This window comes from Molothrus ater, chromosome 5 (assembly GCF_012460135.2).
Source record: "Molothrus ater isolate BHLD 08-10-18 breed brown headed cowbird chromosome 5, BPBGC_Mater_1.1, whole genome shotgun sequence".
Lineage (NCBI taxonomy): Eukaryota > Metazoa > Chordata > Aves > Passeriformes > Icteridae > Molothrus > Molothrus ater.
The window spans coordinates 3,887,016-3,955,729 of record NC_050482.2 but is presented as its reverse complement, the minus strand read 5'-3'; the positions used below and the strand labels follow the sequence as shown (position 1 = coordinate 3,955,729).

Below are 68,714 nucleotides of genomic sequence, written 5' to 3'. Positions count from 1 at the left end.
GGCAGGGTTAGATGGGATATTATAAAGAAGTGAATCACCCTGAGCAGGCTGTGGTATGAGTAAAAGTTACCCAGAGCTGTTTTGACTGCCCCATCGCTGGAAGGCTTCAAGGCCAGGCTGGGGAGGGCTTGGAACAAGCTGGTGTAGTGGAAGGTGTCCCTGCCCATGGCAGGCAGGTGAGAATGAGATGATCTTTAAGGTTTTAAGGTCCCATCAAAACCAACCCACTCTGTGATTCTGTGATTCTGTGACTTGTGGGAAAAGCCACCAAGCCTATTCTAATGACAATGTGAGGCTTATTGCCGGGGACAGGCATTGTTGAACAAGGTAACCGCTTTACCATAGAGGTCAGACAACTTGTCCTCCAGCTTCCCCAGGCTGAGCTCCTCCACCTGGTTCTTGTCATTCTCAGCAATGGCCCCCCAAGCCTTTGTGGGCTCTTCGTCCTTCAGACAGCAGGCAGCTGACCAGATGTGGCTGGGTCTGTTCACCCTCCCGTTGGACACGGAAGTCTGCCCAGGCACAGCACCCGTGATCACGTAGGTGGTTGTACAGCCCTTGGTCTTTTCAATCATTTTTGAATGCTCGTAGACCTTCCACTGGCTATCGTTGAGATCGCTGTCCTGGGGCACTACGTTGGTCAGGGTGAAGGTGGCCATTTTACTCACATTGTTATCCATATGGCCACTGGGGCTCAAATGGCCACGGTCCAAACGCTTCAGTTCTCTGTAGTCATCACATACAGCCTGGCTCTCTTTGATATCCGCTGAGGAGATGTTGTATTGGTCTGTGAGGTGATCCTCTGAATCCATCTCTTTGAGATTACTTTTACCTGTGAGCTGGACAGGGAAAAAGAAAGAGGTGTTAGAATGGGGAATGGGAGTAATGGAGCAAGTTCCCCTGGAGGAGAAGTCTCTGAGGGTCAAGATCCCATTTTTTCTCATCTCAGTGTATGAAAATATATGAATCTGAGAGAAATCATACACATGGACCAACCCACATGAACACAAAAGCTTTAAAGAGGAAGTAGGTCAGATTCGGACTGCTCTCAGTTTGACTTGTGACCTTTGTGATCCAGCCTGCAGCCCGTGCTGGGAGCATGGTTGGATGCACGAGACAAGGAGCATTTCCCACTCCTAGGATTGAAAGGTGACTTTGGTGATTCAAATCTACTTCCCTTTCCTCCTGCCTCCAGGAGGAAATCTGCCCAAATCTGGGCAAATCTGCCCTGGGCTCTCCCTGGATCCCCTCACACCACACTGTGATTCTGTGATTTTATGTGAGCTTGCTACAGGTGTACCCCAGTCCTGGAACACTGAGGTTGCCTCCTGTAACCCCATACACAGGGAGATGTGTCAGGAAATCAGTCCTGGAGCTGAGGTTTCCCTGGGAGGGCTACAGTTCATTCAAGGAGGAACAGTTTTGCTCAGTAAGCAAAAAGATCTCACTGTGAATGGAATCTGTTCCAGCAGTGCTGGGAATGTGTCTCAGAGCTGATCTGGGCCAGGGAGAATTTTCTGCAGCATCACTGCAAAGAAGTTACAGATGATCAGTCTCTGAGAGGAGCCTGTAATCCCAAAAGAGTCCTGGGGAAACTAAATTCTCCAAAAAGGGCTCAGGAGAAAATCTGGTTTTTTGGAAGGCCAGGGTCCAAGGTCCAGGAGGAAAATGGCAGGTTGGATAGGCCTTGGAGCATGCTGGTCTAATGGCAAGTGGCCTGGCCCATGCAGGGGAGCTGGACTGAGATGGTCTTTAAGGTTCCTTCCAACACAAACCATTCTATGATTCTCCAAAAAGAGAGAATGTGGAGGCTGCAGTGGTGCAACACCAGATTAGCTGCTTGAGCTCCTATGCATAAGATGAAAAGATGATTCTTTTCATAACTTTAACAACAATTGGTTCATCTTTAGAGAAACATATTTAGCCTTCCTTTGGAGTAGGGCATGTGGCTTCCTTCTCTGGCTCACCTTCCCCCAATGCTGTCCTGCCACTCTGTCCTTACCAATGACAGGAATTGCTTCTTTTTCTCTTCTGCAATTGGCCTGGCCTGTTCTGCTGAAGTTTGTCTGAAGGACATTTGTGAGGGCTCTAGAGCTTGTGCAGTTCTGTCTGTCTGCTGGATCCTTCCGGACCAAGCCTGAGCCAAAGGTGCTCAGGGGTCACTGCCCATGGATGGAGATCACACCCTTGTGACTGGACCATCACTGATGCTCCTCACGTTGCAGTGCCAGAAATGTCACTCCAGAAATCCCTGCACAGTTAACCTGACCCTCACATATCAAATGCCTTTTCCCTCAAGGCTTTGTCCCTGGGCCAACTCACTCCCTTCTGAGTTTCTCATATTTCTTCTCAAATACCAATCACAAAGCCTTTTTAACTCTTCACTGGGAGCAGATAAGCTCTGTCAGGGATGCAGAACAGCTCAGGGCAAAGTGGGGATCAGATCCCAGCAGGACTGTTGGTCCCTCAAGTTTAGCCTCTCCTGGATGCCTTTTCCCCATCACTTGGGCACCCAGCGCAGCAGGGCACAGGCAGGGGAAGCATTTGACTTTATCATGTCATGCCAAGTAATGGGATTTGCTGTTCCTGTCAGGTGAAGGCAGAGAGCTGGGCACCTTTGGGATGTGATTCATCTCATGCTCTTGCTGATGTCTCAGGTGCATCAGAGGAACCATGTGGTGCAGGTGTTTGAAGTAAAATGAGGACATTCCCATCTGTGTGTCCATTCGCGTGTGTTTAGAGGGGTAGAAGGAAATAGGAGTGGTCATTTAAATGCTACAGCTCATCTCTGAGTGGCTGGAGGGTGATGTGATGTGATGTGATGTGATGTGGTGTAAGAGAGACACCCACCTGAGGCTCAACAAACCACGATTTAGGTCTTTTGCCCGGAACAGGGTGGTAGATGTAAGCAGAGTACACTGGAATCCTCCTGTCTCTGTCGTACAGGGTGGCATAGTGATACGCGTTCCTGAAGCGCTGACAGATCCAGGCTGGGTTCCTTGGGTTCAGGGCATCATTTGGAATGGTCCCCGCATAGAAGAACTGAGGACAACTATCAAAGGAGTTCACCACCTCGCTGTGTCCCAGCCAGAGGCAGCTGGCCAACACCTGCAGCAGCAGCAGCAGCCCCAGCATGGTGGCAGGATTTCAGTGAAGGGCTCTTGCTCCCCTGGAAGGCAAATGCAGAGGGACACTCAGCTGGGAGAGAGCAGGTCATGGCCTGCAGCCTTTGGTGCAGGGGGACAGAGCTGGCAGAGGAGGGGATTATGAGAGACCAGGAAAGGAGTAATTTCTGTCCTCCTGCGTGATATGGAAAAATCACAAGAGCAATAAGGCTGAAACCTAAAACAGGGTTTAGGTGCCCAGAGGAGGCAGCAGTGGGAGCACTCAGCCTGTAGGAGGAAGGAGCCAAACCCAGCAGGACTGCAATCAGCTCTCACAGCCAAGTGATCTTGTAACTGAGGCACAGCCCTGGGACAAGGTCACCTTTGCCCACCTTCCTCCAGCTCTCAGCACCTTCCCCCAGCAGACACCTGCACCTGGGCACGGACTCTGCTCAGCCCCCTGCAATTCTGAGCTGGGCTTTAATCTCATGGGGCATTGGGCAGGCAAAGAACAGCAGTGCTGCACTTCCTGCAGCTCTCTGGCCCCATCCAGGTTCCCACCGACACTCAGCTCTTCCACTCAGACCCAATACTGAACCCCAAATCATCCACCTGGGGTCCTGCCTCTCAGCTGACATTGGGCCATGGCTGTCCTGCTGCTCACCTTGCATTTCCACGTTATCCAGGCCCAGACCCTGAACTTGCAGACACATGCAGAGAGCAAATGAAGGGGCCAAGCAAATGGCAGCAGCAAGCATGAGGGATAACACCTCTATCTTATCAGCACAGTGGCTGCTGCAGTGCAAGCCCTGAGGGGCAGCTCTTGCCCTGGTTGCTTGGGATTCCTGCTGGTGCCCATCTTGAGCTTTGCTGATTGATTTCCCTGTACAGGCAAAGGCAGCATGGCAGGAATTTCTTGGACAGCAACCTGTCCTGTTTTGTCTTTCTCAGTGCTGATGTGATTTTCAGCAGTCAGTAAGGTCATTCCTTTATGAGAAAATTGCTGAAAAGCTCCCTGGGATCATGGCAAGCAAGCAAGGGGCGGCTTTGCCTCCTTTTAGAGGCAGCTCAGCTTTGGGAGAGCAGGGATGCTTCCCCTTGCATTGCCAGACACTCATTGGAGAGATTTAATATCATCAGCATTTGCAATAAGGCAGCTGGGACAGGCAGTTCAAAGGGTTCCTGGCAGACAAAGCTGCCACAGCCTCTAAAGCACAAAGCCCACCTTGGGCTGGCAAGGGGCTGAGCTCAGGACAGCTGAAGGCTTCACAAGTCACCTTGCACCTTTGCCCTTGTCTTGGTCTTCTCCCTGCCCCTCATCTCTCCATTTCCACTGGATTCAGGATGCTGAGCTGCACACAGCTCTGCTCTGACCCAAGATATCTGGTCATTTTTGTCTTTTCCAGCCCTGGATCAGGAATGTGGTGACCAATGAGCTGGAAACTGAGAACTGCAACTACAAGTCAGGAATTTTACAGTACTCTGCAGAGCATGCCTAAGGCTGCCCCAAATCAAGCAGAGAAGGGTCTGAAAAGTCCTTCTGCATGACCCACTCCATGAGATTAAAAGAGATCTAACTAAGGTAATATCTAATATAACAGATTCATAGAAAACAGCCTACCTTGAGAAGGAGTGGCACAGGATTCTGCTCACAGCCCCAAAGTGGCAGAGGAGTCTCAAATGCCTCTGCTGCAGTCTCAAGACTGTCTAGGTTTATATACTCTCTAGGAAGAGGCAGTTAGATTTCCCAAGAAGCCTTTTGAGTAAGTTTTCCTTGGAATTCAGGCCACACCTCTGTTTGTCCAGAGTTTCTTTGCAAGGTCATGGGTGGAGTTTCCGTACTGAATAGTCTCCCCCATTCTTCTTATTCAACCGTTTGTTAGTTTTTAGATTAATTTTCAGAATAATTCAAAAGTTGTTAATTTTCAGGTGATCTGGATTGATTTTCTTTCCCAAATCATTTCCTCTGTCCTTGCCCTCCTGAATTCAGTACATGCATAAGCTCTGATTTCTCTTGGAGCTCAGCAACTCCAGGCTAGCGTTTGCCTATGTATATTTATTCCAAAACTCAGGAAAGACTTTGAATATTGGAGGCATTGTTGAGGAAGGAGCAAGCCCTTACCTTGAAGCAGGGTCCCAGAAGAGGCAGCTGAACCATTCCTTCTGTCTTCTCCCTGGAGAAAGGAGAGTTTGAATCCTCAGGAGAGCCACTGAATGTATAACCAGGCATAAATTTGCTCCTTGTTTTAAATAGGGAATTCCACAGAAAGGAGAAGTTTACAATTTTATTTACAGAGTTTGTTCATACTCCCCCTGAAAGTGCTTGACATTGTTTTAGTTTCCTCAGAATTTCTCCCAAATTTGCTGCCTTGCAGCATGATGTGTCAGCCTCAGCTAACAGGGTCTGGTGGCTTCCTTGATCATTTCCTCAGTGCCACCAGCTGCAGCTGCTGCTGCTCCAGCATCTACACGTGTTTCTGCTCCCAACAGAACAGCTCTGGGGACATTGGATGGACTGGCCTGACTCTGATACACTCAGATATTCACAGTCTGTCCTTCTGCAGCCTCCCAGAACATCATGCCCATGGCCAGGCTACACATACTCTCTTGCCTGGTTGCCATGGCTGTGTGACAGATCCATCCCAGCAGCCTGGGAAGGAGAAGGCTCTGGGGATACCTCAGAGCACCTGCCAGTAATTTAGGAGTCTACAGGAGAGCTGCAGACAGACTTTGCACAAGGGTTTGGAGCTGATAGGTGTGCTGGGTTCAGGGTTAATGTTTTTGTCAGTGGCAGGAGTTGGGCTGTGTTTTGGAGTTGTGCTGAACACAGAGTTGGTAACACAGAGATGTTTCTGGTATTGCTGGGCAGAGCTTCCACAGGCCAAGGCCTTTTGTGCTTTTTGTACTGCCAGGCTGGCAAGGAGGCTGGGGGTACTTGGGAGCTTGGGAGGAGACACAGCCAGGACAGGTGAGCCCAACTGACCAGAGGATATTCCAGAGCATGGCACATCATGCTGAGCATATAAAGTGAGGGGAAGACAGAAGCTGAGCCTGCCCCATCCCTGCAAGTGTCCATGGCCAGGCTGGCTGGGGTTTGGAGCAACCTGGGTTAGTGGAAGCTGTCCCTGCCTATGGGAGGGCATGGATGTAGGCTGGTCATTAAGGTCCTTTCCAACCAAAAATATTCTGTGATTCAATGACCATTCATTCACTCAAAACTACATTGGACTCATTTTCTTCTGTTTTCAAAAGTCCAGGATTAACAGAATGCCGAGTTGTTTGTTACAACCAGAAGTATCCAGAAGAAATGTGTGAGACCAACATTTTTTTAAACAAACTGGTTGAGCCCTGTGGTTCTTTTGTCTTTGTTAACCTGAGACTGATGTCTTAAACAAATTGAGGTTTAGTCAGAATGAGGGAGAAGGTCAAGAAGAAGCAGATCTGCTGGAGGTGGGCCAAATCCCTCCTTTCTGATGGGGCCCAACTGACAGAACCATGCAGGGCCCAACAATGGTCACATCATTAGAAGGGGCCATAAACCATCAAAGACCCACAAAGTGTCCTCCAACTCCACAGTGCTGCATGACCCAGTGTACAACCACTCCCAAGGGAAAAGTGGGGCAATGCCACATAATACTGACCTCACAGAACCCATTGAACTGTTCAATGCAAAGTCCCCAACCGCCACAGGATCAATGTTTGGGACATCAAAGTTGGGAGTCTTGTTCCTGGATCAATGGAGGTGTCTTGTAAGAGCTGTTGGCAGCCTGGCCCACTTTGTTCATGCCATTCACAGGAGAATAACTGGTGTCTGATGCTGACACTTGTCTGGGTGTTCTAGCATCCTCTGATTGCATTTGCACACCCAATGTCCTGCAAGGATGCTCTGGGCACTCTGACTTTACTGGTGGATGTAGAAATGTCAGTGGGAAGCAACTTGTGGTTTATAGAAGATGTGACCCTGCAATCCAGCACTGCTGCAAATCCCTTTTATTGTAAGCTCTTGCAAACTCCATGATGGGCCACACATTGATCTTTGACAACCATTGAATACATTTCCCCAAATCACTTTCCCATCAAGCTGCAGAAAAGCTTCAGAAACAGAGCAGAGCATGAAGGTGTCCAAGGAGTGCAGCACAGCAATTCAGCTTTGGCTGCTCCAAGCTCTCTATGGATCTGATGCCAAAGCCTGCCTGTCTGATACAACAGCTGCTGCTCTCAAGGTGCAGTTTCAAAAGCCACCAAATAAAAGCATGTGCCAGGATCACAGAATCACTGAATTGTTGTGTTCTGGAGGGACTTCTCAGCACCTTCTCGTCCAGACTCCAGGCTGCAGCAGGATCAGCTAGAGCACGTTGTCCAGAATGTTCTCTGCAGCATCGTCATGTGTGTGGCACAGCGCTTGTGCAGCAGCATTCCTGAACACCTCCAGACCTGACTCCCAGGGGTTCTTGGCTGATATTCCTGTGCCAAAGTGCTGTTGCCCATCAGCAAGGGACATTTAGCCCAGGTACAGGAAGTGAGGTCCTCATTGCAGGGAGTGTAACAGCAACCTAGAGAGATATAAAACAGATAAGCAGTTCCCCAGAAATCAGAGGTGGAACTTTACAATGTAGCCTAATAAAAGTTGCCAAATAGGAAAGTTTGTTTCCTGGATGGACCAAGGGATCTTTGCCCAGCTGCTCTCTCAAGCAGAGTTTAGAAAATGCCATTGTCTTGAATGTCCTGTTTTCCTTCTCTTTTGGGACAGCACATGGCAACATGCTCAGTCCACAGGATGTGAATCCTTGGTGTTAATGGGGAATATCTAAGCCAGCTGCCTGATCCAACACTTTGCAGTGGAGTGGCTTCAGGTCACAATGTCTCCTCACAATTCCCAGCAAAAATAATTTTTCCCAAGTGACAAAAATCCCTGTGACACACGGGAGCCCAGAGCTGTCTCCAAAGATGGACAGACACAGAGCAAACTGCAAAATTACCCTGCCATGGCAGTGCAGCTGCACCTTCCCAGGGAACTCAGGTGCTTCCCACCTCACCGTGGGCATGGAGCAGCTCTGGGCTCAGCAAAGGGCTCCATCCCTACTGCCCAGTCACAGCAGGCTCAGCAGAAAGCAGAGGCCATGCCAGATGAAAGGTGCCTGGCAGCATGCTTGTGGAGCTGGGGCAGCCCTCTGCTCAGCTCCAAGCTGGCTTCCTGGGAGAAGCACAGAATTATTTCTGTTGGGAGAGGCCTCTGGGATCGTGGAGTCCAACCTTTGAGCAATCACCACCTGCTCAAGAGGACCATGGCACTGAGTGCCACATCCAGTCTCCAGGAACTGGGATTTCACCACATCCACAGGCAGTCCATTCCAATCTTGAATCACCCTTTATGTGAAGAAATTCCTCCTGATGTGCCACCAGAATCTCCCCTGCTGCAGCTTGAGGCCTTGCCCTCTCATTGTCTCGCTGGCTGTCCAGCAGAAAAGGCTGAGCCCCACCTGGCTACACCCCCTTTTTCAGGGAGCTGCAGAGAGAAATGATCTCTCAGAGCCCCCATGTCTGGGCTAAAGAAGCCCAGCTGCCTCAGCTGCTCCTCACAGGCCTTTCCCTGCAGGGCCTTCAGCAGCTCCATGGCCTTGCTCTGCACTGCCTGCAGAGGTGGCCTCGGCCCGTGGATCCAGCCTGCCCAGATCCCTCTGCAGAGCCTTCCTGCCCTCCAGCAACTGAGTCTCCCACCAAACTTGCCATCATGCGTGATCTTGCTGAGAGTTCACTGGATCCCCTCATCCAGATCGTCAGGAAAGGTCTTCAACGGGACCGGGCCCCACACGGGTCCCTGAGGCAGCGCTTGTGGCCGGACGCCAGCTGGATGTGGCACTGTTCACCAAGGCTCTCTGGGCCTGGACATGCAGACAGCTCCTGAGACAGCCAGGAGAGCACCTCTCCAAGGCCTGGGCTGGCAGCTTTTCCAGGACAATGCTGTGGGAGACTGTGCCAGAGGCTTTGGTGAAGTCCTGGCAGACACTTCCACAGCCTCCCCCCTCATCCGCTGGGCCGGTCATCTGGTCAGCAAAGGAGATCAGGTTTGCTATTGTGTTCTTATTTTCTTTTCTTTATTGTTAGGATCAGGATGAAAGGAGCAGGAGAGAGTGTTTCTGATGTTTGCTGTTCAGTGTTTATTAATTCTTCTCTGTGTTAAAGTCTTACAAAGTGTGAGTTCTGTGGCATTCAACTAACAAGCTACAAAATGGCCCACTGTCTTTCTCCACCAAGTCTTTTAAGCCTAAACTATCCAATTGAGAAATGATACCCATATTATTTTTGCTTTTAACTGAATAGCTAATGTCTGAAATTCCACAATGCAGTCTTTTCTAATAAATTACATAAAACTACCCAAAGCCATGTGAAGAAGAAGGTGAAGAACAACTAGCCAGCACCCTAAGACCTCCCTCTTGCTTTATATATATATTGTTGTATTCAAAAATGTTAAAACCCTAAGTTTTTCAACCTTTGCTATTACATACTTCTATTCAAATTACACACCTGCAATTTCAGGGCTATCAATCAAATCTGGAAGCCTTGTCCAAGGCCTCAGGTCAAATGCAGCATTCCCTGGAGGGGCTGTGCTTTCAACACAGAAAGTTTAAATTCTCAGCATCCAGGCTTCTAACAGTTCACTAGGCAGGACCTGCCTTTCCTAAAGCCCTTCTGGCTGGCTGGGACTGATGCCTTGGTTCTCCTGGATGTGCCCTGTGATCACACTCAGGACAATCTGCTCCAAAACCCTTCTGCGAAGCGAGGTCAGAGGGACACACCTGTAATTCCCCAGGTTCTCCTTCCAGCCCTTCTTGTGCATGGGTGTCACAATGGCCAAACTCCAGGCAGCTGGCACCTCCCCAGTGGCCACCACTGATAGACCTGATTGAAAGCAATGGTCCTCATGAATGAAATAAGGCAGAGTCCAAGCTGATCCTTTTCTCTCTTGGGCTTCCCATGTATTTCACAAGCTTGCTGGGGATGGCAGGGCATTTCTGATTACTGACAGGGCTGAAGGTCCTGGGAAGAGCCTGGGAAGTTGACAGAGGTGGCACTGATGGGCTTGGTGTGTTGCTTTTGCACAGCTGGGTTTTTGGGAGTTGGGGGACCACATAGGTTGCTTCTGTGAGAAGCTGCTAGAAGCTTCCACCATTTCCAGCAGACCCAATCTGTGGTGGCTCTGTAGATGGACATGCTGCTGGCCGCAGCTGGGTCAATTAGAGATTTTTTTAACACCCCTGCAATAAAATATTTACGAAGGAAATCAAAGCAAAGTGGGGTGTGCAGTTTCAATTCCAGCCAGAGAAGAGGAGGAGGTGAGAACATGTGAGGGAACAGAAATGGAGGCACCACGGGCACCAAGGTCTGAATGCCACAGAAGTCTTGGGAGGACTGTGTGCATGTGGGAGGGACTCCTGTTGCAGCAGTTTTGGTTGGAGTGCTGCCAGTGAGAGTGGAGCCACTCTGGAGAAGTTCAAGGAGAACTGTCTCCTGTGGAAGGGACCCCACGGTGCAGAAGGGGAGGGACTCCACTCCCCGAGCATAGGAAGAGAACCTTGGGTGATGAACTGACCAAGCCCCACTCACTCTGTCTCCCTGTGCTGTTGGTGGGGAGGAGGGGAAGACTGGGGGAAGAAAAGGTGTTTTTAAAAGGGCTATTTGACTTCTCATTATCCTCTGATTTCATTAGTAACAAATTCAAGTTCTATCTCTAACTTGAACAAGTTTGCCCTTGGGACTGTGTACTCCCAGTCCTTACCTCAACTCATAAATACTTTATTAATTTTTTCTCTCCTCTTTCCAGTTGTGACAGGGGAGGATGAGTGAGCAGCTTCTGTGGGTGCCTGGTGTATGACCAGTGTCAAACCACAACAGTTGGTCAAGCAGCCAGTGGTTCCAGAGCCTGGAAATCAAGGGCAGTGAGGCATGGCATGAGTAATGGTGAGGATGAGTGTGGTCCCAAGCCCCAGCCAGTGTGCAGAGGTGGGTGAGCAAGTCAGATGGAGCCATAGCCTGAGGTACAGCAGAGGTGTCTGCAGAGGGGCCTCAGCCTGAAATCACTCTGATGCTTTCATCCCAGCAGGGGCTGTGGCAGCATTTGATCCCAGCAGAAAAAATCCATCCATGCAGAGGACCTGGCATGGCAGGAGCTGTCCAGCAAAGGCAGTGAGAGTGATGTGCTCACTTTGCTCTCCTAAAAGCAAGATCTTCTCCTAGGGGTGTGTGCAGCCCCGCTGGCACAAGGCAGGGCTCTTGCTGCTGTGCCCATGGCAGCTGGAGGCCAGAGGAGCAGAACTCCATGGTGATCCCAGGCTGTGCCCCGTGTCTGCCCTGGCATCTGGTGCCTGTGCTCAGCTGTGCAGAGCCCCCAGAGCTGCCCCTGGGGAATGGGCCTGGCCTCTGGCTGCTGGCCCAGATGGGGGTGCCTGTTGCCCAGGATCCTGCAGCACATCACCCCCAGTGGGGCTCTCCAAAGCTCAGGGCAGCTGCAGGGGCCCAGGCTGCAGCTCTTTATGCAGCTGAGACAGGCCTGGAGCTCTGCTGGCTACCGTCACAGCTGGGACACCAGCACACCTGGAGACACCTGCATGGGGCTGCCTCACTCTGCACACCCACCAGAACCTGTGTCTGAGTGCAGCCCCCAAACAGGTTGGTCCTGGCTGAGCAGTGAGACCCAGCAGGACAATGAACAACAGCTCCTGAGCTGAGATGTCCAGTCCCAAGCTGGCACCTCTGAAAGTGACACAGCTTGCATGAGCTGTTGGCAGCCTGGCCCACTTTGTTCATGCCATTCACAGGAGAATAACTGGTGTCTGATGCTGACACTTGTCTGGGTGTTCTGGCATCCTCTGATTGCATTTGCACACCCAATGTCCTGCAAGGATGCTCTGGGCACTCTGACTTTACGGGTGGATGTAGAAATTTCACTGGGAAGCAACCTGTGGTTTATAGAAGACATGACACTGAAATCCAGCACTGCAGCAAATCCCTTTTATTGTAAGCTCTTGCAAACTCCATGATGGGCCACACATTGATCTTTGACAACCATTGAATACATTTCCCCAAATCACTTTCCCATCAAGCTGTAGAAAAGCTTCAGAAGCAGAGCAGAGCATGAAGGTGTCCAAGGAGTGCAGCACAGCAATTCAGCTTTGGCTGCTCCAAGCTCTCTATGGATCTGATGCCAAAGCCTGCCTGTCTGATACAACAGCTGCTGCTCTCAAGGTGCAGTTTCAAAAGCCACCAAACAAAAGCATGTGCCAGGATCACAGAATCACTGAATTGTTGTGTTCTGGAGGGACTTCTCAGCACCTTCTAGTCCAGACTCCAGGCTGCAGCAGGATCAGCTAGAGCACGTTGTCCAGAATGTTCTCTGCAGCATCGTCATGTGTGTGGCACAGCACTTGTGCAGCAGCATTCCTGAACACCTCCAGACCTGACTCCCAGGGGTTCTTGGCTGATATTCCTGTGCCAAAGTGCTGTTGCCCATCAGCAAGGGACATTTAGCCCAGGTACAGGAAGTGAGGACCTCATTGCAGGGAGTGTAAATAGAAACCCATCCAGATATAGAACAGATAAGCAGTTCCCCAGAAATCAGAGGTGTAACTTTACAATGTAGCCTAATAAAAGTTGCCAAATAGGAAAGTTTGTTTCCTGGATGGACCAAGGGATCTTTGCCCAGCTGCTCTCTCAAGCAGAGTTTAGAAAATGCCATTGTCTTGAATGTCCTGTTTTCCTTCTCTTTTGGGACAGCACATGGCAACATGCTCAGTCCACAGAATGTGAATCCTTGGTGTTAATGGAGAATATCTAAGCCAGCTGCCTGATCCAACAATTTGCAGTGAAGTGGCTTTAGGTCACAATGTCTCCTCACAATTCCCAGCAAAAATAATTTTTCCCAAGTGACAAAAATCCCTGTGACACACGGGAGCCCAGAGCTGTCTCCATAGATGGACAGACACAGAGCAAACTGCAAAATTACCCTGCCATGGCAGTGCAGCTGCACCTTCCCAGGGAACTCAGGTGCTTCCCACCTCACCGTGGGCATGGAGCAGCTCTGGGCTCAGCAAAGGGCTCCATCCCTACTGCCCAGTCACAGCAGGCTCAGCAGAAAGCAGAGGCCATGCCAGATGAAAGGTGCCTGGCAGCATGCTTGTGGAGCTGGGGCAGCCCTCTGCTCAGCTCCAAGCTGGCTTCCTGGGAGAAGCACAGAATTATTTCTGTTGGGAGAGGCCTCTGGGATCGTGGAGTCCAACCTTTGAGCAATCACCACCTGCTCAAGAGGACCATGGCACTGAGTGCCACATCCAGTCTCCAGGAACTGGGATTTCACCACATCCACAGGCAGTCCATTCCAATCTTGAATCACCCTTTATGTGAAGAAATTCCTCCTGATGTGCCACCAGAATCTCCCCTGCTGCAGCTTGAGGCCTTGCCCTCTCATTGTCTCGCTGGCTGTCCAGCAGAAAAGGCTGAGCCCCACCTGGCTACACCCCCTTTTTCAGGGAGCTGCAGAGAGAAATGATCTCTCAGAGCCCCCATGTCTGGGCTAAAGAAGCCCAGCTGCCTCAGCTGCTCCTCACAGGCCTTTCCCTGCAGGGCCTTCAGCAGCTCCATGGCCTTGCTCTGCACTGCCTGCAGAGGTGGCCTCGGCCCGTGGATCCAGCCTGCCCAGATCCCTCTGCAGAGCCTTCCTGCCCTCCAGCAACTGAGTCTCCCACCAAACTTGCCATCATGCGTGATCTTGCTGAGAGTTCACTGGATCCCCTCATCCAGATCGTCAGGAAAGGTCTTCAACGGGACCGGGCCCCACACGGGTCCCTGAGGCAGCGCTTGTGGCCGGACGCCAGCTGGATGTGGCACTGTTCACCAAGGCTCTCTGGGCCTGGACATGCAGACAGCTCCTGAGACAGCCAGGAGAGCACCTCTCCAAGGCCTGGGCTGGCAGCTTTTCCAGGACAATGCTGTGGGAGACTGTGCCAGAGGCTTTGGTGAAGTCCTGGCAGACACTTCCACAGCCTCCCCCCTCATCCGCTGGGCCGGTCATCTGGTCAGCAAAGGAGATCAGGTTTGCTATTGTGTTCTTATTTTCTTTTCTTTATTGTTAGGATCAGGATGAAAGGAGCAGGAGAGAGTGTTTCTGATGTTTGCTGTTCAGTGTTTATTAATTCTTCTCTGTGTTAAAGTCTTACAAAGTGTGAGTTCTGTGGCATTCAACTAACAAGCTACAAAATGGCCCACTGTCTTTCTCCACCAAGTCTTTTAAGCCTAAACTATCCAATTGAGAAATGATACCCAAATTATTTTTGCTTTTAACTGAATAGCTAATGTCTGAAATTCCACAATGCAGTCTTTTCTAATAAATTACATAAAACTACCCAAAGCCATGTGAAGAAGAAGGTGAAGAACAACTAGCCAGCACCCTAAGACCTCCCTCTTGCTTTATATATATATTGTTGTATTCAAAAATGTTAAACCCTAAGTTTTTCAACCTTTGCTATTACATACTTCTATTCAAATTACACACCTGCAATTTCAGGGCTATCAATCAAATCTGGAAGCCTTGTCCAAGGCCTCAGGTCAAATGCAGCATTCCCTGGAGGGGCTGTGCTTTCAACACAGAAAGTTTAAATTCTCAGCATCCAGGCTTCTAACAGTTCACTAGGCAGGACCTGCCTTTCCTAAAGCCCTTCTGGCTGGCTGGGACTGATGCCTTGGTTCTCCTGGATGTGCCCTGTGATCACACTCAGGACAATCTGCTCCAAAACCCTTCTGCGAAGCGAGGTCAGAGGGACACACCTGTAATTCCCCAGGTTCTCCTTCCAGCCCTTCTTGTGCATGGGTGTCACAATGGCCAAACTCCAGGCAGCTGGCACCTCCCCAGTGGCCACCACTGATAGACCTGATTGAAAGCAATGGTCCTCATGAATGAAATAAGGCAGAGTCCAAGCTGATCCTTTTCTCTCTTGGGCTTCCCATGTATTTCACAAGCTTGCTGGGGATGGCAGGGCATTTCTGATTACTGACAGGGCTGAAGGTCCTGGGAAGAGCCTGGGAAGTTGACAGAGGTGGCACTGATGGGCTTGGTGTGTTGCTTTTGCACAGCTGGGTTTTTGGGAGTTGGGGGACCACATAGGTTGCTTCTGTGAGAAGCTGCTAGAAGCTTCCACCATTTCCAGCAGACCCAATCTGTGGTGGCTCTGTAGATGGACATGCTGCTGGCCGCAGCTGGGTCAATTAGAGATTTTTTTAACACCCCTGCAATAAAATATTTACGAAGGAAATCAAAGCAAAGTGGGGTGTGCAGTTTCAATTCCAGCCAGAGAAGAGGAGGAGGTGAGAACATGTGAGGGAACAGAAATGGAGGCACCACGGGCACCAAGGTCTGAATGCCACAGAAGTTTTGGGAGGACTGTGTGCATGTTGGAGGGACTCCTGTTGCAGCAGTTTTGGTTGGAGTGCTGCCAGTGAGAGTGGAGCCACTCTGGAGAAGTTCAAGGAGAACTGTCTCCTGTGGAAGGGACCCCACGGTGCAGAAGGGGAGGGACTCCACTCCCCGAGCATAGGAAGAGAACCTTGGGTGATGAACTGACCAAGCCCCACTCACTCTGTCTCCCTGTGCTGTTGGTGGGGAGGAGGGGAAGACTGGGGGAAGAAAAGGTGTTTTTAAAAGGGCTATTTGACTTCTCATTATCCTCTGATTTCATTAGTAACAAATTCAAGTTCTATCTCTAACTTGAACAACTTTGCCCTTGGGACTGTGTACTCCCAGTCCTTACCTCAACTCATAAATACTTTATTAATTTTTTCTCTCCTCTTTCCAGTTGTGACAGGGGAGGATGAATGAGCAGCTTCTGTGGGTGCCTGGTGTATGACCAGTGTCAAACCACAACAGTTGGTCAAGCAGCCAGTGGTTCCAGAGCCTGGAAATCAAGGGCAGTGAGACATGGCATGAGTAATGGTGAGGATGAGTGTGGTCCCAAGCCCCAGCCAGTGTGCAGAGGTGGGTGAGCAAGTCAGATGGAGCCATAGCCTGAGGTACAGCAGAGGTGTCTGCAGAGGGGCCTCAGCCTGAAATCACTCTGATGCTTTCATCCCAGCAGGGGCTGTGGCAGCATTTGATCCCAGCAGAAAAAATCCATCCATGCAGAGGACCTGGCATGGCAGGAGCTGTCCAGCAAAGGCAGTGAGAGTGATGTGCTCACTTTGCTCTCCTAAAAGCAAGATCTTCTCCTAGGGGTGTGTGCAGCCCCGCTGGCACAAGGCAGGGCTCTTGCTGCTGTGCCCATGGCAGCTGGAGGCCAGAGGAGCAGAACTCCATGGTGCTCCCAGGCCGTGCCCCGTGTCTGCCCTGGCATCTGGTGCCTGTGCTCAGCTGTGCAGAGCCCCCAGAGCTGCCCCTGGGGAATGGGCCTGGCCTCTGGCTGCTGGCCCAGATGGGGGTGCCTGTTGCCCAGGATCCTGCAGCACATAAGCCCCAGTGGGGCTCTCCAAAGCTCAGGGCAGCTGCAGGGGCCCAGGCTGCAGCTCTTTATGCAGCTGAGGCAGGCCTGGAGCTCTGCTGGCTACCGTCACAGCTGGGACACCAGCACACCTGGAGACACCTGCATGGGGCTGCCTCACTCTGCACACCCACCAGAACCTGTGTCTGAGTGCAGCCCCCAAACAGGTTGGTCCTGGCTGAGCAGTGAGACCCAGCAGGACAATGAACAACAGCTCCTGAGCTGAGATGTCCAGCCCCAAGCTGGCACCTCTGAAAGTGACACAGCTTGCATGAGCTGTTGGCAGCCTGGCCCACTTTGTTCATGCCATTCACAGGAGAATAACTGGTGTCTGATGCTGACACTTGTCTGGGTGTTCTGGCATCCTCTGATTGCATTTGCACACCCAATGTCCTGCAAGGATGCTCTGGGCACTCTGACTTTACGGGTGGATGTAGAAATTTCACTGGGAAGCAACCTGTGGTTTATAGAAGACATGACACTGAAATCCAGCACTGCAGCAAATCCCTTTTATTGTAAGCTCTTGCAAACTCCATGATGGGCCACACATTGATCTTTGACAACCATTGAATACATTTCCCCAAATCACTTTCCCATCAAGCTGTAGAAAAGCTTCAGAAGCAGAGCAGAGCATGAAGGTGTCCAAGGAGTGCAGCACAGCAATTCAGCTTTGGCTGCTCCAAGCTCTCTATGGATCTGATGCCATAGCCTGCCTGTCTGATACAACAGCTGCTGCTCTCAAGGTGCAGTTTCAAAAGCCACCATATAAAAGCATGTGCCAGGATCACAGAATCACTGAATTGTTGTGTTCTGGAGGGACTTCTCAGCACCTTCTAGTCCAGACTCCAGGCTGCAGCAGGATCAGCTAGAGCACGTTGTCCAGAATGTTCTCTGCAGCATCGTCATGTGTGTGGCACAGCACTTGTGCAGCAGCATTCCTGAACACCTCCAGACCTGACTCCCAGGGGTTCTTGGCTGATATTCCTGTGCCAAAGTGCTGTTGCCCATCAGCAAGGGACATTTAGCCCAGGTACAGGAAGTGAGGACCTCATTGCAGGGAGTGTAAATAGAAACCCATCCAGATATAGAACAGATAAGCAGTTCCCCAGAAATCAGAGGTGTAACTTTACAATGTAGCCTAATAAAAGTTGCCAAATAGGAAAGTTTGTTTCCTGGATGGACCAAGGGATCTTTGCCCAGCTGCTCTCTCAAGCAGAGTTTAGAAAATGCCATTGTCTTGAATGTCCTGTTTTCCTTCTCTTTTGGGACAGCACATGGCAACATGCTCAGTCCACAGAATGTGAATCCTTGGTGTTAATGGAGAAGATCTAAGCCAGCTGCCTGATCCAACAATTTGCAGTGAAGTGGCTTTAGGTCACAATGTCTCCTCACAATTCCCAGCAAAAATAATTTTTCCCAAGTGACAAAAATCCCTGTGACACATGGGAGCCCAGAGCTGTCTCTATAGATGGACAGACACAGAGCAAACTGCAAAATTACCCTGCCATGGCAGTGCAGCTGCACCTTCCCAGGGAACTCAGGTGCTTCCCACCTCACCGTGGGCATGGAGCAGCTCTGGGCTCAGCAAAGGGCTCCATCCCTACTGCCCAGTCACAGCAGGCTCAGCAGAAAGCAGAGGCCATGCCAGATGAAAGGTGCCTGGCAGCATGCTTGTGGAGCTGGGGCAGCCCTCTGCTCAGCTCCAAGCTGGCTTCCTGGGAGAAGCACAGAATTATTTCTCTTGGAAAAGGCCTCTGGGATCGTGGAGTCCAACCTTTGAGCAATCACCACCTGCTCAAGAGGACCATGGCACTGAGTGCCACATCCAGTCTCCAGGAACTGGGATTTCACCACATCCACAGGCAGTCCATTCCAATCTTGAATCACCCTTTATGTGAAGAAATTCCTCCTGATGTGCCACCAGAATCTCCCCTGCTGCAGCTTGAGGCCTTGCCCTCTCATTGTCTCGCTGGCTGTCCAGCAGAAAAGGCTGAGCCCCACCTGGCTACACCCCCTTTTTCAGGGAGCTGCAGAGAGAAATGATCTCTCAGAGCCCCCATGTCTGGGCTAAAGAAGCCCAGCTGCCTCAGCTGCTCCTCACAGGCCTTTCCCTGCAGGGCCTTCAGCAGCTCCATGGCCTTGCTCTGCACTGCCTGCAGAGGTGGCCTCGGCCCGTGGATCCAGCCTGCCCAGATCCCTCTGCAGAGCCTTCCTGCCCTCCAGCAACTGAGTCTCCCACCAAACTTGCCATCATGCGTGATCTTGCTGAGAGTTCACTGGATCCCCTCATCCAGATCGTCAGGAAATGTCTTCAACGGGACCGGGCCCCACACGGGTCCCTGAGGCAGCGCTTGTGGCCGGACGCCAGCTGGATGTGGCACTGTTCACCAAGGCTCTCTGGGCCTGGACATGCAGACAGCTCCTGAGACAGCCAGGAGAGCACCTCTCCAAGGCCTGGGCTGGCAGCTTTTCCAGGACAATGCTGTGGGAGACTGTGCCAGAGGCTTTGGTGAAGTCCTGGCAGACACTTCCACAGCCTCCCCCCTCATCCGCTGGGCCAGTCATCTGGTCAGCAAAGGAGATCAGGTTTGCTATTGTGTTCTTATTTTCTTTTCTTTATTGTTAGGATCAGGATGAAAGGAGCAGGAGAGAGTGTTTCTGATGTTTGCTGTTCAGTGTTTATTAATTCTTCTCTGTGTTAAAGTCTTACAAAGTGTGAGTTCTGTGGCATTCAACTAACAAGCTACAAAATGGCCCACTGTCTTTCTCCACCAAGTCTTTTAAGCCTAAACTATCCAATTGAGAAATGATACCCAAATTATTTTTGCTTTTAACTGAATAGCTAATGTCTGAAATTCCACAATGCAGTCTTTTCTAATAAATTACATAAAACTACCCAAAGCCATGTGAAGAAGAAGGTGAAGAACAACTAGCCAGCACCCTAAGACCTCCCTCTTGCTTTATATATATATTGTTGTATTCAAAAATGTTAAAACCCTAAGTTTTTCAACCTTTGCTATTACATACTTCTATTCAAATTACACACCTGCAATTTCAGGGCTATCAATCAAATCTGGAAGCCTTGTCCAAGGCCTCAGGTCAAATGCAGCATTCCCTGGAGGGGCTGTGCTTTCAACACAGAAAGTTTAAATTCTCAGCATCCAGGCTTCTAACAGTTCACTAGGCAGGACCTGCCTTTCCTAAAGCCCTTCTGGCTGGCTGGGACTGATGCCTTGGTTCTCCTGGATGTGCCCTGTGATCACACTCAGGACAATCTGCTCCAAAACCCTTCTGCGAAGCGAGGTCAGAGGGACACACCTGTAATTCCCCAGGTTCTCCTTCCAGCCCTTCTTGTGCATGGGTGTCACAATGGCCAAACTCCAGGCAGCTGGCACCTCCCCAGTGGCCACCACTGCTAGACCTGATGGAAAGCAATGGTCCTCATGAATGAAATAAGGCAGAGTCCAAGCTGATCCTTTTCTCTCTTGGGCTTCCCATGTATTTCACAAGCTTGCTGGGGATGGCAGGGCATTTCTGATTACTGACAGGGCTGAAGGTCCTGGGAAGAGCCTGGGAAGTTGACAGAGGTGGCACTGATGGGCTTGGTGTGTTGCTTTTGCACAGCTGGGTTTTTGGGAGTTGGGGGACCACATAGGTTGCTTCTGTGAGAAGCTGCTAGAAGCTTCCACCATTTCCAGCAGACCCAATCTGTGGTGGCTCTGTAGATGGACATGCTGCTGGCCGCAGCTGGGTCAATTAGAGATTTTTTTAACACCCCTGCAATAAAATATTTACGAAGGAAATCAAAGCAAAGTGGGGTGTGCAGTTTCAATTCCAGCCAGAGAAGAGGAGGAGGTGAGAACATGTGAGGGAACAGAAATGGAGGCACCACGGGCACCAAGGTCTGAATGCCACAGAAGTTTTGGGAGGACTGTGTGCATGTGGGAGGGACTCCTGTTGCAGCAGTTTTGGTTGGAGTGCTGCCAGTGAGAGTGGAGCCACTCTGGAGAAGTTCAAGGAGAACTGTCTCCTGTGGAAGGGACCCCACGGTGCAGAAGGGGAGGGACTCCACTCCCCGAGCATAGGAAGAGAACCTTGGGTGATGAACTGACCAAGCCCCACTCACTCTGTCTCCCTGTGCTGTTGGTGGGGAGGAGGGGAAGACTGGGGGAAGAAAAGGTGTTTTTAAAAGGGCTATTTGACTTCTCATTATCCTCTGATTTCATTAGTAACAAATTCAAGTTCTATCTCTAACTTGAACAACTTTGCCCTTGGGACTGTGTACTCCCAGTCCTTACCTCAACTCATAAATACTTTATTAATTTTTTTCTCTCCTCTTTCCAGTTGTGACAGGGGAGGCTGAGTGAGCAGCTTCTGTGGGTGCCTGGTGTTTGACCAGTGTCAAACCACAACAGTTGGTCAAGCAGCCAGTGGTTCCAGAGCCTGGAAATCAAGGGCAGTGAGGCATGGCACGAGTAATGGTGAGGATGAGTGTGGTCCCAAGCCCCAGCCAGTGTGCAGAGGTGGGTGAGCAAGTCAGAGGGAGCCATAGCCTGAGGTACAGCAGAGGTGTCTGCACAGGGGCCTCAGCCTGAAATCACTCTGATGCTTTCATCCCAGCAGGGGCTGTGGCAGCATTTGATCCCAGAAGAAAAAATCCATCCAGGCAGAGGACCTGGCACGGCAGGAGCTGTCCAGCAAAGGCAGTGAGAGTGATGTGCTCACTTTGCTCTCCTAAAAGCAAGATCTTCTCCTAGGGGTGTGTGCAGCCCCGCTGGCACAAGGCAGGGCTCTTGCTGCTGTGCCCATGGCAGCTGGAGGCAAGAGGAGCAGAACTCCATGGTGCTCCCAGGCCGTGCCCCGTGTCTGCCCTGGCATCTGGTGCCTGTGCTCAGCTCTGCAGAGCCCCCAGAGCTGCCCCTGGGGAATGGGCCTGGCCTCTGGCTGCTGGCCCAGCTGGGGGTGCCTGTTGCCCAGGATCCTGCAGCACATCAGCCCCAGTGGGGCTCTCCAAAGCTCAGGGCAGCTGCAGGGGCCCAGGCTGCAGCTCTTTATGCAGCTGAGGCAGGCCTGGAGCTCTGCTGGCTGCCGTCACAGCTGGGACACCAGCACACCCTGAGACACCTGCATGGGGCTGCCTCACTCTGCACACCCACCAGAACCTGTGTCTGAGTGCAGCCCCCAAACAGGTTGGTCCTGGCTGAGCAGTGAGACCCAGCAGGACAATGAACAACAGCTCCTGAGCTGAGATGTCCAGTCCCAAGCTGGCACCTCTGAAAGTGACACAGCTTGCATGAGCTGTTGGCAGCCTGGCCCACTTTGTTCATGCCATTCACAGGAGAATAACTGGTGTCTGATGCTGACACTTGTCTGGGTGTTCTAGCATCCTCTGATTGCATTTGCACACCCAATGTCCTGCAAGGATGCTCTGGGCACTGTGACTTTACTGGTGGATGTAGAAATTTCAATGGGAAGCAACCTGTGGTTTGTAGAAGATGTGACACTGCAATCCAGCACTGCTGCAAATGCCTTTTATTGTAAGCTCTTGCAAACTCCATGATGGGCCACACATTGATCTTTGACAACCATTGAATCCATTTCCCCAAATCACTTTCCCATCAAGCTGCAGAAAAGCTTCAGAAGCAGAGCAGAGCATGAAGGTGTCCAAGGAGTGCAGCACAGCAATTCAGCTTTGGCTGCTCCAAGCTCTCTATGGATCTGATGCCAAAGCCTGCCTGTCTGATACAACAGCTGCTGCTCTCAAGGTGCAGTTTCAAAAGCCACCAAACAAAAGCATGTGCCAGGATCACAGAATCACTGAATTGTTGTGGTTTGGAGGGACTTCTCAGCACCTTCTAGCCCAGACTCCAGGCTGCAGCAGGATCAGCTAGAGTAGGTTGTCCAGAATCATGTAATATTGGGCTTTGGGTATCTCCAGACATGGAGATCTCCAGGCACGATCTCTGGGCACCCTGAGGCACCCTGGTGCCACAGCTTTGCTAAGGAGCTGAGGGACAAGTCAGCTGCACACTCTTGGGGCCAGCTGAGGAGGAGAGGACTCTTTCCTCAGAGCTCTCTCCTGACATGGGCAGCAAAGCAGCTGGAGGCTCTGCCCACATCTTTGTGCCTTTGAGCAGAGCAGGAGGTGCCCTGAGGGACAGAGCTGGAAACACACCAGAGAAGGAAGTAGCACAGCCTCTGCCCAGGACATTTGTCCCCCTCTCCTCTGCTCTGCTCAGACCCCACCTGCACTGCTGCCTCCAGCTCTGGGCCCACAGCACAAGAAGGATACAAAGCTGTTGGAGTGGAGTCCAGTGGAGGCCATGAAGGTGCTCCAAGGGCTGGAGCAGGTCTGCTCTGGAGAGAGGCTGAGAGAGCTGGGGATGTTCAGCCTGGACAAGACTGCTGAGGGTCCAGTACCTCAAGGATCTCCAAGAGGGCTGGAGAGGGTCTTTGGACAAGGGTATGGAGGGACAGGACAAGAGGGAATGGTTGCACACTGATGGAGGGCAGGGTAGACAGGATATTATAAAGAAGTGAATCACCCTGAGCAGGCTGTGGTATGAGTAAAAGTTACCCAGAGCTGTTTTGACTGCCCCATCCCTGGAAGGCTTCAAGGCCAGGCTGGGGAGGGCTTGGAACAAGCTGGTGTAGTGGAAGGTGTCCCTGCCCATGGCAGGCAGGTGAGAATGAGATGATCTTTAAGGCTTTAGTGTACCATCAAAACCAACCCACTCTGTGATTCTGTGATTCTGTGACTTGTGGGAAAAGCCACCGAGCCTATTCTAATGACAATGTGAGGCTTATTGCCGGGGACAGGCATTGTTGAACAAGGTAACCGCTTTACCATAGAGGTCAGACAACTTCTCCTCCAGCTTCCCCAGGCTGAGCTCCTCCACCTGGTTCTTGTCATTCTCAGCAATGGCCCCCCAAGCCTTGATGGGCTTTGTGCTCCCCAGACAGCAGGCAGCTGACCAGATGTGGCTGGGTCTGTTCACCCTCTCGCTGGACACAGAAGTCTTCCCAGGCACAGCACCCGTGATCACGTAGGTGGTTGTACAGCCCTTGGTCTTTGCAATCATTTTTGCATCCTCGTAGACCCTCCACTGGCTATCGTTGAGATCGCTGTCCTGGGGCACTACGTTGGTCAGGGTGAAGGTGGCCATTTTACTCACATCGTTATCCATATGGCCACTGGGATTCAAATGGCCACGGTCCAAACCCTCCAGTTCTCTGTAGTCATCGCATACAGCCTGGCTCTTTTTGATATCTTCTGCAGAGATTTTGTATTGGTCTATGAGGCGTTTCTCTGATTCCATCTCTTTGAGATTACTTTTACCTGTGAGCTGGACAGGGAAAAACAAAGAGGTGTTAGAATGGGGAATGGGAGTAATGGAGCAAGTTCCCCTGGAGGAGAAGTCTCTGAGGGTCAAGATCCCATTTTTTCTCATCGCAGTGTATGAAAATATATGAATCTGAGAGAAATCATACACATGGACCAACCCACATGAACACAAAAGCTTTAAAGAGGAAGTAGGTCAGATTCGGACTGCTCTCAGTTTGACTTGTGACCTTTGTGATCCAGCCTGCAGCCCGTGCTGGGAGCATGGTTGGATGCACAAGACAAGGAGCATTTCCCACTCCTAGGATTGAAAGGTGACTTTGGTGATTCAAATCTGCTTCCCTTTCCTCCTGCCACCACAGCCCAAATCTGCCCTGGGCTCTCCCTGGATCCCCTCACACCACACTGTGATTCTGTGATTTTATGTGGGGTTGCTACAGGTGTACCCCAGTCCTGGAACACCAGAGATTGCCTCCTGTAACCCCATACACAGGGAGAAGTGTCAATAAATCAGTCCTGGAGCTGAGGTTTCCCTGGGAGGGCTACAGTTCATTCAAGGAGGAACAGTTTTGCTCAGTAAGCAAAAAGATCTCACTGTGAATGGAATCTGTTCCAGCAGTGCTAGGAATGTGTCTCAGAGCTGATCTGGGCCAGGGAGAATTTTCTGCAGCATCACTGCAAAGAAGTTACAGATGATCAGTCTCTGAGAGGAGCCTGTAATCCCAAAAGAGTCCTGGGGAAACTAAATTCTCCAAAAAGGGCTCAGGAGAAAATCAACAAAATCCAAGGTTTTTTGGAAGGCCAGGGTCCAAGGTCCAGGAGGAAAATGGCAGGTTGGATAGGCCTTGGAGCATGCTGGTCTAATGGCAAGTGGCCTGGCCCATGCAGGGGAGCTGGACTGAGATGGTCTTTAAGGTTCCTTCCAACACAAACCATTCTATGATTCTCCAAAAAGAGAGAATGTGGAGGCTGCAGTGGTGCAACACCAGATTAGCTGCTTGAGCTCCTATGCATAAGATGAAAAGATGATTCTTTTCATAACTTTAACAACATTTGGTTCATCTTAAGAGAAACATATTTAGCCTTCCTTTGGAGTAGGGCATGTGGCTTCCTTCTCTGGCTCACCTTCCCCCAATGCTGTCCTGCCACTCTGTCCTTACCAATGACAGGAATTGCTTCTTTTTCTCTTCTGCAATTGGCCTGGCCTGTTCTGCTGAAGTTTGTCTGAAGGACATTTGTGAGGGCTCTAGAGCTTGTGCAGTTCTGTCTGTCTGCTGGATCCCTCTGGACCAAGCCTGAGCCAAAGGTGCTCAGGGGTCACTGCCCATGGATGGAGGTCACACCCTTGTGACTGGACCATCACTGATGCTCCTCACGTTGCAGTGCCAGAAATGTCACTCCAGAAATCCCTGCACAGTTAACCTGGCCCTCACATATCAAGTGCCTTTTCCCTCAAGGCTTTGTCCCTGGGCCAACTCACTCCCTTCTGAGTTTCTCATATTTCTTCTCAAATACCAGTCAAAAAGCCTGTTTAACACTTCACTGGGAGCAGACAAGCTCTGTCAGGGATGCAGAACAGCTCAAAGTGGGGATCAGATCCCAGCAGGACTGTTGGTCCCTCAAGTTTAGCCTCTCCTGGATGCCTTTTCCCCATCACTTGGGCACCCAGCACAGCAGGGCACAGGCAGGGGAAGCATTTGACTTTGTCATGTCATGCCAAGTAATGGGATTTGCTGTTCCTGTCAGGTGAAGGCAGAGAGCTGGGCACCTTTGGGATGTGATTCATCTCATGCTCCTGCTGATGTCTCAGGTGCATCAGAGGAACCATGTGGTGCAGGTGTTTGAAGTAAAATGAGGACATTCCCATCTGTGTGTCCATTCGCGTGTGTTTAGAGGGGTAGAAGGAAATAGGAGTGGTAATTTAAATGCTACAGCTCATCTCTGAGTGGCTGGAGGGTGATGTGATGTGAAGTGATGTGATGTGCTGTAAGAGAGACACCCACCTGAGGCTCAACAAACCACGATTTAGGTCTTTTGCCCGGAGCAGGGTGGTAGATGTAAGCAGAGTACACCGGAATCCTCCTGTCTCTGTCGTACAGGGTGGCATAGTGATACGCGTTCCTGAAGCGCTGACAGATCCAGGCTGGGTTCTTTGGGTTCAGGGCATCATTTGGAATGGTCCCCGCATAGAAGAACTGAGGACAACTATCAAAGGACTTGACCACCTCGCTGTGTCCCAGCCAGAGGCAGCTGGCCAACACCTGCAGCAGCAGCAGCAGCCCCAGCATGGTGGCAGGATTTCAGTGAAGGGCTCTTGCTCCCCTGGAAGGCAAATGCAGAGGGACACTCAGCTGGGAGAGAGCAGGTCATGGCCTGCAGCCTTTGGTGCAGGGGGACAGAGCTGGCAGAGGAGGGGATTATGAGAGACCAGGAAAGGAGTAATTTCTGTCCTCCTGCGTGATATGGAAAAATCACAAGAGCAATAAGGCTGAAACCTAAAACCGGGTTTAGGTGCCCAGAGGAGGCAGCAGTGGGAGCACTCAGCCTGTAGGAGGAAGGAGCCAAACCCAGCAGGACTGCAATCAGCTCTCACAGCCAAGTGATCTTGTAACTGAGGCACAGCCCTGGGACAAGGCCACCTTTGCCCACCTTCCTCCAGCTCTCAGCACCTTCCCCCAGCAGACACCTGCACCCGGGCACGGACTCTGCTCAGCCCCCTGCAATTCTGAGCTGGGCTTTAATCTCATGGGGCATTGGGCAGGCAAAGAACAGCAATGCTGCACTTCCTGCAGCTCTCTGGCCCCATCCAGGTTTCCACCGACACTCAGCTCTTCCACTCAGACCCAATACTGAACCCCAAATCATCCACCTGGGGTCCTGCCTCTCAGCTGACATTGGGCCATGGCTGTCCTGCTGCTCACCTTGCATTTCCACGTTATCCAGGCCCAGACCCTGAACTTGCAGACACATGCAGAGACCAAAGGAAGGGGCCAATCAGATGGCAGCAGCAAGCATGAGGGATAACACCTCTATCTTATCAGCACAGTGGCTGCTGCAATGCAAGCCCTGAGGGGCAGCTCTTGCCCTGGTTGCTTGGGATTCCTGCTGGTGCCCATCTTCAGCTTTGCTGATTGATTTCCCTGTACAGGTAAAGGCAGCATGGCAGGAATTTCTTGGACAGCAACCTGTCCTGTTTTGTCTTTCTCAGTGCTGATGTGATTTTCAGCAGTCAGTAAGGTCATTCCTTTATGAGAAAACTGCTGAAAAGCTCCCTGGGATCATGGCAAGCAAGCAAGGGGCAGCTTTGCCTCCTTTTAGAGGCAGCTCAGGTTTGGGAGAGCAGGGATGCTTCCCCTTGCATAGCCAGACACTCATTGGAGAGATTTAATATCATCAGCATTTGCAATAAGGCAGCTGGGACAGGCAGTTCAAAGGGTTCCTGGCAGACAAAGCTGCCACAGCCTCTAAAGCACAAAGCCCACCTTGGGCTGGCAAGGGGCTGAGCTCAGGACAGCTGAAGGCTTCACAAGTCACCTTGCACCTTTGCCCTTGTCTTGGTCTTCTCCCTGCCCCTCATCTCTCCATTTCCACTGGATTCAGGATGCTGAGCTGCACACAGCTCTGCTCTGACCCAAGATACCTGGTCCTTTTTCTCTTTTCCAGCCCTGAATCAGGAATGTGGTGACCAATGAGCTGGAAACTGAGAACTGCAACTACAAGTCGGGACTTTTTACAGTGCTCTGCTGAGCATGCCCAAAGCTGCCCCAAATCAAGCAGAGAAGGGTCTGAAAAGTCCTTCTGCATGACCCACTCCATGAGATTAAAAGAGATCTAACTAAGGTAATTTCTAATATAACAGATTCATAGAAAACAGCCTACCTTGAGAAGGAGTGGCACAGGATTCTGCTCACAGCCCCAAAGTGGCAGAGGAGTCTCAAATGCCTCTGCTGCAGTCTCAAGACTGTCTAGGTTTATATACTCTCCAGGAAGAGGCAGTTGGGGGATTTCTCAAGCAGGGTTCAGAGTAAATTTTCCCAGGTGTTCAGACCACCCCTGTGTTTGTCCAGAGGCTTTTTGCAAGGTCATGGCTGGAGTTTTAGTACTCAATAAATTCCTCCTTCTTTCCTATTCAACAGTTTGATGTTAATTTTCAGGTAAGTTGGCTTGAGTTTCTTTCCCAAATCTTTCCTTCTGTCCTTGCCCTCCTGACTGACAGAAAATACTAAATGGCTGCAAAATTAAAGTGCATATATAAGCACTGATTGCTCCTTGGAGCTCAGCAAATCCAGCCTAGCCTTTGTCCATATATATATTTATTCCAGAAAGTCAGGAAAGATTTTTAATATTGGAATCAATGGTGAGGAAGGAGAAGGGGCTTACCTTCAAGCAGAGTCTCAGAACAGGCAGCTGAACTGTTCCTTCTGTCTTCTCTCAGGAGAAAGCAGTGTTTGAATCAGGAGTGCACCTGCAATATATACCCTTTCAAAAATTTGCCCCTTGTTATAAACAAGGAATTCTACAGAATAGAGAAGTTTTCTATTTTTATTCAGGGGGTATGTGCACACCCACCCTGAAATGTGCTGACTGTTGTTTGTCATAGTTTCCCCAGAATTTCTCCCAACGCTGCTGACTTGCAGCATGGTATGTCAGGATCAGTTAACTATCCACCCAGTCATGAAGTTGCCCTTTTTAGTAAACAGTGAATTCCAGAGAAAAGAGAAGTTTTCTATTTTTATTTAGGGATTTTGTTCACACCCACTCTGAAAGATGTTGAAATTGTTTTAGTTTCCTCAGAATTTCTCCCAAATTTGCTGCCTTGCAGCATGGCATGTCGGGGTCAGCTAACAGGGTCTGGTGGCTTCCTTGATCATTTCCTCAGTGCCACCAGCTGCAGCTGCTGCTGCTCCAGCACCTACACATGTTTCTGCTCCCCACAGAACAGCTCTGGGGACATTGGATGGACTGGCCTGACTCTGATACACTCAGATATTCACACTCTGTCCTTCTGCAGCCTCCCAGAACATCATGCCCATGGCCAGGCTACAAATACTCTCTTGCCTGGTTGCCATGGCTGTGTGACAGCTCCATCCCAGCAGCCTGGGAAGGAGAAGGCTCTGGGGATACCTCAGAGCACCTGCCAGTACTTTAGGAGTCTACAGGAGAGCTGCAGACAGACTTTGCACAAGGGTTTGGAGCTGATAGGTGTGCTGGGTTCAGGGTTAATGTTTTTGTCAGTGGCAGGAGTTGGGCTGTGTTTTGGAGTTGTGCTGAACACAGAGTTGGTAACACAGAGATGTTTCTGGTATTGCTGGGCAGAGCTTCCACAGGCCAAGGCCTTTTGTGCTTTTTGTACTGCCAGGCTGGCAAGGAGGCTGGGGGTACTTGGGAGCTTGGGAGGAGACACAGCCAGGACAGGTGAGCCCAACTGACCAGAGGATATTCCAGAGCATGGCACATCATGCTGAGCATATAAAGTGAGGGGAAGACAGAAGCTGAGCCTGCCCCATCCCTGCAAGTGTCCATGGCCAGGCTGGCTGGGGTTTGGAGCAACCTGGGATAGTGGAAGCTGTCCCTGCCTATGGGAGGGCATGGATGTAGGCTGGTCATTAAGGTCCTTTCCAACCAAAAATATTCTGTGATTCAATGACCATTCATTCACTCAAAACTACATTGGACTCATTTTCTTCTGTTTTCAAAAGTCCAGGATTAACAGAATGCCGAGTTGTTTGTTACAACCAGAAGTATCCAGAAGAAATGTGTGAGACCAACATTTTTTTAAACAAACTGGTTGAGCCCTGTGGTTCTTTTGTCTTTGTTAACCTGAGACTGATGTCTTAAACAAATTGAGGTTTAGTCAGAATGAGGGAGAAGGCCAAGAAGAAGCAGATCTGCTGGAGGTGGGCCAAATCCCTCCTTTCTGATGGGGCCCAACTGACAGAACCATGCAGGGCCCAACAATGGTCACATCATTAGAAGGGGCCATAAACCATCAAAGACCCACAAAGTGTCCCCCAACTCCACAGTGCTGCATGACCCAGTGTACAACCACTCCCAGGGGAAAAGTGGGGCAATGCCACATAATACTGACCTCACAGAACCCATTGAACTGTTCAATGCAAAGTCCCCAACCGCCAAAGGATCATCAAAGTTTGGGACATCAAAGTTGGGAGTCTTGTTCCTGGATCAATGGAGGTGTCTTGTAAGAGCTGTTGTCAGCCTGGCCCACTTTGTTCATGCCATTCACAGGAGAATAACTGGTGTCTGATGCTGACACTTGTCTGGGTGTTCTGGCATCCTCTGATTGCATTTGCACACCCAATGTCCTGCAAGGATGCTCTGGGCACTCTGACTTTACGGGTGGATGTAGAAATGTCAGTGGGAAGCAACTTGTGGTTTATAGAAGACATGACCCTGCAATCCAGCACTGCAGCAAATCCCTTTTATTGTAAGCTCTTGCAAACTCCATGATGGGCCACACATTGATCTTTGACAACCATTGAATACATTTCCCCAAATCAGTTTCCCATCAAGCGGCAGAAAAGCTTCAGAAACAGAGCAGAGCATGAAGGTGTCCAAGGAGTGCAGCACAGCAATACAGCTTTGGCTGCTCCAAGCTCTCTATGGATCTGATGCCATAGCCTGCCTGTCTGATACAACAGCTGCTGCTCTCAAGGTGCAGTTTCAAAAGCCACCAAACCAAAGCATGTGCCAGGATCACAGAATCACTGAATTGTTGTGTTCTGGAGGGACTTCTCAGCACCTTCTAGTCCAGACTCCAGGCTGCAGCAGGATCAGCTAGAGCACGTTGTCCAGAATGTTCTCTGCAGCATCGTCATGTGTGTGGCACAGCACTTGTGCAGCAGCATTCCTGAACACCTCCAGACCTGACTCCCAGGGGTTCTTGGCTGATATTCCTGTGCCAAAGTGCTGTTGCCCATCAGCAAGGGACATTTAGCCCAGGTACAGGAAGTGAGGACCTCATTGCAGGGAGTGTAACAGCAACCTAGAGAGATATAAAACAGATAAGCAGTTCCCCAGAAATCAGAGGTGGAACTTTACAATGTAGCCTAATAAAAGTTGCCAAATAGGAAAGTTTGTTTCCTGGATGGACCAAGGGATCTTTGCCCAGCTGCTCTCTCAAGCAGAGTTTAGAAAATGCCATTGTCTTGAATGTCCTGTTTTCCTTCTCTTTTGGGACAGCACATGGCAACATGCTCAGTCCACAGGATGTGAATCCTTGGTGTTAATGGGGAATATCTAAGCCAGCTGCCTGATCCAACACTTTGCAGTGGTGTGGCTTTAGGTCACAATGTCTCCTCACAATTCCCAGCAAAAATAATTTTTCCCAAGTGACAAAAATCCCTGTGACACACGGGAGTCCAGAGCTGTCTCCAAAGATGGACAGACACAGAGCAAACTGCAAAATTACCCTGCCATGGCAGTGCAGCTGCACCTTCCCAGGGAACTCAGGTGCTTCCCACCTCACCGTGGGCATGGAGCAGCTCTGGGCTCAGCAAAGGGCTCCATCCCTACTGCCCAGTCACAGCAGGCTCAGCAGAAAGCAGAGGCCATGCCAGATGAAAAGTGCCTGGCAGCATGCTTGTGGAGCTGGGGCAGCCCTCTGCTCAGCTCCAAGCTGGCTTCCTGGGAGAAGCACAGAAATATTTCTGTTGGGAGAGGCCTCTGGGATCATGGAGTCCAACCTTTGAGCAATCACCACCTGCTCAAGAGGACCATGGCACTGAGTGCCACATCCAGTCTCCAGGAACTGGGATTTCACCACATCCACAGGCAGTCCATTCCAATCTTGAATCACCCTTTATGTGAAGAAATTCCTCCTGATGTGCCACCAGAATCTCCCCTGCTGCAGCTTGAGGCCTTGCCCTCTCATTGTCTCGCTGGCTGTCCAGCAGAAAAGGCTGAGCCCCACCTGGCTACACCCCCTTTTTCAGGGAGCTGCAGAGAGAAATGATCTCTCAGAGCCCCCATGTCTGGGCTAAAGAAGCCCAGCTGCCTCAGCTGCTCCTCACAGGCCTTTCCCTGCAGGGCCTTCAGCAGCTCCATGGCCTTGCTCTGCACTGCCTGCAGAGGCGGCCTCGGCCCGTGGATCCAGCCTGCCCAGATCCCTCTGCAGAGCCTTCCTGCCCTCCAGCAACTGAGTCTCCCACCAAACTTGCCATCATGCGTGATCTTGCTGAGAGTTCACTGGATCCCTCATCCAGATCGTCAGGAAAGATCTTCAACGGGACCGGGCCCCACACGGGTCCCTGAGGCAGCGCTTGTGGCCGGACGCCAGCTGGATGTGGCACTGTTCACCAAGGCTCTCTGGGCCTGGACATGCAGACAGCTCCTGAGGCAGCCAGGAGAGCACCTCTCCAAGGCCTGGGCTGGCAGCTTTTCCAGGACAATGCTGTGGGAGACTGTGCCAGAGGCTCTGGTGAAGTCCTGGCAGACACTTCCACAGCCTCCCCCCTCATCCGCTGGGCCGGTCATCTGGTCAGCAAAGGAGATCAGGTTTGCTATTGTGTTCTTATTTTCTTTTCTTTATTGTTAGGATCAGGATGAAAGGAGCAGGAGAGAGTGTTTCTGATGTTTGCTGTTCAGTTTTATTAATTCTTCTCTGTGTTAAAGTCTTACAAAGTGTGAGTTCTGTGGCATTCAACTAGCAAGCTACAAAATGGCCCACTGTCTTTCTCCACCAAGTCTTTTAAGCCTAAACTATCCAATTGAGAAATGATACCCAAATTATTTTTGCTTTTAACTGAATAGCTAATGTCTGAAATTCCACAATGCAGTCTTTTCTAATAAATTACATAAAACTACCCAAAGCCATGTGAAGAAGAAGGTGAAGAACAACTAGCCAGCACCCTAAGACCTCCCTCTTGCTTTATATATATATTGTTGTATTCAAAAATGTTAAACCCTAAGTTTTTCAACCTTTGCTATTACATACTTCTATTCAAATTACACACCTGCAATTTCAGGGCTATCAATCAAATCTGGAAGCCTTGTCCAAGGCCTCAGGTCAAATGCAGCATTCCCTGGAGGGGCTGTGCTTTCAACACAGAAAGTTTCAAATTCTCAGCATCCAGGCTTCTAACAGTTCACTAGGCAGGACCTGCCTTTCCTAAAGCCCTTCTGGCTGGCTGGGACTGGTGCCTTGGTTCTCCTGGATGTGCCCTGTGATCACACTGCAGGACAATCTGCTCCAAAACCCTTCAGCGAAGCGAGGTCAGAGGGACACACCTGTAATTCCCCAGGTTCTCCTTCCAGCCCTTCTTGTGCATGGGTGTCACAATGGCCAAACTCCAGGCAGCTGGCACCTCCCCAGTGGCCACCACTGCTAGACCTGATGGAAAGCAATGGTCCTCATGAATGAAATAAGGCAGAGTCCAAGCTGATCCTTTTCTCTCTTGGGCTTCCCATGTATTTCACAAGCTTGCTGGGGATGGCAGGGCATTTCTGATTACTGACAGGGCTGAAGGTCCTGGGAAGAGCCTGAGAAGTTGACAGAGGTGGCACTGATGGGCTTGGTGTGTTGCTTTTGCACAGCTGGGTTTTTGGGAGTTGGGGGACCACATAGGCTGCTTCTGTGAGAAGCTGCTAGAAGCTTCCATCATTTCCAGCAGACCCAATCTGTGGTGGCTCTGTAGATGGACATGCTGCTGGCCGCAGCTGGGTCAATTAGAGATTTTTTTAACACCCCTGCAATAAAATATTTACGAAGGAAATCAAAGCAAAGTGGGGTGTGCAGTTTCAATTCCAGCCAGAGAAGAGGAGGGGGTGAGAACATGGGAGGGAACAGAAATGGAGGCACCACGGGCACCAAGGTCTGAATGCCACAGAAGTTTTGGGAGGACTGTGTGCCTGTTGGAGGGACTCCTGTTGCAGCAGTTTTGGTTGGAGTGCTGCCAGTGAGAGTGGAGCCACTCTGGAGAAGTTCAAGGAGAACTGTCTCCTGTGGAAGGGACCCCACGGTGCAGAAGGGGAGGGACTCCACTCCCCGAGCATAGGAAGAGAACCTTGGGTGATGAACTGACCAAGCCCCACTCACTCTGTCTCCCTGTGCTGTTGGTGGGGAGGAGGGGAAGACTGGGGGAAGAAAAGGTGTTTTTAAAAGGGCTATTTGACTTCTCATTATCCTCTGATTTCATTAGTAACAAATTCAAGTTCTATCTCTAACTTGAACAACTTTGCCCTTGGGACTGTGTACTCCCAGTCCTTACCTCAACTCATAAATACTTTATTAATTTTTTTCTCTCCTCTTTCCAGTTGTGACAGGGGAGGCTGAGTGAGCAGCTTCTGTGGGTGCCTGGTGTTTGACCAGTGTCAAACCACAACAGTTGGTCAAGCAGCCAGTGGTTCCAGAGCCTGGAAATCAAGGGCAGTGAGGCATGGCACGAGTAATGGTGAGGATGAGTGTGGTCCCAAGCCCCAGCCAGTGTGCAGAGGTGGGTGAGCAAGTCAGAGGGAGCCATAGCCTGAGGTACAGCAGAGGTGTCTGCAGAGGGGCCTCAGCCTGAAATCACTCTGATGCTTTCATCCCAGCAGGGGCTGTGGCAGCATTTGATCCCAGCAGAAAAAATCCATCCAGGCAGAGGACCTGGCACGGCAGGAGCTGTCCAGCAAAGGTAGTGAGAGTGATGTGCTCACTTTGCTCTCCTAAAAGCAAGATCTTCTCCTAGGGGTGTGTGCAGCCCCGCTGGCACAAGGCAGGGCTCTTGCTGCTGTGCCCATGGCAGCTGGAGGCAAGAGGAGCAGAACTCCATGGTGCTCCCAGGCCGTGCCCCGTGTCTGCCCTGGCATCTGGTGCCTGTGCTCAGCTGTGCAGAGCCCCCAGAGCTGCCCCTGGGGAATGGGCCTGGCCTCTGGCTGCTGGCCCAGCTGGGGGTGCCTGTTGCCCAGGATCCTGCAGCACATCAGCCCCCGTGGGGCTCTCCAAAGCTCAGGGCAGCTGCAGGGGCCCAGGCTGCAGCTCTTTATGCAGCTGAGGCAGGCCTGGAGCTCTGCTGGCTGCCGTCACAGCTGGGACACCAGCACACCTGGAGACACCTGCATGGGGCTGCCTCACTCTGCACACCCACCAGAACCTGTGTCTGAGTGCAGCCCCCAAACAGGTTGGTCCTGGCTGAGCAGTGAGACCCAGCAGGACAATGAACAACAGCTCCTGAGCTGAGATGTCCAGTCCCAAGCTGGCACCTCTGAAAGTGACACAGCTTGCATGAGCTGTTGGCAGCCTGGCCCACTTTGTTCATGCCATTCACAGGAGAATAACTGGTGTCTGATGCTGACACTTGTCTGGGTGTTCTGGCATCCTCTGATTGCATTTGCACACCCAATGTCCTGCAGGGATGCTCTGGGCACTCTGACTTTACGGGTGGATGTAGAAATTTCAGTGGGAAGCAACCTGTGGTTTATAGAAGACATGACACTGAAATCCAGCACTGCAGCAAATCCCTTTTATTGTAAGCTCTTGCAAACTCCATGATGGGCCACACATTGATCTTTGACAACCATTGAATACATTTCCCCAAATCAGTTTCCCATCAAGCTGCAGAAAAGCTTCAGAGGCAGAGCAGAGCATGAAGGTGTCCAAGGAGTGCAGCACAGCAATTCAGCTTTGGCTGCTCCAAGCTCTCTATGGATCTGATGCCAAAGCCTGCCTGTCTGATACAACAGCTGCTGCTCTCAAGGTGCAGTTTCAAAAGCCACCAAACAAAAGCATGTGCCAGGATCACAGAATCACTGAATTGTTGTGGTTTGGAGGGACTTCTCAGCACCTTCTCGTCCAGACTCCAGGCTGCAGCAGGATCAGCTAGAGCAGGTTGTCCAGAATCATGTATTGTTGGGCTTTGGGTATCTCCAGACATGGAGATCTCCAGGCAGGATCTCTGGGCACCCTGAGGCGCCCTGGTGCCACAGCTTTGCTAAGGAGGTGAGGCACAAGTCAGCTGCACACTCTTGGGGCCAGCTGAGGAGGAGAGGACTCGTTCCTCAGAGCTCTCTCCTGACATGGGCAGCAAAGCAAAGCAGCTGGAGGCTCTGCCCACATCTTTGTGCCTTTGAGCAGAGCAGGAGGTGCCCTGAGGGACAGAGCTGGAAACACACCAGAGAAGGAAGTAGCACAGCCTCTGCCCAGGACATTTGTCCCCCTCTCCTCTGCTCTGCTCAGACCCCACCTGCACTGCTGCCTCCAGCTCTGGGCCCACAGCACAAGAAGGATACAAAGCTGTTGGAGTGGAGTCCAGTGGAGGCCATGAAGGTGCTCCAAGGGCTGGAGCAGGTCTGCTCTGGAGAGAGGCTGAGAGAGCTGGGGATGTTCAGCCTGATCAAGACTGCTGAGGGTCCAGTACCTCAAGGATCTCCAAGAGGGCTGGAGAGGGTCTTTGGACAAGGGTATGGAGGGACAGGACAAGAGGGAATGGTTTCACACTGATGGAGGGCAGAGTTAGATGGGATATTATAAAGAAGTGAATCACCCTGAGCAGGCTGTGGTATGAGTAAAAGTTACCCAGAGCTGTTTTGACTGCCCCATCCCTGGAAGGCTTCAAGGCCAGGCTGGAGAGGGCTTGGAACAAGCTGGTGTAGTGGAAGGTGTCCCTGCCCATGGCAGGCAGGTGAGAATGAGATGATCTTTAAGGCTTTAAGGTCCCATCAAAACCAACCCACTCTGTGATTCTGTGATTCTGTGACTTGTGGGAAAAGCCACCGAGCCTATTCTAATGACAATGTGAGGCTTATTGCCGGGGACAGGCGTTGTTGAACAAGGTAACCGCTTTACCATAGAGGACAGACAACTTGTCCTCCAGCTTCCCCAGGCTGAGCTCCTCCACCTGGTTCTTGTCATTCTCAGCAATGGCCCCCCAAGCCTTGATGGGCTTTGTGCTCTCCAGACAGCAGGCAGCTGACCAGATGTGGCTGGGTCTGTTCACCCTCCCGTTGGACACGGAAGTCTTCCCAGGCACAGCACCCGTGATCACGTAGGTGGTTGTACAGCCCTTGGTCTTTGCAATCATTTTTGCATGCTCGTAGACCCTCCACTGGCTATCGTTGAGATCGCTGTCCTGGGGCACTACGTTGGTCAGGGTGAAGGTGGCCATTTTACTTTCATTGTTATCCATATGGCCACTGGGGCTCAAATGACCACGGTCCAAACCCTTCAGTGTTCTGTAGTCATCACATACAGCCTGGCTCTCTTTGATATCCGCTGAGGGGATGTTGTATTGGTCTGTGAGGTGATCCTCTGAATCCATCTCTTTGAGATTACTTTTACCTGTGAGCTGGACAGGGAAAAACAAAGAGGTGTTAGAATGGGGAATGGGAGTAATGGAGCAAGTTCCCCTGGAGGAGAAGTCTCTGAGGGTCAAGATCCCATTTTTTCTCATCGCAGTGTATGAAAATATATGAATCTGAGAGAAATCATACACATGGACCAACCCACATGAACACAAAAGCTTTAAAGAGGAAGTAGGTCAGATTCGGACTGCTCTCAGTTTGACTTGTGACCTTTGTGATCCAGCCTGCAGCCCGTGCTGGGAGCATGGTTGGATGCACAAGACAAGGAGCATTTCCCACTCCTAGGATTGAAAGGTGACTTTGGTGATTCAAATCTGCTTCCCTTTCCTCCTGCCTCCAGGAGGAAATCTGCCCAAATCTGGGCAAATCTGCCCATGGCTCTCCCTGGATCCCCTCACACCACACTGTGATTCTGTGATTTTATGTGAGGTTGCTACAGGTGTACCCCAGTCCTGGAACACTGAGGTTGCCTCCCGTAACCCCATACACAGGGAGATGTGTCAATAAATCAGTCCTGGAGCTGAGGTTTCCCTGGGAGGGCTACAGTTCATTCAAGGAGGAACAGTTTTGCTCAGTAAGCAAAAAGATCTCACTGTGAATGGAATCTGTTCCAGCAGTGCTAGGAATGTGTCTCAGAGCTGATCTGGGCCAGGGAGAATTTTCTGCAGCATCACTGCAAAGAAGTTACAGATGATCAGTCTCTGAGAGGAGCCTGTAATCCCAAAAGAGTCCTGGGGAAACTAAATTCTCCAAAAAGGGCTCAGGAGAAAATCTGGGTTTTTGGAAGGCCAGGGTCCAAGGTCCAGGAGGAAAATGGCAGGTTGGATAGGCCTTGGAGCATGCTGGTCTAATGGCAAGTGGCCTGGCCCATGCAGGGGAGCTGGACTGAGATGGTCTTTAAGGTTCCTTCCAACACAAACCATTCTATGATTCTCCAAAACGAGAGAATGTGGAGGCTGCAGTGGTGCAACACCAGATTAGCTGCTTGAGCTCCTATGCATAAGATGAAAAGATGATTCTTTTCATAACTTTAACAACATTTGGTTCATCTTTAGAGAAACATATTTAGCCTTCCTTTGGAGTAGGGCTTCCTTCTCTGGCTCACCTTCCCCCAATGCTGTCCTGCCACTCTGTCCTTACCAATGACAGGAATTGCTTCTTTTTCTCTTCTGCAATTGGCCTGGCCTGTTCTGCTGAAGTTTGTCTGAAGGACATTTGTGAGGGCTCTAGAGCTTGTGCAGTTCTGTCTGTCTGCTGGATCCCTCTGGACCAAGCCTGAGCCAAAGGTGCTCAGGGGTCACTGCCCATGGATGGAGGTCACACCCTTGTGACTGGACCATCACTGATGCTCCTCACGTTGCAGTGCCAGAAATGTCACTCCAGAAATCCCTGCACAGTTAACCTGGCCCTCACATATCAAGTGCCTTTTCCCTCAAGGCTTTATCCCTGGGCCATCTCACTCCCTTCTGAGTTTCTCATATTTCTTCACAAATACCAGTCAAAAAGCCTGTTTAACACTTCACTGGGAGCAGACAAGCTCTGTCAGGGATGCAGAACAGCTCAGGGCAAAGTGGGGATCAGATCCCAGCAGGACTGTTGGTCCCTCAAGTTTAGCCTCTCCTGGATGCCTTTTCCCCATCACTTGGGCACCCAGCACAGCAGGGCACAGGCAGGGGAAGCATTTGACTTTGTCATGTCATGCCAAGTAATGGGATTTGCTGTTCCTGTCAGGTGAAGGCAGAGAGCTGGGCACCTTTGGGATGTGATTCATCTCATGCTCCTGCTGATGTCTCAGGTGCATCACAGGAACCATGTGGTGCAGGTGTTTGAAGTAAAATGAGGACATTCCCATCTGTGTGTCCATTCGCGTGTGTTTAGAGGGGTAGAAGGAAATAGGAGTGGTCATTTAAATGCTACAGCTCATCACTGAATGGCTGGAGGGTGATGTGATGTGATGTGATGTGGTGTAAGAGAGACACCCACCTGAGGCTCAACAAACCACGATTTAGGTCTTTTGCCCGGAGCAGGGTGGTAGATGTAAGCAGAGTACACTGGAATCCTCCTGTCTCTGTCGTACAGGGTGGCATAGTGATACGCGTTCCTGAAGCGCTGACAGATCCAGGCTGGGTTCTTTGGGTTCAGGGCATCATTTGGAATGGTCCCCGCATAGAAGAACTGAGGACAACTATCAAAGGACTTGACCACCTCGCTGTGTCCCAGCCAGAGGCAGCTGGCCAACACCTGCAGCAGCAGCAGCAGCAGCCCCAGCATGGTGGCAGGATTTCAGTGAAGGGCTCTTGCTCCCCTGGAAGGCAAATGCAGAGGGACACTCAGCTGGGAGACAGCAGGTCATGGCCTGCAGCCTTTGGTGCAGGGGGACAGAGCTGGCAGAGGAGGGGATTATGAGAGACCAGGAAAGGAGTAATTTCTGTCCTCCTGCGTGATATGGAAAAATCACAAGAGCAATAAGGCTGAAACCTAAAACCGGGTTTAGGTGCCCAGAGGAGGCAGCAGTGGGAGCACTCAGCCTGTAGGAGGAAGGAGCCAAAGCCAGCAGGACTGCAATCAGCTCTCACAGCCAAGTGATCTTGTAACTGAGGCACAGCCCTGGGACAAGGCCACCTTTGCCCACCTCCCTCCTGCTCTCAGCACCTTCCCCCAGCAGACACCTGCACCTGGGCATGGACTCTGCTCAGCCCCCTGCAATTCTGAGCTGGGCTTTAATCTCATGGGGCATTGGGCAGGCAAAGAACAGCAGTGCTGCACTTCCTGCAGCTCTCTGGCCCCATCCAGGTTTCCACAGACACTCAGCTCTTCCACTCAGACCCAATACTGAACCCCAAATCATCCACCTGGGGTGCTGCCTCTCAGCTGACATTGGGCCATGGCTGTCCTGCTGCTCACCTTGCATTTCCACGTTATCCAGGCCCAGACCCTGAACTTGCAGACACATGCAGAGAGCAAAGGAAGGGGCCAATCAGATGGCAGCAGCAAGCATGAGGGATAACACCTCTATCTTATCAGCACAATGGCTGCTGCAGTGCAAGCCCTGAGGGGCAGCTCTTGCCCTGGTTGCTTGGGATTCCTGCTGGTGCCCATCTTCAGCTTTGCTGATTAATTTCCCTGTACAGGCAAAGGCAGCATGGCAGGAATTTCTTGGACAGCAACCTGTCCTGTTTTGTCTTTCTCAGTGCTGATGTGATTTTCAGCAGTCAGTAAGGTCATTCCTTTATGAGAAAACTGCTGAAAAGCTCCCTGGGATCATGGCAGCCACATGAGGGGCTTTGTCTCCATTCAGAGGCAGCTCAGGTTTGGGAGAGCAGGGATGCTTCCCCTTGCATAGCCAGACATTCATTGGAGAGATTTAATATCATCAGCATTTGCAATAAGGCAGCTGGGACAGGCAGTTCAAAGGGTTCCTGGCAGACAAAGCTGCCACAGCCTCTAAAGCACAAAGCCCACCTTGGGCTGGCAAGGGGCTGAGCTCAGGACAGCTGAAGGCTTCACAAGTCACCTTGCACCTTTGCCCTTGTCTTGGTCTTCTCCCTGCCCCTCATCTCTCCATTTCCACTGGATTCAGGATGCTGAGCTGCACACAGCTCTGCTCTGACCCAAGATATCTGGTCCTTTTTCTCTTTTCCAGCCCTGAATCAGGAATGTGGTGACCAATGAGCTGGAAACTGAGAACTGCAACTACAAGTCGGGACTTTTTACAGTGCTCTGCTGAGCATGCCCAAAGCTGCCCCAAATCAAGCAGAGAAGGGTCTGAAAAGTCCTTCTGCATGACCCACTCCATGAGATTAAAAGAGATCTAACTAAGGTAATTTCTAATATAACAGATTCATAGAAAACAGCCTACCTTGAGAAGGAGTGGCACAGGATTCTGCTCACAGCCCCAAAGTGGCAGAGGAGTCTCAAATGCCTCTGCTGCAGTCTCAAGACTGTCTAGGTTTATATACTCTCCAGGAAGAGGCAGTTGGGGGATTTCTCAAGCAGGGTTCAGAGTAAATTTTCCCAGGTGTTCAGACCACCCCTGTGTTTGTCCAGAGGCTTTTTGCAAGGTCATGGCTGGAGTTTTAGTACTCAATAAATTCCTCCTTCTTTCCTATTCAACAGTTTGATGTTAATTTTCAGGTAAGTTGGCTTGAGTTTCTTTCCCAAATCTTTCCTTCTGTCCTTGCCCTCCTGACTGACAGAAAATACTAAATGGCTGCAAAATTAAAGTGCATATATAAGCACTGATTGCTCCTTGGAGCTCAGCAAATCCAGCCTAGCCTTTGTCCATATATATATTTATTCCAGAAAGTCAGGAAAGATTTTTAATATTGGAATCAATGGTGAGGAAGGAGAAGGGGCTTACCTTCAAGCAGAGTCTCAGAACAGGCAGCTGAACTGTTCCTTCTGTCTTCTCTCAGGAGAAAGCAGTGTTTGAATCAGGAGTGCACCTGCAATATATACCCTTTCAAAAATTTGCCCCTTGTTATAAACAAGGAATTCTACAGAATAGAGAAGTTTTCTATTTTTATTCAGGGGGTATGTGCACACCCACCCTGAAATGTGCTGACTGTTGTTTGTCATAGTTTCCCCAGAATTTCTCCCAACGTTGCTGATTTGCAGCATGGTATGTCAGGATCAGTTAACTATCCACCCAGTCATGAAGTTGCCCTTTCTTGTAAACAGTGAATTCCAGAGAAAAGAGAAGTTTTCTATTTTTATTTAGGGATTTTGTTCACACCCACTCTGAAAGATGTTGACATTGTTTTAGTTTCCTCAGAATTTCTCCCAAATTTGCTGCCTTGCAGCATGGCATGTCAGGGTCAGCTAACAGGGTCTGGTGGCTTCCTTGATCATTTCCTCAATCCCAGCAGCTGCAGCTGCTGCTGCTCCAGCACCTACACGTGTTTCTGCTCCCCACAGAACAGCTCTGGGGACATTGGATGGACTGGCCTGACTCTGATACACTCAGATATTCACACTCTGTCCTTCTGCAGCCTCCCAGAACATCATGCCCATGGCCAGGCTACACATACTCTCTTGCCTGGTTGCCATGGCTGTGTGACAGCTCCATCCCAGCAGCCTGGGAAGGAGAAGGCTCTGGGGATACCTCAGAGCACCTGCCAGTAATTTAGGAGTCTACAGGAGAGCTGCAGACAGACTTTGCACAAGGGTTTGGAGCTGATAGGTGTGCTGGGTTCAGGGTTAATGTTTTTGTCAGTGGCAGGAGTTGGGCTGTGTTTTGGAGTTGTGCTGAACACAGAGTTGATAACACAGAGATGTTTCTGGTATTGCTGGGCAGAGCTTCCACAGGCCAAGGCCTTTTGTGCTTTTTGTACTGCCAGGCTGGCAAGGAGGCTGGGGGTACTTGGGAGCTTGGGAGGAGACACAGCCAGGACAGGTGAGCCCAACTGACCAGAGGATATTCCAGAGCATGGGACATCATGCTGAGCATATAAAGTGAGGGGAAGGAGGAGGAAGGAGGGGGCATTTGGAGTGATGGGTTTTGTAGCTGGGTTTTGTCTTCCCAGGTAAGTGTGAGGGGCCCTGCTCTCCTGGAGGTGGCTGAACACCTTTCTATCCATGGGAAATGGTGAAGGAATTCCTTGATGTGCTTTGCTTGTGTTCACAGCCTTTGATTTCCCTGTTAAACTGTCTCTGTCTCTACCCAGGAGTGTTCCAGCTTTTCCCCTTCCAGTTCTCTCCCTGCTCCCGGTGGTTGGGGAGGGAGGGAGCGGCTGCGTGGGGCGTGGCTGCTGCCTGGGGTTAAACCACACCTTTGGGACAAGCTGAAAGGGCTTGGAATGGAAGGAGTGAAGGTTTAGACTCGATATTAGGAAGGTATTTGTGACTGTGGGGTGGTGATGCCCCAGCACAGGTTGCCCACAGAAGCTGAGCCTGCCCCATGCCTGCAAGTGTCCATGGCCAGGCTGGCTGGGGCTTGGAGCAACCTGGGATAGTGGAAGGTGTCCCTGCCTATGGGAGGGCAAGGATGTAGCTGGTCATTAAGGTCCTTTCCAACCCCAAATATTCTGCGTTTCAATGACCATTCATTCATTTACAGCTAAACTGGACTCATTTTCTTCTGTTTCCAGAAGTCCAGGAATAATAGAATGACGAGTTGGTTGTTACAACCAGAAGTATCCAGAAGAAATGTGTTAGACCAAAGTTGGTTTAAAGAAACTGGTTGAATCCTGTGGTTTCTTTTGTCTCTGTTAACCTGGGACTGATGTCTTTAACCAACTGGGGTTTAGCCAGAATGAGGGAGAAGAAGGCCGAAAAGAAGCAGATCTGCTGGAGGTGTGGCAAATTCCTCTTTTCTGATAGGGCCCAACAGTGGTCACATCATTAGAAGGGGCCATAAACCATCAAATATCCCCAAAGTGTCACTCCAACTCCACAGTGCTGCATGACCCAGTGTAAAATCCCTCCCAGGGGAAAAGTGGGGCAACCCCACATAATCCTCAACTCACAGAACCCATTGGACTCTGTTGCACAGGACCCCACCCACAAAGGATCAAGAGTAAGGACATCAAAGTTACAGTCTCATTGCAGGAGCCATGGGGATATCTTGTGTGACCTGTTGGCACCCTGACTCACTTTTTCATCCTCAGTTGTTGTAGAAGTATGTGGAGTGTGATGCTGACACTTTTGCAGGTGTTATGGCATCCTCTGGTTGTGTTTGGACACTGAACCTCCTGCGAGGATGGGCACTGTGACTTTTCTGCTGGTGGAAATTTCAGTGGGAAGCAACTTGTGGTTTATAGTTGAGGTGACTCTGCAATCCAGCACTGCAGCAAATAAACTTTATTGTGAATGCCTGTGTTGGGACTGAGCAAGGTGAAGGTCAGAGGCCTTGCATTGCTGTGCTGGTAGCTGGACAGTATTGATAAGAGACCAGTGTTTTGGCTACTGCAAAGCAACACCGTCCCTCTGACATTCCTTCCCCCATCAAAGAGGATGGGAGTGGGCAAGATCCTGGGAGGGGACACAACTAGGCCAGCTGACCTAAATTAGCCAAAGGGATATTTCATACCATATGACTTCAGCTTAGATATATAAGCTGAGGGAGAGAGAATGAAGGAGGGGTGTGTTGTGAGTTTTCAATGCTGGCCTTCTAGAGGAATTGTGCCCTGCTTCCCAGGAAGTGTCTGAACATCGTTGTTGATGTGAAGTAGAGACTGGCTTTTGCTCTCTTTAGCTCTTGCACACCCGGCACACACCCTCCTGGAGTGTGTGTGTGGAGATTCCTCCTTGGAGTGGAGATGCCTCTCAAGATCACATCTGAAGGCTGAGCCAACGAGATTTAATCATGGTCATGATTTAATCATGGTCATGATCTCTATTTAATTGTTTTTGCTGGTTTTAATATAACTGCTTTAATATATTTGCTTCCATATTGCTTCATAGTGCACAATATTATACTAATAGCTATAGCTTCCATACTGTGAACTAAAAAATAATTCCGATTAACATATTTTTGCCTTATCATTATAATCCTAAATCATATATAATTACATAAATATGCATAATTTGCAATCCTCAAACCTATGGGACAAGTTGTATAAAGTTTCAATTACATCTATATAATCCTCTAGATGGAAACAATTGACAAAATCTGGGGCTAAGATTGGATCCAGTTCCCTGAGAAGGAGTTTACCAAGCCAGGGAGTCCTTTCTGCAGCTCATGACTCAACAGGAAAGTTTCTCTATTAACCTTTGCCTGAAGCTCCCATTTGCCCACAAAACCATTTTCAAGGAAAAGGGACTCCCCCCAAGATCCCTAAATGTCCATGGTCAAAAGGAACAACAAAAATCAGAAGATATGTAAAATTCCACAAAGTTTTATTAGTAAATTACACACTTGCCATGGAAATTGTTATGTTAGTCCCTAAACTACTCTATAAGCAAGTGGCAGAGGGTATCCTTTTATATATGAATTTTCCTGACCTGAAAACAGGTTTCTCACTTCCTAATGTAACATAAATATCATGTGAAGTCTGCTCTCTTAGACCTCCCTGGAAATGAATCAGAGATCTTTGGGAGCCTTGGGTCGTCTTGCTCCCTTCTACAGTCCATTTGTCCCCCTCTATTCTGCTCTGGTAAGTCCTCACCTGCAGGGCTGCCTCCAGCTCTGGGATCCACAACAGAAGAAGGTGGCAAAGCTGTTGGAGTGGGGTCCAGAGGAGGCCACAAAGATGCTCCAAGACCTGGAGCACATCTGCTCTGGAGAGAGAGTGAGAGAGCTGAAGGTGAGGGAGCCTGGAGAAAGGACTCTTGGGAGAATTTGGACACCTTATAGTATCTAAATGGTTTTAAATGGGAAAAGGACTTTGGACCATGGTATGGAGTGACAGGACAAGAGGGAATGGATTTAAATTGAAAGCAGACAGGGTCAAATTAAATGTTAAGAAGAAATTCTTTACTGTGAGAATAGTGAGGCCCTGGCATAGGTTGTCCAAGAGAGTTGTGACTGCTCCATCCCTGAAGTGTTCAAAGCCAGGTTGGACAGTGACACAGGCTGACCACTTGGAGATGACCACAGCTAGCCCAAGCTCCTGGCCCGTGCCAAGAGTGGCTGCTCCCTGTCTGCCCCACTCTGGGTGTCAGTAAAGCAGGGCTGCCTCACCCTCAGAGGCAGCAAAGCTTCTCTGTGCAGCTGCTGCTAGAATCCTGAGTCAAGGACTCCAGAGTGAAGGAAAAAAGACGGATCAGTTGTATAGGTTCTCAAAAGGCTTCAATCTGACAGGATCCAGGAACAAGTGACAGTTCCAACAGGGTAACAGCATCATAAGTATGGGGGAGGGAACATGGGGAGGATACAAACTTGGACCAATGGTGAGACACCTGGGGGGGGCACAAGGTGGGGTGTACATCATGGCATCCAGTGGGACACAACAGGGGAGGAGAGCAGGCCAAGCAGACCAATAGGCATTCCAGGGATCCAGGATGGACACAGAAGTTTCTGGAAACAAAGGTGGGATTTCTGTGATGGACAAAGGAGGAGGGCAGGGTCTCCCTGAGTGGCAGGGAAGATTCTGGAATAAGGGGTTGGTCTTTAGGAAGATGGACAGGGGAATGGGTGGACATTGCTCAGGGACAAGCCAATATGTATGGGGGACAACTGGAACAAACAAATTTGAACTTATAACACCACAATTTCATAACAAAGAAACTTACTAGCCCAGGACAGGGCTTGGAGCCACCAAGGATAGTGGAAGGTGTCCCTGCCCATGGCTCAGGAGCTGAGACTGAGACTACAGGGATGGTCTTTGAAATTCCTTGAAACCGAAACCTTTCTGTGATTCTGTGACATATGGCAAAAGCTCCTGAGCCTGTTCCAGCTAGGATGTGAGGCTTATTCTCGGGGACAGTCACTGTCAAACAGGGAAACCTGTCCCCTCCCATAGAGCTCAGTTAACATGTCCTCCAGCTCCCCCAGTGTGAGGAGCTCAACCTGGTTCCTGTCGTTCTCAGCGATGACCGCCCAAGCCTTTATGTAGTTGTTGTCCACCACGCAGCAGGCAGCTGACCAGAGGTGGCTGGGTTTATTAACCCTCCCCTTGGCAATGTAGTTGTTCCCAGGCACAGCACCCACAATGACATAGGTGGTTTTACAGCCCTGGGTTCTCCTGATCATCGTTTGCTGCTCGTAGTTGTTCCAGGCGCCGCCGTTGAGTTTCTCATCCTGGGGCACTATGTTGGTGAGGGTGAAGGTGGCCACCCTGCTGCTGTAGTCATCGTGGTGGCCATTAGGGTTCAAATGGCCCCTGTTCAAACCGGTCAGGTTCTTGTAGTCATGAAGGATAGCCTGGCTCTGGCTGAGTTTCTCCAAGGTGACATTGTATTGATTTAAGACTGTCCACTCTTTTTCCATAGTTTTGGGATAAGCTGGGCCAATCAGCTTGACAGGAAATAAAGAGAAAAAGGTGTTAGTACTGGGGATGAGCATAACTGAACAGATTTCCCTAGAGCAGAAGTCTCTGAGAGTCAAGATCCTGTTTTTTTGTCTGCCCCTGATATGGTACAATACCAGATTAGTTGTTTGAATTCCTATGAGGAACTCAAAGTGCAATCAAACTGCATTTTTTTTTGTTTGTTTCAGAAATTAATTTCACATTTAGTGCATTATATTTAGCTTTCCTTTGGAACACTGTATATGGGTTTCTTCTGTGGTTCATTTTCACCTAAATCATTCCTGCCCCTCTGTCCTTAGCAATGACATTAATTTCCTCTTTTTGTGCCTATTATTGCCTTGGCCTGTTTTCTAAAGTTCTGAAGTTTGACTGAAGGACATCTGGGAGATCTCTGTTGGTTTTGGAGTTCTGTCTGTCTCCTGGATCCTTCTGGACCAAGCCTGAGCCAAAGGTGCTCAGGGGTCACTGCCCATGGATGGAGGTCACACCCTTGTGACTGGACCAACACTGATGCTCCTCACGTTGCAGTGCCAGAAATGTCACTCCAGAAATCCCTGCACAGTTAACCTGACCCTCTCATCTCCAGTGTCTTTTCCCTCCAGGCTTTGTCCCTGGGACATCTCACCTCCTTCTGAGTTTCTCCTCTCTTCTATCACACCACTCACAAAGCCTGCTTGACTCTTCACTGGGAGCAGATAAGCTCTGCCAGGGATGCAGAACTGCTCAGGGCAAAGTGGGGATCAGATCCCAGCAGGACTGTTGGTCCCTCAAGTTTAGCCTCTCCTGGATGCCTTTTCCCCATCACTTGGGCACCCAGCACAGCAGGGCACAGGCAAGGGAAGCATTTGACTTTGTCATGTCATGCCAAGTAATGGGATTTGCTGTTCCTGTCAGGTGAAGGCAGAGAGCTGGGCACCTTTGGGATGTGATTCATCTCATGTTCCTGCTGATGTCTCAGATGCATCAGAGGAATCATGTGATGAAGATGTTTGAAGTTCAGTGAAGAGAATCCTGTCCAGTGTGTCCATTTGTATTGTATAGTGGGTTGGAACAAAATAGAAATGGTTATTTTAATATTGCTTTTAATGACTGGAGGGTGATGTGCTGTAAGAGAGACACTCACCTGGGGCTCAACCAGCCAAATTTTAGGTCTTTTTCCCGGTCCAGGCTGGTAGATGTAAGCAGAGTAGACAGGAATACGCATCTTCCTGTCATACAGGGTGGCAAAGTAATACTGGTTCTTGTAGCGCTGACAGATCCAGGCTGGTTTCTGTGGCTCCAGGGCATCATTCGGGGGGATCTCCCGGAAAAAAAACTGAGGACATGAAGTTTCAAAGGACTTGACCACCTCGCTGTGTCCCAGCCAGAGGCAGCTGGCCAACACCTGCAGCAGCAGCAGCAGCCCCAGCATGGTGGCAGGATTTCAGTGAAGGGCTCTTGCGCTCCCCTGGAAGGCAAATGCAGAGGGGACTATGAGAGACCAAGGAGAGGGTAACTTCTGTCCTCTGGATTTGGAAAAATCATCAGTGCTGTGGGGTTGTGCAGGGAGATGACTGGGGATAAAAGGATAGTGTTACAGGAGAAAATACAGTTGCTCTTCCCTGGATGAAACACAGTCAGCATACCTGGCCTCCCACACACAAGGAGGACTAAATCTAAGGTGGGCCTAAACAGCAGGTGGAGTGGAGACACCATGGCCAGGCTCTGTCAAAACCTTTGCAGAGGAGACACCTTGGTGACATTTTCTAGCTGATAATCTGTGTGACAACTGAAAACCATGGGAGACAAATGAAGATGTCCTGCTGCTGAATCAGCAACCATGGCAAAATTCCTCTCCTTGGACTGATGTACATCCCCGTCCCAAGGTTACTGCAGGTACTTTACTGAGATATTCACCCTCAAGGCATGAGAACCTCTCACTGAGAAAGATGTTTGACTACATGCAAACATCATCTAAATGTAAAGAAATAGTATAAAAGTGAATTAAAAATGGAGAGAAGTTATGGAAGACTCCATTGTAACTTCTGGGGTCAGTTGATGGGCTGAACCTGCCTTCCCTCCCTTAGAGATGCCTATTGGGTAAGAATCCTACTTTAAGCATGCTGAATGATTACCTCAAGCCAGCTTTTGCTAGGGATTAAAGCTTCTTAGTATGTTGTTCTGAATTAACATCTCACTTTGAATATCTCTTTGCTGTCAGATACTTTCACTGGCAAGCCTCAAACCTCAACCTGTCACAGTTTTATTAATAGTGTTATTCTGTAAAGAGTTAAAGTGAGTCCTCCAGGGGCACTGGCAGTTTCTGGCAGTGGGTAAAGGTGTGGAGACCCAGGAGGGCTTTCTCTGGTTGGTGTGTGACCCTGAACAAGTCAGTCAAACCCTCCAACCCAGAGAACTGGTCAGTGAAGGGTCTCTACCACAGGACACCAACAGGCTGAGAAGGGTTTTGGCTTTCATGTGGCAGTAACAGACTGAACACACACTGAAGGTTTGAGTACATCTCCCTTTTCCACATGAGAGGATGAAATCTAAAATAGGTTTTAGGTGCCCAGAGAAGGCAATGGTGGGGGCATAGTCTGTCTGAGGGGTGTTCCAAACTCACCCAATGCCTAAATAGCTCTTATGGCAAAGTTATCATGGAACTGAGATACGGCACTGGGACAAGGTCACCTTTTCCAGCCTATTTCAGTTGAGCTCAAAGCTCAGCTTTGCACTGGCCCTGGAGAAAAAAACCCTTTGACAAAACAGGGCTGGGAAGCCCCAACTTACAAACATGATCTCATAGAATCACAGAACATGCTGAGTTGGAATGGACTCATCAGGATCATTGGGTCCAACTTCTGGCCCTGCCCAGCACAGCCCCAGAAAGCCAACCATGTTCCTGACAGTTTTGTGCAAACACGTTTTGTACTCAGGCAGGTGTGGTGATGTGACCACTTCCCAGGGGAGCCTGTTTCAGGGCTCAACCACCCTCTGGGTGAAAAACTTCTTCCTGATATCCAGCTTAAATCTTCCCTGACTCAGTTTCAGGCCATTCTCACTCCCTCCTGCTCTCAGCACCTTCCCACAGCAGACACCTGCACCTGGGCACGGACTCTGCTCAGCCCCCTGCAATTCTGAGCTGGGCTTTAATCTCATGGGGCATTGGGCAGGCACGAACAGCAGTGCTGCACTTCCTACAGCTCTCTGGCCCCATCCAGGTTCACACAGACACTCAGACCCAATACTGAACCCCAAATCATCCACCTGGGGTCCTGCCTCTCAGCTGACATTGGGGTATTAAGCTACATATACCCTTGGCTCTGATGCAAGACATCTGGTCCTTTTTCTCTTTAGCAACCCTGGATCAGTAAGCTGGAAACTAAGAACAGGAACAACAAATGGTGACTTTTTACAGTATTCTGCAGAACATGCCCAAAGCTGCCCCAAATCAAGTAGAGAAGTTCCTGAAAAGTCTTTTTGTATGACCCCCTTCACATACTTAAAATATATTTAACTAACTTAATGTCTAACTTAATATCAGATATACAGAAACCAGCCTACCGTGGGAAAGAGCGGCCCAGGATTCTGCTCGAGCCCCAAAGTGGCAGAGGAGTCTCAAATGCCTCTGCTGCAGTCTCAGACTGGCTGTGTCTATATGATCTCCAAGTAGGCAGAGTTGTTAGATTTCCCACAGTGTTTAGAGGGAGTTTGTCCAGGAGTTCAGCCACCTGTGTTTGTCTGGAGGCCTCTTGCAAGGTCATGGGTGGAGTTTAAGTGCTCAATAAACTCACCCCTCCTTCTTACTGAACAGTTTGGTGTTAATTTTCCAGGTGACTTGGCTTGAGTTTCTTTCCCAAATCATTCCTTCTGTCCTCCTTTACAGAAAGTGTTAAAGAGCTGCAAAATTCAGTGTATGCATAAACTCTCCTTGCTCCTTGGAGAGCAGATGTTGGAACTCAGCAACTCTGATCTAGGCTTTGCCTATATATATTTATTTCAAAGCTCAGGGAAGTCTTTAAATATTGGAGTAAATGGTGAGAAAGGAGCAGGAGCTTACCTTGAAGCAGAGTCTCAGAACAGGCAGCTGAAGAATTCCTTTCTTCTTCTCCCTGGAGAAACACTTGGCTGATCCCTCAGGAGTCCCAGTGCAATGTATACCTGGTCATAAATCTGCCCGTTGTCATAAACAGGGAATTTCACTGAAAAGAAAGGTTTTCTGTTATTATTCAAGGAGATTCGTTCATGACCACCCTGAAGTGGGGTGGCAGTTGCTATTTGCAATTTCCTCAGGATTTCTCCCACGTTCTTGCAGCATCATGTGTCAGGAGAAAATAACTGGGTCTGGTGACTGATCTGTTCATTTCCTCATTCCCCATGAACGGGGACCTACATGTGTTTCTGTTCCTGGCAGAACATCTCTTGTGGCATTAGACTGACTGGCCTGTCTCTGAGTACACCCAGATGTTCACAGTCTGCTCTTCTGCAGCCTCTCAGAACACAATTAGTAGGGTCAGGCTGCATATTTTCCCTTGCCTGATTGCAAAGGCTTTGTAAGAACCCTTATTCATGCAAAGCCTTCTGCTGAGAAGGCTCTGGGAGACCTTAGAGCTCCTTCAGTACCTGAGAGTGGTTCACATGGAGAGGAGCTTTTGAGAAAGGTTTGGAGTGACAGGACAACAGGGAGCAGCTTTAAACTGACAGAAGGCAGAGCTAGATTAGATGTTAGGATTAGATCTTTTTTCAAAGAGAGCAGGCTCAGGGCACTCTACAATTGCCTGAAAGGAGGTTGTAATGAGGTTGAAATTGGTCTCTTCTACCATGCCAGTAGTGAGAGGACTAGAGGAAAAGGCTTTAAGATGAGACAGGGGAAATTCATATTAGATGTCAGAAAAAACACTTTTAACTGTCATGTTGTGAGACAGTGGAAAAGGTTGCCCAGAGAGGTGCTGGAGTCACCATCCCTGGAGGTGTTTCAGAGGCATTTGGATTTGGCACTGGGTGATATGGATTAGTGGTTTAAGGTTTACAGTGGTAGTTCTGAGGGGATGGTGTGACAGGATGACCTTCAAGGTCTATTTCAACCTTGAATTCCATCATTCGGTAATTCTGTGAAACTGATTCCTTCTTCTTTTTGGCTTCCCAAGTATTTCACAAGCTTGCTGTGGAGGACAGGACATTTCTGGGTACTGCCAGGGGTAACAGTCCCCAGGACAGCCCAAGGAGGTGATGGAGGTGGGATTCATGGGGTTGGTCAATCACTCATAGTTCCAGAGCCTGGAAAGCTGAAGCAGTGGACATGGGATGAGCAGGAATGAGGACGAGTGTGGTCTCAAGCCCCAGCCAGTGTGCAGAGGTGAGTGAGCAAATCAGAGGCAGCCCCCGAGGTACTGGGATGTCTTTCAGCCTCAAATAGCACTGATGTCTGGGGAACTGTGACATTATTGGTAGTAGAAATTTCAGCAAGAAGGAACTTGTGGTTTATACATGAGATGACCCTGCAAACCAGCACTGCAGCAAATAATTTTTATTGTGAACTACTCAAGAAGTAAATGATCTGTCCTGTGATGATCTTTTGATTATGACATTGAATACATTGAATACATTGAATATATTGAACACATTTCCCCAAATCAGTTCCCTGTAATTTTGCAGAAAAGCTTCAGAAGCAGGGCAGAGAATTAAGGTATCCAAACAGTACATCACAGAAGTTTATCTTTGGCTGCTCAAAGCTTCCTTTATATCTAATGCCTCATCCTGCATGTCTGATACCACAGGTGCTGCTCTCAAGGTACAGTTTCAAAAGCAAGCAAACAAAAGCATGTCTCAGGATCACGTTATCACTGAATTGTTGAGTGTGGGAGGGACCACTCAAAATCTTCTAGTCCATATCCTTGGTCAAGGAGGGTCATCTAGAGCAGGTTTTCCAGAATCTTGTCCTTGCACCTGGAGTGCTGTGTCCAGGTCTGGTGCCCACAACAAGAGAAGGACTAAAATTATACTGGAGTGGAGTCCAGTGGAGGCCACGAAGATGTTTCAAGGTCTAGAACATCTCTGTTCTGGAGACAGGCTGAGATAGCTGAGTGTGTTCAGCCTTGACAAGAAAAGGCTGTGGAGAGAAGTTCAATCCCCTTCCACTACCTAGAAGTTCACCAAGAGATCTGGAGAGGGCTTTTGGACAAGGGCATGGAGTGACAGGACAAGAGGGAATGGTTTCACACTGACAAAGGGCAGGGTTACACGAGATGTTAGGGAGAAATTCTATACTGAGGGGGTGGTGAGGCCCTGTCACAGGGTGAGCAGAGAAGCTGTGGCTGTGCCATCCCTGGAAGTGTTCAAGGCCAGGTTGGATGGGGCTTGGAGCAACCTGGTGTAGTGGAAGGTGTCCCTGCAAAAGGAAAGGGATGGAACAAGATGATCTTTGAAGTCCCATAAAACACAAAGAATTCTGTGATTCTAATGGCATGTGGGAAAAGCTCATGAGCCTTTTACACACAGGATATGAGGTTTGTTAGGGGGGACAGGCACTGTGGAACAGAGAAACCTGTCCCCTCCCATAGAGCTGTGTCAAGTTGGCCTCCAGTTGTGCCCTTGTGAGGTTCTGCACCCGGTTCATGTTGTTTCCAGCAATGACCGCCCAAGTCCTCCTGCTGGCGTTGGTCTGGCAGCAGGCAGCCGACCAGATGTGGCTGGGCACATTAACCCTGTTATTGGAGATGTAGGTGTTCCCAGGCACAGCACCCGTGATCACGTAGGTCGTTGTACAGCCCTGGGTATTCTGAGCCATCGTTTGATTCTCGTAGTCTTTCCACTGGCCCTTGTTGAGTGTGCTGTTCTGGGGCACTATGTTGGTGAGGGTGAAGGTAGCCCACTTGCTGTTGTTGCCACTTTGGTGGCCACTGGGGCTCAAATGACCACGGTCCAAACCCTGGAGATTGTTGTAGTCTTGGTTGATAGCCTGACTCTGGCCAATTTGCTGTAGAGTGATCTTGTATCGATTACGGATGGACATCTCTGTATCTATATCCCTGGAATAAGCTGGGTTGATCAGCTTGACAGGGTAAGAAGGGGAAAAGGTGTCAGTACTGAGGATGCATAGAATTAAACAGATTATCCTGGAGCAGAAGTCTCTGATGGGCAAGATTCCATTTTTTGTCGTCTCAGTGTATGAAAATGTAGGAATCTGAGAGAAATCATACACATGGCCCTCCTGCATGAACACAAAAGCTTTAAAGAGCAAGCAGCTCAGAATATGACTGCTCTACTGCTCTCAGTTTGACTTGTGACCTTTGTGATCCAGCCTGCAGCCCGTGCTGGGAGCATGGTTGGATGCACAAGACAAGGAGCATTTCCCACTCCTAGGATTGAAAGGTGACTTTGGTGATTCACCTCCCCTGCCAAATCTACTTCCCTTTCCTCCTGCCTCCACAGCCCAAATCTGCCCTGGGCTCTCCCTGGATCCCCTCACACCACACTGTGATTCTGTGATTTTATGTGGGGTTGCTACAGGTGTACCCCAGTCCTGGAACACCAGAGGTTGCCTCCTGTAACCCCATACACAGGGAGATCTGTCAGAAAATCAGTCCTGGAGCTGAGGTTTCCCTGGGAGGGCTACAGTTCATTCAAGGAGGAACAGTTTTGCTCAGTAAGCAAAAAGATCTCACTGTGAATGAGATCTGTTCCAGCAGTGCTGGGAATGTGTCTCAGAGCTGATCTGGGCCAGGGAGAATTTTCTGCAGCATCATTGATATGAAAATAAAAAACATCAGCTTTTCAGAGGAGGCTGTAATCCAAAAAGACTCCTCTGAAAACTAAATACTCCAAAAATGCCTCTGGAGAAAGTGACCAAAATCCAAGGTTTTTCAGGTATCCTGTGTCCAGGGTCTAGGAACATAAGGCCAGTGAGGGGTTTGGAGCATGCTGGCCTGGTGGCATGTGGTCTGTCCCATGCGGGGGGTTTGGATCGAGATGATATTTAAGGTTCCTTTCAACAGAAACCACTCTATGATTCTATGATTCTACAAAAAGACAGAAGTTTTTATCCCTCCCTAACGAGGAGGCTGCAGTGGTGCAAGACCAAATTAGTTCCTCATGTTCATGTGAGTAACAAGTACAAATGGTTATTTTTTTCATAACTTCAACACTTCTTGTTCATTTTTAGGGAAGCATATTTAGCCTTCCTCTGGAATGGGACATTATGATCTTGCACATTTTCACCAAAAACTCTCCTCCTATACTGCTCCTAGAAAGGTCCAGAATTTGTTGTTCTTCTGTTCCTTAATTGGCCTGGCCTGTCTTACTGAAGTTTGTCTTGAAGGAGATTTGTCTCCTCTAGAGCTTGTGCAGTTCTGTCTGTCTGCTGGATCCTTCTGGACCAAGCCTGAGCCAAAGGTGCTCAGGGGTCACTGCCCATGGATGGAGATCACACCCTTGTGACTGGACCAACACTGATGCTCCTCACGTTGCAGTGCCAGAAATGTCACTCCAGAAATCCCTGCACAGTTAACCAGGCCCTCACATCTCCAGTGCCTTTTCCCTCCAGGCTTTGTCCCTGGGACATCTCACCCCCTTCTGAATTTCCCGTCGTTTCTATCACACCAACCGCAGAGCCTGTTTAACTCTTCACTGGGAGCAGATAAGCTCTGCCAGGGATGCAGAACTGCTCAGGGCAAAGTGGGGATCAGATCCCAGCAGGACTGTTGGTCCCTCAAGTTTAGCCTCTCCTGGATGCCTTTTCCCCATCACTTGGGCACCCAGCACAGCAGGGCACAGGCAGGGGAAGCATTTGACTTTGTCATGTCATGCCAAGTAATGGGATTTGCTGTTCCTGTCAGGTGAAGGCAGAGAGCTGGGCACCTTTGGGATGTGATTCATCTCATGCTCCTGCTGATGTCTCAGGTGCATCAGAGGAACCATGTGGTGCAGGTGTTTGAAGTTCAATTACAAGAATCTTGTCCAGTGTGTCCACGTGTACATGTGTGCATGTGTGTAAGGGAAGTGGGAGGAAATAGAAAAGTTGGGTTGAATGCTGCAGCTCATCTCTCAGTGGCTGGAGGGTGATGTGCTGTAAGAGAGACACTCACCTGAGGCTCAGCATACCACGAATTAGATCTGCTGCCTGGTCCAGGCTGGTAGATGTAAGCAGAGTACACTGGAATCCTCTTGTCTCTGTCGTACAGGGTGGCATAGTGATACGAGTTCCTGAAGCGCTGACAGATCCAGGCTGGGTTCCTTGGATTCAGGGCATTATTTGGGGGATTCTGTGCATAGAAGAACTGAGGACAACTTGTAAAGGAGTTCACCACCTCGCTGTGTCCCAGCCAGAGGCAGCTGGCCAACACCTGCAGCAGCAGCAGCAGCCCCAGCATGGTGGCAGGATTTCAGTGAAGGGCTCTTGCTCCCCTGGAAGGCAAATGCAGAGGGACACTCAGCTGGGAGAGCTGATAATGGGCTGTGCAGGTGGGACATAGCTGGCAGAGGAGCTGTCTATTTCCACTGCTCATTCATTGACAACTAAACTGGATTCATTTTCCTCCAATTCCAAAACTCCAGGAATACGGTAATAATGTGTTGGTTGTTATAACAGATATGGTTATGAAGTAATAAATCTCTCAAACAAGTCCTGAGGTCTGTGAGCTCATGGTTTTACATTTCACTGTTTTTTAATAAAAATCTCTGCTCCAGTACCTATTTACAGGATCTTCTCTGCCTTTCAAGTTAGTGGAGGCACTGCCTACATGTTGTCCTGATCTGTGTACTTTCTGGATGAGAGATGTTCAGTGAGCTCTGCTGATCCAACTCCCCTGTGGTCTGTTCCATAAGAAAAACCTCCATTTCTTCTACTTGTAAACAATTCTGTTGGATCTTCCAGTCTTTTTATAGTTGTGAGATCAGAAATTCCTACATGAAGTACTTTTGGTAAGTTTTCCATATCATGGTAAAAAAAAAAAACTTAACAGGATTTACAGCACTTTTTTAGTGAAATTGTTTTGAAGTCCGGATCTGGCTTCTCCCAGTGGATGTTCTCCTGATTTCTCGCTCAGTTTTCTTTCTATCAGATGCTAAATGCAGCAGTCCCACCTCATGGTAAAGCAGAGCAAGCTGGGAAGTAGGTGAGCAAATGCAGGGAAATGGAAACAGCTCTTATGACTGCAGTGGTGTTAAAGGGGGGTTTTGAACCAGAGGGCAGTACTGTTTCTACTTTAATGACTGGACGTGGCACTCAGTGCCATGGTCTGAGTGACAAGGTGGTGATTGATCAAAGGTGTGACTTGATGATCTTGGACATCTTTTCCAACCTAAATGATGCTGTGATGAAAAAAAATGACATGTCATCAAAGCCTTCTCCTGAGTTTTCAGTCCCTGTGGAAAAAGGAAGTGAATAGCTGAAGAGATACTAAGTACGTGGAGGGCTGCAGGTCTTCAGGGCAAAGTAAATCACAGAAGCCAAATGCACGTGAGAAAACAAAATGCACGTGAGAAAGCAAAACGCAAGAAACAGGAATGTTGCTTGGACAGATGGATTGAGGAGATTTATGCTCTTCTGGACTGTTCTCCTTCAAGGGCAGCAAAGATCCCATGGCCACAGGCAGGATCTGTGAGTGAGTACAGAAAGGGAGTGTAGGCACCTCAAGGCCAGCACTCTTTACATCAGCCAGGTAGGTGATACAGGCAGGTCTCACCTTGTATGCCAGGTATGTTCATTGAATCACAGAAAGAATCGTGGAATGGTTTGGACTGGGAGGGATCTTAGGGATCATCCATTTCCCAATCCCCTGTTTTGACACCTTCCACTAGACCAGGTTGCTCAAAGTCCAATCCATCCTGGCCTTGAACACTTCCAGGGATGGGGCATTCACATGTTCACCTTTGCCAGGTGTACAAATGAGAGTGAGCTTCAAGTGATGGGTAAACACTGACCCAATAAGACCAAAGATTAGAGGTTCACAGAAAAGGCAATAGCTGCTTCTTCTGTTCTTCCCCTGTGTCCAGAAGTGACCCTAAAGCACCTCTGCTGTGCAACTCTCCCTCAAGGAACATTTTCTATGTAAAAAATAGACCCCTTGTCCAGAGCTATATGAAAAGTATCAATTTCATGGAGAAAAGTGCAAGGAAAAGGTAAGGATATAAAAGCTTGACTATGTTACTAAATCCCCCCAAAGACAGCAGATGTACATTTTCCATTTTAAACAATTTTCCTCAAGCCTTTCTATGCAACACTCCAAATGCTGGCTCATGGCAATCCTTGAATTTTGGAGATAAATTATTCAATCAATTTTTTTCCTCACAAGGATCAACAGCTTTTTTTAATATTGTACAGTTCAGCTGAAAAAGTTGGTGTGGGATTTGGATATCTTTGGTTACATTAACTCTACCAGACCAAGTGCCATGGTCCCTGTGCATGCAGATCAGGTAATACTGAGGTGACAGAAAGGTCACCTCCTTGCCACCAATGAAGCACCACCCTGCTACTAACACTCACAGCTGAGAGCTGTCAGGCTCCCTGTGGTTACACTCTTTCAGTTTCTTTTGGCTTTGGAGACCAAAAATGAGTATATTATTTTCACTTTCAGATCCTCACGTGGCAAAACCTCTGAACAACCACCATGGGAGGCTACAAGGCAGGTTTTCAGCCAGATAAGGGAGAAGTCCCTGTGGGGGTAGGATGGTGTTTTTATCATGGCAGTTGTACTCCCTTAAACAGCTGGCTAAGCTGTAGAACTCCCACCCCTTGCCCTTGGGGAAGGTCACATTCACACCTGAGGGTTTTCATCCCTTCTGATGAGCCATAAAGGCCTCACCTGCCCTGATGTGAGAGGCAGCTGAGAAGAGGTCATAAACCATCACAGAGCCCCTGATGTGTCCCCAGACTCATTCCTGAGGCCTTCCACCAAAGGACTGAATGCTCCCCCCCAGGTGAGGTATCTGGGCATTCCACCCAGCCTGAGCATATTTTAACTCACTGGGCTTTTTGTTGGGGGGATTTTCCCCCCACACCTGATGGATCAACACTGTGACTATCACTTCAACCAGCAGACATCAAAATAGCAACAATAAAATCTTGTCCCTGGATCCATGGAAGGTGAGGTCTTTCTACTCTTATCCTTTCTTTCTTTTTTTACTTTATATATTTCCTTAAGTGATATTTTAATAGATATATACAGAGATATATGGAGATATATATTTAAAAAACAAAAATATGGATATATATCAATATATGGATATATATCTACACATATATGGATATATAGTACTGATATTAATAAAAATAATACTAACCAAAATTGCTACATACCTCCTTTCTATTGAAACCAAATTGTTCTGAAATAAACCCTTCTACATACATATATTCTTAAAAACACTGGTCATTCAGTGTTGTTTCATTCTGACCCACCCCAAGGGATCTATTAACAAGAACCTGGATTATCCTTCCCTTCTGGTCTCTCACACTCTGCAGTTGTTCCTCAGGTAAAATGGAAGTCCCAGCATATTAATGCAGCTCTGGAGCCCGAATTCTGAATTTGTGGAATCTTCTTTCCACCATGCAGTGATAACAACACACTTCCTCATAAGCTATGGCAGCAGTCATAACTGCACTTCAATTTCAATCACATGTTGGTCTGTATAGAAATTAACCCATGCTGTGGTTTCATAGAGATACATTCTTAGGAGGATGAAATACCATTACTTATTAACACAACCTGCTTATAAAGCCTCCTTTGATTTTTTTTTTTTCCCTGGAAAATGTTTGTATATTAGGATTTAACCATGTATGTGGACTCCCAAATGCCATTGAGATTTGGGTGCTTTGAAGTTGCTCTCAGATACACTACCAAGGTGGTCTGAGGCAGGGAGCACACACCTTCAGAAAGGGATTCACACCTTGTGAAAGGGATTCAGACCTGTTGCGTCTGGCCAAAGGGAGGCTGAAGGGCAGCCCAGCAGCTGCCTGCAGCTACTCAAAAGATCAAGAACACCAAAGTTGAGCTCTTTGTGGTAGAGCCGGGCACTATAACAAAGGGCAGCAGCCACAGACTGGCTTGGGAGGTTGCACAGCAGGATAAAAATTGCCTCTAGACACCTACTACAGCACTGGAACAGCTTGTTGGGAAATGACAAATGATGAATTGCAGAGGTGACTCAAGGCTCAGCCAGATGAAAACACAGCTGAATGAGAGTCCTGCAGCTGATGTTGCCAAACAGCATTTCTTTGATCCTGGGATAGATATATCTGCCATCTTCTACCCATCCCACCCCACCCTGGCCTGCCACACTCAGATATTGACTGGAAAATTACGTCAACACAGGCCAAATCCTCTGGTCCTGAGAGCTGCGCTTTTAAGTCTTTCTATAGCCCAAAGTCATAAAAAACACAGCACATACCTCAGAGAGCCAGGAGGAGGACACACTTCCAGAATCCTGGTTCAGACTCTTCTGGGGAAAAGACAGCAACTAGATGAGGCCCCAGCCACTCATGTCTTTCCCTAAGGAGAGACTGATCTTTTTTAACAGTTTCTGCACCAACTTGGTTCCTCTGCCAGCCATCCCCACACTCCAATAAATACAAGCTTTGCTGCTGCACATTAGTTATGCTGAGGGTAATTAGCAGTTACGTCAACATGATTTCCAGTTTGACTGCTGGCTGACTCCATGTGGAAATGAGGCTGTTGATTGCAAGAGGAAATATGTCAGACCAGGCTTCAGAGGAAGAACCTCGTTGCTCATGAGGAAGAGCAGCCCTCGTGCTCAGGGGCTGTGCCTTTGGTCATCTCTGCTGGGCTTGGCATCCCCTGGAGCCCATGGATGTGGCACAGAAGGAAGGGCCAGCTGTGTGCAGTGGGCAATGCTGATCAGCCTTCACCTCTGAAGGTGCCACTCAGAGCTCACTGCCCCCAGCCAGAAAAGATGTGATAATGCTGTGTTGTAGGAGGTGGCAGACTCAAATCCTGGCTTAATTAAGAACATGTTCTCATTATAATGAGTTCACAAGAAACTGACCACTGAGGACAGACTAACACAAACAAACAGCTGTAGGAACTTGCTCCCGGCTCACTCCATCTAAATGATTTGTAGTCCCAGGAGCTCTGGTTTTGGTTAAGCAGGATTCACCCTGTTTAAGGGCTGGTTCAGAACTCCCTGTAGAGTCAATATAAAAGAAATATCCATATTTCCAGGACACAGCTCACATCTGGAAGATGAAGGGAATTACACTCTAAAAGTGTTTCTTCCTCTCTGATGACCATGAGGATTCACAGAGGGCCAAGCTCGGACTTACACCTCCAACATTACATGAGTTGAGTCCCACTTTATGTTGCCATCTCTAAATCCATGATGTCTATATCACATTACTTAGCCAAAGCATAACAGAAAAATACAAAAGCCATCCATTTCCAAAGCCCTTTCCTTTTGGACAGACCTTCAGAGCAAACAACCTCTCCTCATTCATTTTCTTGATGTGTCAATCCAGCAGGAATTTCAGGGGAGTTTTGTAACCTGTGTGGGAGGATGTTTTTTTGAGACCACAACAAACAAATAATCAGCATTGCAAGGAGCAGGAGGGAAGGATGCACTTCATGCAATTCAGTCTGAGTGTTCTCAGACCAAGATGTTTCACCTGATTGTGGAAGACAACAGAGGGTAAAGAACAGAGATTATTTTTCTTACTTCCTGGCAGGGTTAGCTGTGTGTTTTAAGCCTTACTCAAGCCCAAAAGAGCAGATACAAGATCACCCGGTTTGAAAATGAGCTCATGCTAAACTGGCCATGAACTAGATGCAAATTTGGGTTCTTGAGAAGTGAAGTCAAAAGTTTTTTGTGCAGGTGACTTGCTCTGAGTCAGAGCTCCTGCTGGACTAAGAACCAGCTCATGGATGCAATGAAGCAAGAGTCACCTTAGGCCTTCTCTGGGCTTCCCTTAGTCTGCAATGCTCCTCATCTATCTCAAACAGGTGACCTCTGGGTGGACCTGTGATGCTTCCTTTGTGACTTGGTTTTCTGCTGCAGATACCATCTCATGGGAAATGACCATTACCAATGGGATGTGTGAGAAAATCCTAAGTCTGGTTGCTATGGATGCCCGATTTTATGCTTCTTTTCACTCAGAAAGATCCAGAGAACAAGATTATGGTAAAAATATACACCTCTGTCCATAACAAGCATCTGTGGAAATTTTAGATGGGTATTTCCAGCACTAGGTCAACAAGATGTGATGAGTCACAAAATGTGGTAAGAAAACTCAGAATTTCCTTTGTTTTGTGGGATTCTGCACTGATGTGGTTCTGGAAGTGTTGTACACGGGCAGCATCTCATTTCCCAAGTAGGAGAGAGAGGAATGGGAACATGGAGGAGGGTGGATGGTTTTGCAGGGGTAACTTGGAACAGGATGAGAAAATCAGCCATAAGAATAGGCAAATGCTTCAGTGATGAGCCAAGATTGTCCTCAAACCAAACCAGACATGAAAAGCAGAAATCTTCATGTAGCCAGCTCAGACCTCACCTCAGCCAGCTCTTGGACAATGAAGGCACTTCGCTAGAACAAAACCTTCCCACCAGGGGCTGACTTCAGCTCTCAGTGAAGGATATTTTCTGGGCAGGGAAGGCAGCTGATGAGGTTAGGGAAGTGCTGGGCAGCAGTACCCACAGCCTAGCTATAGGTCTAAGAGAGGCTGTTTCATTCTTGAGAAACAAAAGCAAAAGCATCTGCTGTCACAAGTGAGGAAACCAGCCCAGCAAAACTGGTTTACAGGAGATGAATTGAAATCCAGACTGGCTGACAAGAGGCAGATCCCATAACAATGAAATTTTGGAAGGCTTTTGAGGTGTTTGTGCCGGTTTAACCTCTGGGGTTAGACCATACCTGGTTGCCCTCATTGGAGCTCTTGGTTGCCTTGGTAGAAAAAATCAGAATTCACCAGTTCTGCTGCAGGCTGTTGTGCTTGGAAAATGCAAGAGCAAATGTTACCATCATAATTTGGGTGTGGGGAACCTTAAACCAGAAACCCATCAACCTCAAGGTGGAGGTACTGAATACAAAGAGATGGATTTGATCCAGTTGTCCTGTGGGAAACCTTGGAGACAACATGAAGCTCAGGATGGAGCCAGTCTTGAACAGTCTGATCCAGCATTGGTGGTAGATCTGCTGAAAGGATCTCAATGATCTTTTCCAGCCTGAATGATTCTATGATCCTAAAAAAATACCTTTCTGGTTACAGATGTTGGGGCAGAGGTTTCACCTCTGAGAATGGTGGGGAGAAAGAGTTGGTGTGAGTCAAGTCCAGCCTCAAATGTCAAAAGGCAAATCTTTATGCAACCATTGGTTTTGTGAAAAAAAAAAAATGTGCAGAGTTATTCAAAATAATACCAAAATGCAGGTCAACGTGGGCAAAGCTGGAGCAATAAGAAGATTGAAAATACCAGGTTTAGCACTCAGTTTCTGTGTGCTGGTTCTTGTTTTTCAGTCAGATGCAGATCAAAATCACAGAAATCAGCACAAAATGCAACGGTTGATACTTTTATGGTTTTTATAACAACTGTTTCTTAGAAATACAGAGCTGCTATTGTCAGCTCGAACAGGGTATCCTGGGAGTCTGTACTACAGGAAACAGCACTGAGAACACGACCCTTTCTTTGCATACCACTGTCACACTTGTTCCTGAGTATTATAATCATAGAATCATATAAAGGTTTGGATTGAAAGGGAACTTCAAGATCATCTCATTACAATAACCTGCCATGGGCAGGGACACCTTTAACAAGATGAGATTTCTCCAAGCCCCATCCAACCTGGCCTTGGACACTTCCAAGGCAGGGGCAGCCACAGCTTCTCTGGGTGACCTGTGCCAGGGCCTCACCACCCTCACAGGGAAAAAATTCTTCCCAATATCCCAGTTAAGCCTTCCCTCTGGCAGTGGGAAGCCATTCCCCCTTGTCTTGTGCCTCCAGGCCCTTGTCCAACATCCCTTTCCAGCTCTCTTGGAGCCCCTTTAGGCACTGGAAGGAGCTCTCAGGTCTTCCTGGAGCCTTCTCTTCTCCAGACTCAACACTCCCAACTCTCTCAGACTGTCTCCAGAGCAGAGACTGTCTTCTCTCTTCCAGCCCTCCATCCATTCCCTGTGGATGCATTATTTGGAAGGCACAGTGAGGTTAGTGGCACAAACTTGCCATTAAAGTCCATGCAATTATTTAATATCAACCTTTCAAAACATTGTTTTTCTGCAGGATTAAAACAGGGAACACCCCTCTTTATTGGAACCTAGGGCAACTGCTCAGCAGATTATTCCATTACAGAGCTCTGCTTTCCTAAAGATCACAGGTGCCCTGCAGCTACTTGGGCATTATCTGTTAGTGCTTTTACCATGAAGTCTTCTGCTAATTTGAGTTTCTTTCTCTGTGTGTTATATTGTGTATTGAACTTTGGTTTTTACTCTTGGAAATCACTCAAACGTTCAGAAAACAGAGGAACCGACTTAAAGGTATTATTTATCCTCAAACTACTCTTTCATTCTATAAATTATTTTCATTTAGCTCTCTTCACTCAGGCAGCTCATCTTTAAAAGGCTGCATGTTTTTTATCCTCAGCCATCCAAACAAAGTAACCTGCAGAAACAACCTGTCCCAAAGATAAGCAAATAATATTTACTAAGGGCAGGTAAAAACTCACAGATTTTATTGGTTTGCCTGCCAGAGACTGACTTTGCTGTAGAAGACAAATTTCAGTGTGTTACAAATACTGCAATAAATATTTTTCAATTTCAATTTTGCAATTAGTTGTAATAAAGTTAGATGATTTTACTGATAAGGTTTGAGGAAAAAATAATATTCCAGTATGGAGAATTTCTTTGTCTACCTTCTGCCTGGTGATGTTCAAGGGCAAAACACACAAGGTATAAAAACTCCAGACATTTTGTTGCCTGACTATGTTCTTTGAAGAAACCTCATCACGAAAGTCCCGTCTTCCCAACCCCAAAGCTGTCAGGCTTTCAGGAACTGACACCAGCAATAAAACACATGGCAATCAAGTTTCACTTTCAAAAGCCCCCAACTATTTTTAGTACATATATTTCACTCCATCCTACCCAGAGCACTGCAAAGATGTCGCACGGAGAAGGAACAGAGCCAGGCCGCCACATCATGTTCTGCACCATGCTGAGATGGGGAGGAGGCTTTCCTGGAAGCAGGGATGATTTTTGGCCATTTTTTTTTTTAAGGAGAAGCAGAAGAGTGTCAACAACCCTGGCACAGGAAGGAGGTTGCCTGTTCTAGACCGTGCTCAGCGATTGTGCGCAGGAAGTGGCGCAACTCTTCCCCGTACGCGGCGGCTGCTGAGACCGCAGCGCCCTGGTTTTGGCTGGGGATTGACACTGTTAGGAAAATTAATCTACAAACACCAGGGGCTTATGTCCAAAAGGGGACAGAGGACTCCTTTCTGGTTTTATTCCAATAAAGGGAGAGGCCGTGGGGCATTCCCCTGGGATCTCTCAAATTTTTGGAGGATGCAGCTTCCTTTTTATACCAATTTCCTGGCTACATTTCTCTTCTCTCTTTCTCCATTGGCTGAGGTACTTGAGAGGTACAGACTCCCCGATACGCCTGACACTGAAGATTTCCCAAAAATTTCTCAATAATGTATAACCCTCCCTTTTAATTTTTAATTCTTATGGAATTTAGGGGTTTTTCTTCCCCATTGTTTCTTTCATCTCTCAATGTCTAATTTCGTTTATCAGCAAACCCAAAGTTTATTTGTAAAAGCAGACATCATTTTCCATTCATCAATCAGTGGAATCCTTCCTATTGTTTCTTTTATCTTCCAGGGCTAGTTTTATCTACCAGCAGACCCACAGCTTGTTTGTAAAGACAAATCCACTATTCCTCTCAACACAAGCCCCATGAAGCAGCTGTATGGGATCCTTGCCTTGAAGCAGAAAACCTCTTTATCTTTGCCTGTGAGCCACTCCAGCCAGCAAGAGTTTCGCTGGCAAAGCGCAATGGTGCGCACTCAACTTGTGAACACAAGCAAAATTCTTTATGAGAAGTGTCAGGCTTGGTCTTCCTTTGGCTTGTCTCTGCTGTTAGGAACAACACCCTGCCAGCTGCAGGGTGGGAGCCAGGGTTTCCTGAGCTCCGACCTCAGCTTTCACAGGTGCTTGCCAAAGGACCATTGCAAACTCCTAAGTCCTCTGCCTCAGCCTCCCTACCTTGATATAACCAACATGAAGCACTTGGGAGCTTGTGAGTGTCCCAAATGGCACAGCAGATTATCCTGGAAAGGGCACTTTGTTCACCACCAACCTCCAGAAAGGTTCAATCCAGAATACACCAATCCTGGCAGCTGCCCGTCCCTTCAACTCACAAAAGATTCTTTATTGTAGACTCCACCACATGCCTGGGCAGCATATCCTTACCTGCATTACCTAACTGCATTGGCTGCCCTTACTGCTGGATTATTATTTTATTCCTATTGTAAATCCTAACATGTTAGCTACTGACATTGCTGAAAGGTTGATTTAACATTCTGTCCATCAGCCTGTCAAGGAGGAGGATGTCAGCATTATAACAAAATTATTTAGGTTGGAAAAGCCTTCTAAGATCACCAAGTCCAAATGCTAACCCAGCACTGCCAAGGCCACCACCAAACCTCATCCCCAAATGCCACACTTTACACATCTTTCAAATCCTTCCAGGGATGGTGACTCCACCACTGCCCTGGACAGCCTGTCCAACACTTGACAACTCTTTCAGTGAATAAATTTTTTGCTAATATCCAATCTAAACCTCCCCAGGCACAATTTGAGGCCATTTCCTGTACTACAGTTGGTGATTCAGGACAGCTTTCAATAATTGAAAAGATTTTTTACACTAGTCAGGCCAAAGGGGAAATAACCTACAAATTCACCCTTTATTTCAGGTCCTAAAATCTGCTCTTTCCCTTAGTCAACAGTTCTATGACTAACCATCATTTTTCTTCTTTAAAGGTGTTTTGGAAGAGTTTTGAAATTCAGATTTGCAAATGCTTATAGCTGAACACACATATGCCTGCCCTCTTGACTAGTTCCTAACATGAAATAAGTTATAAGAAAGTTCTGTAAAGTGAAGGAAAGAAGCATCACTACAGGCCAGATAAATCTCAAGCTCTTCACTGACCTCAGCTTCAGGGTGGCATAAAAAAGAACCAGGTCAGCTTCAAAGAGATGAGCCTCCTTATGTTGAGCTTACTGGGACTAAATGAGAAAGGCCAAACACAGCTCACAGCTGATCTGGGGCAATGGAAAATCCCTTTTTAGGTGCTCTGACCATCAGCATACGACCAGGAGGAACTCTGAATGTGCTGCTCAGTGCACAGGGTGGTTATTGATGGGGACATCTACAAAGCAGAGAGTACCCAGGAGCAGGAGATGCCTTCACCTTGCCTGTCTCAGGGACTCCTCTGCAATGCCTAAAAACAGCTGCTAGAAATTGACTTGAGGAATTTGAGCAGGGTAAGAAAATGCTTTCACACGAAGAAAGAGGGGAAGTCATGCTTGTCTTTAGAAACAAGGGGTTGGAAGGAAAAGATGGACCCCAGTACCTATAAACCTGGGAGGATGAGCTTCATTTAATTCCAGAACAACTGCTGAGGCCACCTTTCTGCAAGCACCTGTAAAGTAGCATGAGAGAGAGGGTTTGTAAAGACCAGATTTTCTCAGACCAGTCTCATTTCCTCTTGTGAGCTGGTAGCAGACCTTGTGGGTAAAGGAGAGACAGATGATTTCATATTGCTTCTTTTTATAAAGACTTTGGATCATGTCTCCCATGGCAGTGTTTGAGAGACCAGAGGCTGACACAATGTGTTGGGATACCTGTGGGTCTCAGAATCTCTGCTGGTCAGAGTGACCCTGAGATGTCTTAGAAAGTCTCTTTTCCCAGCCTGGCAGTTGAAGAAGGAGTCAGGATTCTTCTGTTCTTGTTCTCAAGGTTGTTTATTGTTTCTTATCTATAAAATTATTTCTCTGGCCTGCTGAGGTCTGCTCAGCAGGTCAGACAGAGGCACACTGACCACCTCAGGACAGTGTTATCCTTTATACTAAAAACTACATGTACATTATTTACCATAACTTCCCAATACCTATCACCTGTGTTAGACAGTGAGCTTCTACCTTAAACCAATCCAAAAGTGCCACCATCACCCAGAAGATGGAGGCTAGGAAGGAGAAGGAAAAAGGACAAGGCACACCCAAATTCCTCCATCTTGGGACCCCGAGCCCCCATTCTAAAAACCTCAAAAATCTATTTCTCGCCCTGTAACAAACTATTAGTCTACTTAAACTTTCTACTTAAACTTTCTACTCTACTAAACTTCTTGACTTGTGATTCCTCATATAAAGTTAGTAATTGTTTTTTCCAAGGGCTAAATCAAAGGCACAGGGGTCTTGGGCTCTGTGCCAAGGTCTCTGAGCTCAAGGGCAGGGGCTCAAGCCCTCCAGGGCAGCCAAAGGATTTTCCTGGGTTCTGACATGTGGGAAGTGATGGGAAGTGCTCCCAGAGTACTGTGGCCTTTAATGGTCCACACCAGAGTAGAAGAACATGG

General features: G+C 48.8%; 5 protein-coding genes across 8 annotated transcripts in view; all 5 read right to left on the bottom strand.

Moving 5' to 3' along the window:
- Positions 1-4,796, bottom strand: part of LOC118697990 (endonuclease domain-containing 1 protein-like) — a 5,780-nt gene extending 984 nt beyond the window's left edge. Inside the window, exons 1-3 of the mRNA XM_036401034.2 lie at positions 4,726-4,796; positions 2,851-3,169; positions 1-839 (exon numbers count right to left, since the gene is read on the bottom strand). The exon at positions 1-839 is cut by the window's left edge and continues 984 nt beyond it. Of these exons, the coding sequence (XP_036256927.1) occupies positions 297-839; positions 2,851-3,135 (828 nt within the window). The 5' untranslated portion in view covers positions 3,136-3,169; positions 4,726-4,796 and the 3' untranslated portion in view covers positions 1-296. The remainder of the gene's footprint in view (positions 840-2,850; positions 3,170-4,725) is intronic.
- A 17,363-nt stretch (positions 4,797-22,159) lies between these two features.
- On the bottom strand, positions 22,160-28,418 carry LOC118698316 (endonuclease domain-containing 1 protein-like). 2 transcript variants are annotated; one of them, XM_036401508.2, is made up of 3 exons: positions 28,347-28,418; positions 25,970-26,288; positions 22,160-23,970 (listed from the first exon to the last, which is right to left on the bottom strand). In XM_036401508.2, the coding sequence occupies exons 2-3, from the start codon at positions 26,252-26,254 to the stop codon at positions 23,428-23,430; spliced, it is 828 nt and encodes a 275-aa protein (XP_036257401.1). In that variant the 5' UTR covers positions 26,255-26,288; positions 28,347-28,418; the 3' UTR covers positions 22,160-23,427. The 2 variants fall into 2 exon arrangements, with proteins under 2 accessions (XP_036257401.1, XP_036257402.1); XM_036401509.2 differs by lacking the exon at positions 28,347-28,418 and adding an exon at positions 27,846-27,916.
- Positions 28,419-35,411: 6,993 nt separating this feature from the next.
- LOC118698315 (endonuclease domain-containing 1 protein-like) lies at positions 35,412-51,308 on the bottom strand. Of its 3 annotated transcripts, none has more exons than XM_036401505.2 (3): positions 51,213-51,308; positions 39,246-39,567; positions 35,412-37,246 (listed from the first exon to the last, which is right to left on the bottom strand). In XM_036401505.2, exons 2-3 carry the CDS (start codon positions 39,531-39,533, stop codon positions 36,704-36,706), a joined length of 831 nt encoding a protein of 276 aa, XP_036257398.1. In that variant the 5' UTR covers positions 39,534-39,567; positions 51,213-51,308; the 3' UTR covers positions 35,412-36,703. The 3 variants fall into 3 exon arrangements, with proteins under 3 accessions (XP_036257398.1, XP_036257397.1, XP_036257399.1); XM_036401504.2 differs by lacking the exon at positions 51,213-51,308 and adding an exon at positions 41,623-41,687; XM_036401506.2 differs by lacking the exon at positions 51,213-51,308 and adding an exon at positions 41,122-41,192.
- LOC118698312 (endonuclease domain-containing 1 protein-like) lies at positions 45,085-51,314 on the bottom strand. Its single transcript, XM_036401502.2, has 3 exons — positions 51,213-51,314; positions 48,297-48,620; positions 45,085-47,160 (listed from the first exon to the last, which is right to left on the bottom strand). The coding sequence occupies exons 2-3, from the start codon at positions 48,582-48,584 to the stop codon at positions 46,615-46,617; spliced, it is 834 nt and encodes a 277-aa protein (XP_036257395.1). The 5' UTR covers positions 48,585-48,620; positions 51,213-51,314; the 3' UTR covers positions 45,085-46,614.
- A 2,349-nt stretch (positions 51,315-53,663) lies between these two features.
- LOC129046700 (endonuclease domain-containing 1 protein-like) lies at positions 53,664-56,543 on the bottom strand. The gene is made up of 2 exons (XM_054514831.1): positions 56,236-56,543; positions 53,664-54,203 (listed from the first exon to the last, which is right to left on the bottom strand). The coding sequence occupies exons 1-2, from the start codon at positions 56,518-56,520 to the stop codon at positions 53,664-53,666; spliced, it is 825 nt and encodes a 274-aa protein (XP_054370806.1). The 5' UTR covers positions 56,521-56,543.
- Positions 56,544-68,714: the final 12,171 nt, after the last annotated feature.

Bases quoted from the DNA above. Each gene is read 5' to 3' on its own strand.
- LOC129046700 (XM_054514831.1), bottom strand. From the start codon at position 56,520: ATGCTGGGGCTGCTGCTGCTGCTGCAGGTGTTGGCCAGCTGCCTCTGG. The intron at 54,204-56,235 runs GTGAGTGTCTCT...TACCCTGTCAAG, and splicing joins CGTGGTATGCTGAGCCTCAG to CTGATCAACCCAGCTTATTC.
- LOC118698315 (XM_036401505.2), bottom strand. From the start codon at position 39,533: ATGCTGGGGCTGCTGCTGCTGCTGCTGCAGGTGTTGGCCAGCTGCCTC. The intron at 37,247-39,245 runs GTGGGTGTCTCT...TTCCCTGTCCAG, and splicing joins CGTGGTTTGTTGAGCCTCAG to CTCACAGGTAAAAGTAATCT.
- LOC118698312 (XM_036401502.2), bottom strand. From the start codon at position 48,584: ATGCTGGGGCTGCTGCTGCTGCTGCAGGTGTTGGCCAGCTGCCTCTGG. The intron at 47,161-48,296 runs GTGAGTGTCTCT...TTTCCTGTCAAG, and splicing joins TTTGGCTGGTTGAGCCCCAG to CTGATTGGCCCAGCTTATCC.
- LOC118698316 (XM_036401508.2), bottom strand. From the start codon at position 26,254: ATGCTGGGGCTGCTGCTGCTGCTGCAGGTGTTGGCCAGCTGCCTCTGG. The intron at 23,971-25,969 runs GTGGGTGTCTCT...TTCCCTGTCCAG, and splicing joins CGTGGTTTGTTGAGCCTCAG to CTCACAGGTAAAAGTAATCT.